The sequence below is a fragment of the Myxocyprinus asiaticus genome, chromosome 3 (assembly GCF_019703515.2).
Source record: "Myxocyprinus asiaticus isolate MX2 ecotype Aquarium Trade chromosome 3, UBuf_Myxa_2, whole genome shotgun sequence".
NCBI lineage: Eukaryota > Metazoa > Chordata > Actinopteri > Cypriniformes > Catostomidae > Myxocyprinus > Myxocyprinus asiaticus.
Window position 1 is genome coordinate 27,435,273 of NC_059346.1, and position 71,369 is coordinate 27,506,641.

The following is a 71,369-nucleotide window of genomic DNA, read 5'->3' on the forward strand; positions in this document are numbered from 1 at the left end:
TTTTGTGTGTTTCCTGGGAATCTAACCCATGATCTGTAATCGCTAATGCCATGCACTATCAGTTGAGCAACAGGAACCCTCAGAGGATGGCAAGCAGTAATATGAATGGCTGTCACACATGCTAATTAAAAATGTTCCCTCATCTAGTAGGCTATCCACCTTTTTCCTACCTCCTGTGATGCTTAGCACGAAATGTGGGCGTTACTTCCATTATCAAGTAAACACAGTTCCCTGTCTGTCACTCACTCGAAGTTGTGTCGATGTAGTGACACTAGGGGTTGCCCTTGGGAGCCCCGAACACCTCTGATCTTTGAAAAAAGGCCAGTGGGAATTGGCGACCCGGACATACGGGTATAAAAGGAGCTGGCTCGCAACCACTCATTCAGATTTTCTCTTCGGAGCCGAGCGTATGTGTACAGCAAGCTGAATTACTCTGCTGATCCATTCACCTCGAAAAGCTGTTAGATTTACGGCACATTACAGCGGCTTCTCCCCCTCTTGCACTGGTGAAGTGCAGAGAACGCCCCTGCGAACGGGTGCTTCAGCAGCTAAAAGAGAATATTCTTCCGACTAAAAGAGTATATTTTCCCTTCTAAAACTGTGGCATTAACGGAGAGCGTCTTTTTAAAGATGCACCTCTGTTTGTGTGAATTTCCAGGTTGCAGTCGTTACCTCTCCGCTTCCGATGGCCACGATCGCGGTCTTACGTGCTTGGGCGCTGCCCATGCGGAGACAGCGTTCTTGGACGGGTCATGTTCTCACTGCGAGAGCGTGACCATGGCAACATTGCGGTCGCGGTTTTTCCTTCGTTAGAGAGCCGCATGCCCCCACCCCTGCGCACCCCGCAGCCGGTTCTGACGGACTGCGGGGACGACTTTCCTCCTCCCCCCTCCCTGACCGGCTCTATGGTGGGTATCCGGAGCCAGGTAAGTGCTTCGATGTTCCCAGACTCAGCACGGCCACGAAGTCGGGGCTCCAGCCCCCTCAACGTGGTGCCTCAGGCTCCACCCCATCACGAGGCCCCACCCGCTGGTACGTCCGACGTGATTGTCCCCTTAGTCCCCCTCGCTCGGAGCTTGGGGGCATGGCTTGCGCTCCCCAACCCGTCGCAGTGGTTGATCAGGACCGTTCGACTCGGCTACACGATTCAGTTTGCCAGGCGCCCGCCCAGGTTCAATGCCGTCCGCTTCATTTCGGTAAAAGGTGAGAATGCTGCTGCCTCGCGTGCCTGTTCCTCCAGCCAAGATGAAGAAGTGGTTTTACAGCCCCTAATTCATCGTACCCATAAAAGGCAGTGGGTTGTGGCCAATCTTGGACCTGCGAGTTCTGAATCGGGCCTTGCACAGACTCCCGTTCAAGATGCTGACGCAAAAGGCATTTTGGCGAGCGTCCGGCATCAAGATTGGTTCACGGCAGTAGACCTGAAGGACACGTACTTCCACATCTTGGTTCTACCTCGACACAGACTCTTCCTGCAGTTTGCTTTCGAGGGCCGGGCATACCAGTACAAGGTCCTCCCCTTCGGTCTGTCCCTGTCACCTTGCGCCTTCACGAAGGTCGCAGAGGCAGCCCTTGCCCCGTTAAGGGAAGTGGGTGTTATCATCCTCAACTAACTCGACGACTGGCTGATTCTAGCTCACTCGCGGGACTTGTTGTGTGCGCACATGGACCTGGTACTCAGGCACCTCAGCCGCTTCGGGTCAACTGGGAAAAGAGCAAGCTCTCCCCAGTTCAGAGCATCTCTTTTCTCGGCACGGTATGTAAGTGGCCGGGTGTACCACTTGCGCATAGCGCCTTTCCCCTCCCCCAGGTGAAGACATGCGCTTTGACTCCCAGTCGTGTCCACAAAGTTGTGGACCCTGGATGACATTCCTCCTTAGCCCTGTGGCAGGCGGGTTTGTGGAGAAACTCGCTGCTGGCCCAGTACGTGTGCTAACTAGGCCCTGTACTGGGGTAGGTGCTCCACATGCGCTGGTTCCCCATAGGTAACCCTGTGTGATGTATCTTCCGCAAAATGGTTTCCCTGTTAAACTGCGTCTTCCTTGGGCAGAGGTTCCTCTGCCCCTGGTCACCATGTCTGTAGAGCTCCTCCCCCCTCGGGTAGGACCTACCACAGGACTTCTCCATATGACATACTTCCGACAAAACTCGGTAAGACCATGTGATGTATTTCCACTCAAATACCCCCCCTTGGGATGGGGTGTACTCTCTACAGTGTCTTCCCCTTGGGAGTGAAACCCCCCCGACGTGGACACTTATGGCCCCCAGTCGGTAAACGATTTTCACTCTTTTTGGGGAGAAAAGAGGAGAAGAGGCCATGGCTGGGCTAGCCTGTCCCCATTTTTTGGGCAGTCGACTTATCCCCAAAATACAAGGGACCGTTCGACGATCGTAGGAGCGTTGGGGGAGGTTACGTGACAGCCTGGTGCACTGGCTACGAGGCACACAGTGGTCTGCCCTTCTCGCACTGCCAGTCCACGTAACACAGTTCAGTCGTTGTGCGTTTTGTATAAGGACCCCTAGTGTCACTACGACACAACGTCGAGTGAGTGACAGATCGGGAACGTCCTGGTTACTTTCGTAACCTCCGTTCCCTGATGGAGGGAACGAGACATTGTGTCCCTCTTGCCACAACACTGAACTACCCGCTGAAATGGCCGGGATTTTGTCTCGGCTCCTCAGCACAAAACCTGAATGAGTGGTTGCGAGCCAGCTCCTTTTATACCTGTATGTCCGGGGGAGTGGCATGCAAATTCCACTCGCCAATTCCCATTGGCCTTTTTTCAAAGATCAGAGGTGTTCGGGGCTCCCAAGGGCGACCCCTAGTGTCACTACATCGACACAATGTCTCGTTCCCTCCATCATGAACGGAGGATATGAAAGTAACCAGGACGTTGTTGTTGCATGTACATCCATTCATTCTTTCGTTACGGTGTAGGGATTTTGAGGAGAGTGTGTATGATTTCATGAGGACATACATCAATCACTATATCTGTGTGTTACTATATGATAATAAAATCCAAAAAATGCAAAAAAATAAATAAATAAAAGACAAAGAAAGCGCGAACAAAACCGGTGTGCTGTTTCTCCCAGATGCAGTTGAGATTTAATCTAAGCACAAACGCAATATATCGAGCAAAATTATAGGTTGTTTTAGTGGAGTACCTGTGTTAGTTCAACTTCAGATGTGTGTGCTTGTCATCTCGTCACCCTGCACGTTCAATATGGTGATCTTGATCAGATAAGATCATTGATAGATCATATTTGACCTCATATCTGCCAAAGCGACAGCACAAAGTCTGCCACACACACACACACACACACACACACACACATATATATATATATATATATATATATATATATATATATATATATATATATATATATATATATATATAAAACAGTTTGCAATCAGAGTTTACACTATTTCTTCGTAAAAAAAATAAATAATAATAATTCATATCAACCAACAGCTGCTGCGGGTCAGTTGTGTCTAATAGAGCAGACGTGATAATAGTGATGGTGACCCGTGAATTATCATCATCATCATCATTTATGTAAAATCCTGTGTTTTTCCTGATGCAACGATCTGGTGGAAATTTAAAGAAGCCCTTATCACCAATAATCTGTGGGAAACGGGGCATTTCAACCCCACAAACAGCACTTTTCAGGGCAGTTTCAGCGCAAAAGTAAGTGAACAATGTTCTCTATTTCAGTATTTCTATGTTTTAATCACTGATATCACCTTCGTTTTTATTATTTTACGCTTTACCTATTCTTTTAAGCTAACACTTAGCTTAGCATTATGGTTCATAAGAGGATGATATTTTATCAGAGAGACATGGTTAAATTCACATTTAATTCAAAAGATATAAAATATGTGATAATGTTTTAGCTTTATTTTTACTAAATATTTGTGGTAGTTTTGTGATAAACAGTATCATAATTTAAATGTTTTGCTTTCTAAACAGGCTAATGTTGCTAGTACGGAAAAATGTACAGCTCAATGTAAAGAGTATTTAGCTCAAAAACTACTTTTATACATATAGACATATAAACATCTCATAGATTATACTGAAGCATTGTGTGGTATCAAAACATAAACAATAGTGAGTGAACAATAAAATAAATCAAGAAAAATCATTAAAGAACATTAAGGAAAAGCTGCTGCATTTCAAGCTTTATTTAGAATTAATGCCACAGTTTCAGAGACATACATTGTATGTGAGATGTTTTCACTCAGCTGCCTCTTTGCCCTTGAAAAAAAAAAAAAAAAAAGTAGTGAGAAAATGTATTAGTATTAAAGAAAATAAATGAGCCATTTAAATAAAGCTATACATTTGTGGTTGAAATTTGAAAATGCATGCACTTGAAAAAATGAATTACCTTTCCAGCATCACGGCTCTTGGCTCTGAGCTTGTTGACCTGAGATTCGGCGATGTCGGCACGCTCCTCAGCCTCCTCCAGCTCATGCTGCGACTTCCTCAATTTGGACAGGTGAGTGTTGGCTTGTTCCTCCTGCAACGCCAGGTAAATAGTTCTCACAACAGCAAAACATCTAAAATGTTCATAATTCTCAAATTATATACTCACAGCTTCTTCAGCCTGCCTCTTGTAAGCCTTGACCTTCAGCTGAAGCTTGTCAACCAGATCCTGCAGTCTGTTGATGTTCTTTTTATCCTCCTCAGTCTGCAGGAAATACACATACATCAGACTCGAAAAATAATGCTATTAATTACACCTGAAATTTTAATTTCTTTACCTGGTAGGTGAGCTCCTTCACTCTCCTCTCATATTTGCGGACACCTTTAACAGCATCAGCTCCACGTCTCTGTTCTCCCTCAACTTCAGTCTCAAGCTCACGGACCTAAAAAAACATATTTTAAATCTCATTAAACTTAAAGAAAATATGTTTTGGCAATCCAAAATATAACATACAGTACAATATTAGGACATGACATACATTTCACTCTACCCACATCAAGACTATGAACATTGAAAAAAGGCAAGCTTACTCTGGACTCCAGTTTCTGAAGTTGTTTCTTTCCTCCCTTCATGGCCAGATTCTCAGCCTCATCCAGACGGTGCTGCAGGTCCTTCACTGTGACCTCTAGGTTCTTTTTCATCCTCTCCAGGTGAGCACTGGTGTCCTGCTCCTTTTTGAGCTCTTCTGCCATCATTGCAGCCTAATTGACATAAAAAATTAATAATAATCTTTGCGACACTCCAAGAGGTCAATTTTGACTCAATTGTTTGTTTAAATGGATGTAATTTTTATACTTAAAAACTAACATCAGTGATGGCCTTCTTAGCCTTTTCCTCAGCATTTCTTGCTTCCTGAACGATATCATCAACTTCACCCTGAATTTGGACAAGGTCAGCCTCAAGCTTCTTCTTGGTGTTCAGAAGGCTTGTGTTCTGAAATATAGGAAATAGTGCATAATAAAGTGAAATCTTACATATGCATTTGATTGCTATTGTTTTAAGAGAAATCTAGTGTAATGATTACCTGTGAGTGCAGCAGTCCAACACGCTCACTGGCATCCACCAGCTCTTGTTCAGCCACTTTGCGACCTCTCTCTGTCTGCTCCAGAGCAGCTCTCAGCTCCTCAATCTCAGCCTGCATCAGAGTGTTTCTGCGCTCCACCATGGCCACCTGCTCCTTCATGTCTTCCTGTCCTCTCACGGCATCATCAAGGTGCAGTTGGGCATCCTGTACACAACAATTTTTGGAGGGCTCCCTGATTAGTTTTTGCTTTTAAAATTTTATTTTGCATACACTGTTATTTGCATACTTTTAAAACCGAAAGCCAGAGAGAGGTCACATACCTTGAGTTGTCCCTGAACATTCCTCAGCTGTTTCTGGGCCTCAGCAGCCTGCCGATTGGAATGGCTCAGTTGAATCTCCATCTCATTAAGATCTCCCTCCATCTTCTTCTTGATTCTCAGGGCATCATTCCTGCTCCTGACTTCAGAGTCCAGAGTGCTCTGCATGGACTCAGTGACTCTCTGGCTGTTCCTCTTGATCTGTTCCATCTCCTCATCCTTCTCTGCAAGCTTCCTGTCAATCTCACTCTTGACCTGGTTTAGCTCAAGCTGGACACGAAGAATCTTGGACTCTTCATGCTCCAGGGTGCCCTGTTAATAGTCATATAAAAGTTTAAAGAACAAAATCCTTCATCACAAAGTAGTGTAGTAGTTCTAGCAAGGTGTTAACAATTTAGTTTTTTAATATCTTTATTTTTTGGCTTTTTAGCTGTGTTGTATAGGAAAGTTGAATGTAGACATAGAAGGGAATTCATATGAGGGAGTTCATGTGAATCAGTAAATGACCCAGGCCAGTCTCAGACCTGGGTTCCCATGAGCCAACAGCTCTTTTATGTATTGAAAATGTGCACAGCCTACTGCACCACAGCTCTGACACAATCTAACAATTTAAATCTAAATCTTGAAGTACTCACTTCAGCCTCTTCCAGAGCAGTCTGAATCTCAGCCTTTTCAGTCTCCACTGCCTTCTTGGACTTCTCCAGCTCATGAATGCTCTTACCAGTCTCACCTAACTGCTCTGTAAGATCTGAGATCTCCTCTATGAAAGAGAAATAAAATATGATCTACCTCTTATGAATAGTACATATACACTGTGAAATATTACAGATTCTGTTTGGAGGAACAATGTTAAAATCTGTTGGAAAATAGCCAATATATGTAAAACTCTGACTGTGTAGATTTATTAGATTTATTAATTATTCTATTTATTAATTCAAGAATTGCTTACGCTGCAGATTCTTGTTTTCTCTCTTGAGTGTCTCCAGCTGATCCAGACTCTCCTCATAGGAGTTCTTCATCTTGAACAGCTCAGTGCTGAGTGAGCGAGCCTCTTTCTGGGCACCTTCCAGCTCTGCCTGACCTTCCTCATACTTCTGCTTCCATTCTGCCAGGACCTTGGGTAGAGATATTTCAGATTAACCTAAAAATATTATTACTTACCTAATTTACCTTGAGAGAGAAATTCTCATTTCACAGAAAGACTTCAATAATTTACCTTGTCAAAGTTCCTCTGCTTCTTGTCAAGGTTGGCAGCCAAGCCATTGGCTCTTTCCACATCAATCATAAGGTCCTCCACTTCACCTTGGAGTCTTTGTTTTGTCTTCTCCAGAGAGGCACATTTGGAGTTCACTGCCTCAATTTGTTCCTCTGCCTCTTGCAAACGCTGAGCCAGCTTCTTCCTGTTATGAATTTGTCAACATTAATCTTATGATGAAACATTTTCACATTTAAACACATGTTGATAAGCTCTTCTGATGTTCATACTTGGACTCTTCAAGCTCCTCTGTACGCTGGATGGCATCAGTTTCGTATTTGGTTCTCCACTGAGCAACCTCACTGTTGGCCTTAGACATTCCCCGCTGCAGCTCAGCCTTTGCCTCCTGCTCTTCCTCAAACTGCTCACGGAGCAGGTCGCAGTCATGACGGGCTGACTGCACAGCATGAGCCAGAGCATTCTTGGCCTAGGAGACCAAGTTAGATGATGTTAGCTCTGTTGTTCGGTGAGCAGCAACTGGCAAGTATATGTTCCCAATAATTATGTTCTATTACCTTAACCTCCTCTTCAATCTGCCTCTTAACCTCTTCAATTTGTTGAGTGAAAGCTTGTTTGCCTCTAGTGAGCTGAGAAATTAGAGCCTCCTTCTCCTCCAGCTGACGGCCAAACTCACCTTTTGAGATTTAGATGCATTATGCCAGTTCAGTACAAACAGAACTGTTACTGATGCCATAAGAATTTATTTTGAAAATATATTATCTTAAATTATCATCAGTGGACAGTGGTGTTTATTTATATATTTATATATTTTATTAATGGATTTTGTATTGCTACATAAATATATTTTGTATAAACATAATGTGGTCACTGTAATTTTATTTTCCATGCAAGGTATTTCTTAGTTGATGAAATTAAATCCTAAATAATCTTGTTTCATTTAAATAGATAATGTACAATGTTTTACCATTTTCAGTTTGAAGTCTTGCTCTTTGAGCACTGAGGTCATTTAACTGGCGAAGGTTCTCATCATTCTTGGACTTAATTTCACTGAGTTGGTCTTCAAGGGTGCGGCACATCTTCTCAAGATTAGCCTGCAAAGACCAAAGTCATTAGATCTTTGGTAATCCAAAAAATGTGATATATTAATTTAAAGTTATAGCTCTCAACCTTTGCTTTGGCAACAGCCTCCATGTTGCTGGAGAGATCATCAATCTCCATTTTGTATTCACTCTTCTCCTTCTCAAGCTTTTGCTTGACACGCTGGAGATTGTCGATTTGCTCTCCCAGCTCAGCCACACTGTCGGCCTGCTTCTTGCGGAGGGCAGCAGCAGTGGCTTCATGCTGGAGGGTGGCCTCTTCAAGGTCACGACGCAGCTTCTGGAATTCAGCCTCACGCTTCTTATTCATCTCAATCTGAGCAGCAGTTGCTCCTCCAGCCTCCTCAAGCCTCTCACTGATCTCCTCAAGTTCCCTGGAGAGATCAGCTCTCTGCTTCTCCACCTTTGCACGAGCAGCACGCTCAGCCTCGATCTCTTCCTCCAGTTCCTCAATGCGTGCCTACAGGGGCAATTAGAGAAACTTTATAGATCTTGATTTTACTATTTTCAACAATGTTACAAAAGAGTCCAATTAAATACCTGAAGCTCCTTGATCTTCTTCTGGAGTTGAGCTCCCAGAGATTGTTCATCTTCAATCTTGCTGAGCAGCTGGCTTGTTTCAAAGTCTTTCCTTTTGAATTAAGCAAAAACATGTATGCAAAATATCAAGATAACCTATAAGTTCTAATGCTGTTATGTTTTTTTTTTTTTGTTGTTTTTTTTTTTTGTTGTTTTTTTTCTCAGTTTCCCACTTTTTCAGTTTCTCATCTGATTGCTGCTTGTCATTCTCCAGGTCCATGATGGATTCTTGGGCCAGTTTCAGGTCCCCTTCAAGCTTTCTCTTGGCTCTCTCTAGGTCCATGCGGAGCTTCTTCTCTTGTTCAAGAGAACCCTCAAGCTATGGGTCAACAACATGTCAAATATTTAAAAATTCAAAGGATATATAGAATTTATTAAAGGTGCACTCAGTAATTTTTTGAAGTATGTCGAAGTGGCTAACATTGGCTTACACTGACACGTAGTGGCCAGGATTTTGCATCATTCAAACATAGTTGTTTTCAGTTACCAATGCCATTGTAGAAATTCACTATGCACAGTAAGCCAGGATTAACTGAATCCATGAATTGAAGTTTACAATAACAGGGCAGTTACTGAGATTAAGGGAGTAGTATTCAGTTGGTCATGTGATGCTAACATGGCAGCCCCCATGAGGTACCCCTGCCCCATGTGGAATGAAAGAGCTTTTATAATGATACTGATATGACTGAAGTCATCATCTCACATAAGTGGTTATGATTTTATACATATGTTTCAATATTACTTTTAATTTCTTTACAAGTAAAAATTTTTAAATGAGGAAAAAATTACTGAGTGAACCTTTAAATTAGTTGCATGTTATTATAATAACTCACATCATCAACTTGTTGCTCAAGCTTTGTCTTGGCTTTGGTCAGTGTGTTGACTTTGTCCTCCTCTGCCTGGAGATCATCCAGTGTCTGCTGATGTGCCTCTTGGAGGGCTTTCTTCTCCTTTGTAAGCTTGGCAATGCTCTCATCCTGTGCTGCCATTTCCTCAGTCAGGTTCTTGACCTGTGTGATATTTGGTACCAAATTAGCTTATGTTTTTCAATTTGTTACATTTTATGTTAAACCAACTCAATATCAAACCTTATTTTCAGTGGCATGTTTTTCCTTTTCCACTTTAGCCAAGGTGAGCTCCAGGTCATCAATGTCTTTCTTCAGCTCAGAGCACTCATCCTCCAGTTTCCTCTTCTTGGCTGTGAGTTCAGCATTGATTTCTTCCTCATCCTCCAGTCTCTCAGTTGTCTCTTTGAGTTTAGCTTCAAGCTGGATTTTGCTCTTGATCAGACCCTCACACCTCTCCTCAGCATCTGAGAGATTCTCAGATTCCTGACAGATAAAAAGGATTTTACATATTATTGTAAAAAATATGTATAATTTTATAATGAAACCAAATTTCAGTGAATTCATTAAAGCATACTTACAGAAGCAACTTGAAGCTGCAGATCATTCTTCTCTTGTAGCAGTGCTACCATCTTCTCCTCAAGCTCCTTCTTTTTAGCCTCAGCCTTTGCTAGATCTTCTTTGCATTTTGCATAGTCCTCTTTCATGTTTGCCAGCTCCTTCTCAGTTTCCGCACTCTTCAGCAGAGGCTTAATCTTGTAGTAAACCTTCATCCATGGCCAGTGTTTGACATTCATGAATGAGCGGATGTTGTATTGAATGGTGTAAATTGACTCCCTGTGAATAATTGGTCATTAAATGTCATGAATATCAAAATGTATTACACTGCTCTCTGGAATACTTGCTTATCCGGGTATTAAGTGATATCAGACTAGTAATCAGAGTATTGCCAGTCACTTTTGTACTTCTTGTATAACTCTACAGTTTCTACAAGGAAGCTAATAAAATAATTTCAACTTAAATCAATGTTTCAAATCCATTTATTTATTTATTTAGCAAATAGTCTTGTAATTAGTGAGATAATGAGCAATCATTTTGCAAAATAAACACTAACAGAACACTGATGCAAACAGAGGTGAAATTGAGCTGTTTGTATAGACTCTGGGATTTAATTCTTCTCACTTAATAACAGTTTCAACTGATCACCCTGTCTAGGTTTATTTTGCGATAACAAATGGCTGACTGTACATTATCCCTTATATAACTCACCTCCTCTCCATCATCTTTACAAACTCCCTCCTCATCAGGTAACCACGGCAGAGAGCCTGAGTCATTGTAACCAGAGCAGCCAGTTTCTCATCACGCATCTCTTCAAGAGTACCCAGAAGACCAGCTTTGAAGAACACCTGGATACATGCACAATAATGTAGAGTTTGTTTAAATCATAGCTGAAAACATACAGCATGGTTATTGAATCTTTGAATTGTTTTAATGCTGAATATGAACCTTAGTGTGCCCAAATCTATACTCGTCATGATTAACATCGATGGATCCCAGGAGTTTCTCAGAGGCCTTCTTGTTGTCCATAAACTGTCCCTCAGGAATAACACTGGCATTCAGCACCTTGTATCTGTGGAAGATTTAATAAAATGCCTTTTATCTTTACACTGAGATAACACTCCAACAGTATTTTCATGCAGTCCCATTTACCTCTGTTTGAAGTCACCATAGAGGATTCTGCTGGGGAAGCCTTTTCTGCAGATTCTGATACCCTCCAGTACACCGTTACATCTCAGCTGGTGGATAACTAGGAAGTTCTCCATGAGACCTATAAAGAACAACTTACATATTGAGCTCAAAACATGAAAATGTCACACGACCATTATCATATATTGTGCTAATGTCAGAATATATGTAAGCCCTTCATTACCTTACCTGGAGTCTTGGACTCATTGGGAATTAGACAACGCACAAAGTGAGGATGAGTGCTCCTCAAGTTGGTCATAAGCTTGCCCAAGTTCTCCTGTGGAGAATAAAAAATGGTTGTCACTTTTTTCTAATTAATTAATATTGTTTTCATATCAATTTCAGTATCCTCTTTACATACCCTGAACTGGGAGGACACAGTCTGCATGGAGCCACCCTTCTTCTTGCCTCCCTTCTTGCTAGTGTCTTTACAAACATTGAAATAATGAGCCAAATTGCCAATTCAAATGCGCTAATTCAATCATTCTGTATGTAAAATATTCTCTTGTAATACATACATACTTACCCTCAACAACAGGTGGGTAGAGAGTAGCCAGAAGTTTGACAGAAGACTTCTGGTACAGCTGCACAACAGACTCATTCAGTGGATCCTTGTTCTTGTCCAACCAGCCAACGATGTTGTAATCCACAGTTCCAGCGTAATGAACAAGAGAGAAGTGGGCCTCAGCTTTGCCTTTGGCAGGCTTTGGTTTTTGGAAGGCTTGATTTTTGCCAAGGTGCTGATCATACAGTTTGTTCTTGAAGGAAGTGTCTGTAGCCTTGGGGAACATGCACTCCTCTTCAAGGATGGAGAATATACCCATGGGCTATTTGTAAATGATTAAAGAGTATTATTAAAAAGTTTCAGATTTTAAGAATAGCAAATTATAATAATTTATAAGCAAGCCAGTAAAAACCTTCTCAATGAGCTCAATACAAGCAGCCAAGTCCATGCCGAAGTCAATAAACTCCCAAATAATGCCCTCCTTCTTGTACTCCTCTTGTTCCAGCACAAACATGTGGTGGTTGAAGAACTGTTGCAGTTTCTCATTGGTGAAGTTGATGCACAGCTGCTCCATGCTGTTATACTGGAGAGAGAGAGAGAAACATTTACTTAACACTGAATTTGAGTCAGCTTGCATTTAAATGACATAACTGAAAAATTCTTACATCAAAGATCTCAAAACCAGCAATATCCAGCACACCAATGAAGAACTGTCTGGCTTGTTTTGTATCCAACATCTGATTGATACGAATGACCATCCACAAGAACATCCTCTCATAGATAGATTTGGCCAAAGCACTAACAGAGTTGTACACCTGTGGATAGAATACAGTGTATTTTTTTTTTATTCAAAATTCTTCTGCATTTGCAATAATTTGTCAGATTCACTCATTTTCAGGTGTATTCCCAGGGATGCAAGCTACTCATCTTTCAGCTAAAGTCACCTTTTTTTTAAGCTAATGTGCCCAAATTGTTTGGTAAAATTTTCTACATTTTCCTTATTAAAATAACTTTAAAGGGTTGTTTTAAACTTAAACACTTTAAGAGCTTTGAATGCAACCAAAAAAAGCTTTAAATACAACAAACAAATCAACAAAAATTCAATATATAGAACACCTGCTATGACTTTCTCACCTTTTTCACCTCTAATGAGTTTGCATACCTGATTCCTTAGCTGGGCATATGTTTCTACATACCTGTGGCACGGTTTGACCTTTGGTCACAAACTCATTTCCGACCTTCACTCTGGGGTAACACAAAGCCTTCAGCATATCAGCAGAGTTCAAGCCCAGAAGGTAGGCGACTTTGTCAGCCTCTGCAAATGAAAACATTTTAAAAAATCTATCCCATTACTTGACAATTAAAACAAACCTTTTCACCATGCAAATAGAAAGGGATCTCTCAATAAAGGATAAAATACATTTAAACTATTTAGTTTTACCCTCTGTGCCATCAGGCTCAGCCTGCTCCTCACGCTGCTTCTGCTTGAACTTCATGTTACCATGATGCAGCACAGCTCCAGTGAACTTGAAGATGCCCATCTTCTCCTCAGCACTAAAGCCCAGAATGTCAATAGCAGTCTGGATATTACAGTAGAGGATGAGTACTAGTATCTGACATATTTATATAGCAAATGTCAGTAATCAGATTAGCAATGACTCACATCAGTTGCAACCAGCTCCTCTTTATCATCAATGCTTGCCACTGTGATCTGACCCTGACTGCACATGGGGAAGTCATAAGGGTTGGTGGTAATGAGTGTCATTTCTGTAAGATACACAGAGCATTTATGAATGAGTTTGTTTACAATCTTATTTTGCATTTCAAAAAGAGCTTTGATTTAAATGTGTCCACTTACCTATCAGCTCAGGCTTATGGTTGGTCATCATCTGGTAGAAGATGTGGTAGCCTCTCTCATCTGGAAGCTGGAATGTCACTCTAGACTTCTCCAGTAGATCTGTTGAGAGAATGTAAGAAAGTCATGTTCTGAAGAGTGATAGACAAAGAAATATATGCAGATTGATCAATTAAAAGCATGTCCACCTACATGTCTCAATATCAGCACTAGCCAGTTTTCCACTTGTGCCAAAGTGAATTCTGATGAATTTACCCTGTATAAACAAAATAACACTGTTGCTATTGAGCAAAAACAGCAAGCTTTATAAAACTTTAAAAGGCATCTTAAGGAACTGTTTATAGGAAAAACCCAACTGACCAATTGCATTTTATATAAATAATAACTGGTAAACTTACAAAACGAGATGAGTTGTCATTTCTCACTGTCTTGGCATTACCATAAGCCTCAAGCAGAGGGTTGGCGGCAATGATCTGGTCTTCAAGAGATCCCTGTGTTGTGTGAAGGGTTTTAATTTATTAAATGTCTCATGTCTAAACGTTTGCAGAAAATATTTTACAAATTGTACATATACATATTTTACAAATTCAACTAATAATGTTCAATATTGTAGTCATATATTGTGTGAGATCATTGTAACTCTCTGTAATTATTATTATTATTTGTTTTTAACATATGAGCATACATTATTTCTCATTCTATACCTGCATTTTGCCAGGAGCTTGATCTTTCTTCTTGTCACCCACCACTGCAACTGTGGCAAAGTACTGAATGACACGTTTGGTGTTCACAGTCTTTCCAGCACCAGATTCTCCACTGGTTTATGAGAGATGATAAGACAGAAGATGATTAGACATGTGCAAGTTCCATGAGAAGAAAATATAACTGTTCTTTACATCTCATAACAGTAGATACATACGTAATCAGGACAGACTGGTTTTCTCTGTCTGTAAAGTTAAAGGTAATAATGTTTAAGTAATTGTTTTGTCAAATCTGGATTCAACAAATCAAAATCACCTTGTTAAAATTAAGATCTTACCAGTAAGCATGAACTGATAGGCATTGTCAGAGACAGAGAAGATGTGGGGTGGGGCCTCCATACGCTTTTTGCCTCTGTAGGCAGCCACCACTTCTGCATCATATACTGGGAGCCACTTGTAGGGGTTCACAGTAGCACAGAAAAGTCCAGAGTAGGTCTGAAATGAGCAGAGAAGTGGTCAGATTACAGCATCACAGACAAATGTAATTTTATATATTTAGTGAAAAAACCATTTGAAAATTGCAACGACACACTAAGTGCAACAACACACTACATCATGTAATTATCTTCTAAAAAGTGTGGGGGGGAACAAACATTATAACCCCAGTTATAATTGTTTATACGCCACTGATTTAGACGCTATTTTACATTATTTCATAACTTACGTAGATCATCCAAGCTGCATAACGCTCTTTGAGGTTATACAGCACAGAGGGTTCATTGAGATGGGTCATCATGGCCATGTCCTCAATCTTGTCATACTTGGGAGGATTCATTGGGTGGACATCATCCTCTTTAGCAACTCTCTCCTATAATGGTCATTTATTAGATTTACCAGAGAAAAAATGCAATGATTAATGTATTGAGCATCTAGTTTACATGGAATAAGGAAATTTCACCTCCTTAGTGTCAAGCACAATAACGGTGACTTTGCCACCATCTCTGCTCTTGATCGTTCCTTTGACGTACAGATCTTTAACATCAACCACATAGCAGGCAGTCTTAGCATCAAAGGGCTTGTTCTGAGCCTCAATTCTCTCCTTCTCAGGCTTACGTAGATATATGGCAGCCTTGCCATAAATGGCCATCTCCGCGTCCGTACTCATGATGGCAGCTTTCTGCTGCAATTCAAAGATGGTCACAGCCACATGAAAAAAGGAGATAAATTTCTTCTTTTAAATTACATCTGATCATACAAAATGTCTACTGCATCACCTTTAGTGAGTAAGGTAGGAAGGATGTTAAAACTATTGAGGTGGGGGTATTACAACATTTTTACCCCAGTTACTGTATAATGGTTACTACACTCCTGCCTTCAGTGTAAACACAGTGTTATGCTGCTGTCTTCCTCTTAGAAAATATCAGAGAATGATTCAGAATGGTTACCAATAGTGCACCTATGCTGTAATAAACTAATAACTTGCAGAATGCAAAATGTAACAACAAATTTGATTGTAACTTTTTACACAACTTTTTTTGAAGGTTTTTCACAAAACGTTTGTATAATATGTCAGTGAATGGTTTTGGGATAACTTACCTATCTGTCTTTTTCTTTTTACCGTTTTGTATTTATAGAGTTATTGGTAACACTTCACAATAAGGTTATATTTGTTAACATCAGTTAACAACATTAGTGAACATGAACTAACTATACAATACTTTTAAAGTATTTATTTATTTTTGCTTATTTATTTTTATCTTAGTTAATGTTTATTTCAACCTATACTAATACATTTTAAAATCAAATGATTTGCTTGTTAACATTAATGCACTATGAACTAACTTGAACCAAAATTGAACAATTGTATTTTTTATCAACTAACATGAACAAAGATTAATTAATGCTGTTAACAATGTATTGTTTATTGTTTGTTCATAATAGTAGTTATTTGCATCTTTACCTTCCCACACTCCTACAAGCTCTGATGATGGTCCTCAACACTGTAATACACATAAAAAGGTTACCTTCTACCTGAAAACCATTTGAATGAAAAACCTAAATTATAAAACTATTACAATTACATGTTGTAGGAATGCATAAATTAGATTACAAATTCTGCTGTAGTTGAGATACTCCAGCTACTCATGCTATTAACTAACTTTAATTGTCATCATCTAGTAATACCCTGTTGTGATTCTGTTTATTCTTTAAAGCTATGTTCTGCTCATAATTAAAAGTTCAACTCACCTCAAACAAGCCTGGCTGGTCTTCTGAGCGCAAAGGTTTGCACGACAGCCCCTGCTCTTTATACTACATTTGCTTTGCAAGCATTGCAGAAGTTAAATGTGGCCAACACCAAATATGGCTAAAATGTGAGTTAAGAAATTGATCAGCTGGGCCATTTGGTGCTAGCCAGAGTTGGAAATAGCAAATATGGAAATAACTAATCATTTAGGATATCTTGTTAAAAAGTTTTCGTACCTCAATATTTAGCTTGATCATTAAGCTTTGAAATGAGTGAATTAAAAAATGAAAAAGGGTAACACATTATTTTACAGTGTGTTACTATTATTTATTACTAAAATAATAACATAACAAAATGTAAGTACAAGCAACTCCACAAAATAATTATACAGCAGGTTCATAATTAATTTCATGGATATTACTTAGTAATTAGTTGTAAATACACATAAACATAAACACAAATAAAGTGTGACCTCAAAATGTTGCCAGCTAATAGATTTCATTAAGACATCGTTCAGTCATCTGCAGACTTTGCTGGAGCCATAAATTCCTTTTCATAATTGCTTGTCAAGATGTCCACATATTTGTTTCCAAAAGGTAAATGCAAATGTGTAAAATGCTAGTCATATAGATCATTACTGCTTATTTACTTATCTTCAATTATTTCCGCTAATGAGTAATAGTTGTTAAGGAAATAATAAAATACATTGATTTGTTTATAGATAAACTAATGGTGTTTTAAAAAAGGAAATCAAAATTAATTAGGTAATTATTTTGAGCAAACTTTAGATAGTTGAATCACTACCAGTGTAAAAACTAGATTTGAATTATTTGCTATGTCATTTTAACTGGTCTGTATATGCAAACTATTATTGATATTAACAAATCAGTGCCACACTGGATTGATGTAGCCGTCATATTTTGATGATGTCATCTGAATAACACAAAACGCATTTACTTATGTATATATTTATATTATATTTTATTGCTTTGATTGATTGGTTTGCATGCCACAGACAGGCATACTCAAAGATCAAATTTTATGGTCTGCCATATATGTCTAAAAGACTTGGACCTGTGTATGGCTGCAGTTAGATTATTCTAAAATTAGCTCCAGTACAACTCTCTTTTCTGATGTTTCCTAATATAAATTCTAAATAATGATAGGCATGATATAACTTGAAAGACTGTTTCTCTTCATTTAAATAAAACATTTTATGTTAACATTTATAACTAAATTAGCTGTTTTTCAATTAGTCTTTTCTAATAACTAATAATTATTGTCTTTTGAAAAGCATTAAATACATTAAACATAACAAAACTAAATAATTTGGCCTTATTAGATAATTTTGTGCTTATTTATTTATTTTATTTTGTTTTATTTATATTTATTATAATTTGGGGATTTTTTATTTTATTTTTTTTTATTAAATTTCAGAAAACAAAGACACAACAAACAACAAATTGACAAAAGATCTAAGACTGTATTTTGTGCTTATTTATTTAAATTAATTTCTTTCAACTGAACTTACTAAATTAATTTTAACTTAAAAGATGACAATATTTCACATGATTGACAAGGTTGAAAAAAACCTTAAAAGAGATCTTGTACTAACATAAACAGATGCCTCTGATATTCATCCCTACTCAAATTAACTTTTGATTGCAAACATTTTGAGTTAGTGACATGGTCGTCTTTCTTGCCACTTTTCATTTCTTATGTCAGCCGATATTTTATATAACCACAGCACAAGCGTGCCTTCGATTATTTAGCTATATTTCATTTGTCAAATACATATTCTGCACAATCAAATAAATAAAATAATATTTAGACTGTTAGCTCATATAATTCAATGGATTATTTTGTCATTCTGTCCATCAATGAATCCATATTGATCCCTTCCCATAGACATTTGATAATGTGTCATATCCTGAAGTCTGATTCACACATCAGCAATGAGAAACCCTTATATTGTAAAGATCATGCCGCCAAACTTGGCAATTGATTTCTTTAAGACAATAGAACAATATGTGAATAGCGAATCTCTGCTCTCTTCCTAACAAAACGGACAAACTACATCTCCTCACCCGCACAAACAAGGACTTTTCAAACTCTGCTGCCTTGTGCTTCACAGAAACCTGGCTGAGTGAAGCCATTCCGGACAGCGCGTTACATCTGCCGGGCTTTCAGCGGTTCAGAGCAGATCGCATCGCGGATTTAACGGGGAAAACGAGAGGCGGTGGAACATGCTTTTGCATCAATGAAAGTTGGTGTACAGATGTAACAACGTTTAAAGAGAATGTGCTGTCCTAATCTGGAAGCGCTCTTTATTAACTGTAAGCCTTTCTATGTGCCGCGGGAGTTTTCCTTATTTATTCTGGTGAGTGTGTATATCGCGCCAAACGTGTGTGTGAACACAGCGCTGCAACAGCTGACTGATCAAATCACAGACACAGAACATCAATACCCGGACTCAGTTATTATTATTCTTGGGGATTTTAACAAAGCAAATCTCACACGTGAACTGCCCAAATACAAACAGACATTACATGCCCCACCAGAGACAGGAACATACTGGATCATTGTTACACAACAATAAAGGATGCATATTGCTCTGTCGTTAGAGCAGCTTTGGGACTCTTTGATCACTGTCTGGTTCATCTTCTTCCAACCTACAGGCAGAAATTAAAATCAACCAAGCCAGTAGTAAGGACTGTAAAGAGACGGACCAATGAAGCAGAGCAGGAACTACAAGCCTGTTTCAATTGCACGGATTGGAGTGTTTTTGAGGCTGCAGCCACAGACCTGGACGAGCTCACAGATACTGTTACATCATATATCAGTTTCTGTGAGGATATGTGCGTTCCTACTAGGACTTATTTAAAGTTCAACAATGACAAACCGTGGTTTACGAGCTCAGGCAGCTTCGTCAGGCTAAAGAGGATGCTAACAGGGGTGGGGATAAAGTCTTGTACAATCAGGCCAGGAACACACTGAACAAGGAAATCAGAGTGGCTAAAAGAAGATACTCTGAGAAGCTGAAAAACAAGTTTTCAGCTAATGACCCTGCATCAGTGTGGAGTGGCATGAAACAACTTATGAATTACAGGACTCCTGCCCCCAACCCTGTGGTGGACCAACAACTGGCTGATGACCTGAATGTGTTCTACTGCAGATTTGAAAGGCCCAGTCTCACACCCCACACCCACTCTGACCTTCACTTCACACAAACACCAACACCTCCTGCAACCCCCCTCCTCCCCCCTCCTGCTACTCAACCTGCACTTAAGATCTGTGAAGATGATGTGAGCCGCGTCTTTCGGAAATAAAAGACGAGGAAAGCTTCAGGCCCAGATGGCGTCTCACCAGTGTGTCTTCAATCCTGTGCTAACCAGCTGGCCCCCATCTTCACACAGATCTTCAATAGATCACTGGAGCAGTATGAAGTCCCATGCTGCTTCAAATGCTCAATCATTATTCCTGTCCCAAAGAAACCAAAAATCACAGGACTTAATGACTACAGACCTGTCACCCTGACGTCTGTGGTCATGAAATCATTTGAGATACTTGTGTTGGCTCACCTGAAGAACATCACTGGACCCTTTCTAGGGAGCAGCTTGTGAAACAGCGGAAACTCACTTCCAGCACCTGTACAATCAGCACTGGTGCACCCCAGGGATGTGTGCTCTCCCCACTACTCTTCTCCTTCTACACCAATGACTGCATCGCCAAGGACGCCTCTGTCAAGCTCCTGAAGTTTGCAGACGACACCACTGTCATCGGCCTCAACCGAGATGACAATGAGTCTGCGTACAGAATGGAGGTTGATCAGCTGGCTGTCTGGTGCAGTCAAAACAACCTTGAGCTGAACACGCTCAAAACAGTGGAGATGATTGTGGAAATCTCTTTCCAGCTGAGGAGGTTCAACCTGCCACAGGCGCTGCTGATACAGTTCTACTCAGCAGTCATTGAGTCTGTCCTCTGCACTTCAATAACTGTCTGGTTTGGTTCAGCTACGAAATCAGACATCAGAAGACTACAAAGGACAGTTCGGACTGCTGAGAGGATTATTGGTTATTAAAGAAATTTAAATAATAATAAACTAAACTAAAATAATTATTTGAACAACAAAAGCTTGAATGATTCAAAACCAAATCATTTAAAAAAAAAAAAAAAAAAAAAAAAAATACAACCTGATCGACAATCGAACTGTTTCCAGAATAATATTCATTATAAAACACATCTATACAGATCCAGTAGTTTGCAGATAAATACTTAGCTTAATAAAGTAATTGTTTACCAAAAATGCTAGATTTAATAAAACTTTACATAGACAACAACTTACCGTGCTTTCCGGCATGATTGTTCTGTCATTAACTCCGTCCGTAACATCAGTCCGGAGACTGCGGGCCTGAAACTGCTGTGACTTAAGGCCGATTTATACTTCTCTGTCAAACCTATACGGCTCTGTGGCTCAGCAGATGGATACTATTGTGTCTAATGTATCTGTGTGCTGTTGATAAATGTATGAAAACGTGTTCCTTCACTTTGCATAAAATCGTAGGCTAAATTAATGTTTGGGTAGGAGGAACAAGGATGAATAGATATAAAAATCTAACCAACTTGTGTGCCTGTGTGTGTAAAGAAGCCGTAAAAATAATGGTTTTCATGTTTTACTTTTTACTTAACCTTTGAGAAAATAAACTGGCTAAATCTTTATTATTATTATTATTATTATTATTATTACTATTTTATGCACTTTAGTTTAAAATGAAATGCACTAATTTATTGATCTCAGCGGTTAAGAGAGTTTTCTACCAACGATTTTACGAATGTTCGTTAGTTTTTACATGAACGTGCGAGGACGCAGTTTAAGTGCTACTTAAGAGAGTCGCTGTCCGTGTGACAGTGCTGAAATGTGACCATATAGTGCTGATCGTCATTGCCACTTATTTTTGTGCGTATCTTTAAAGATGTTTGTAATTTACCTCGCTGGGAATATTGAAAAATATTTTCTTAAATGTACAACTTAACATAATGACTGCATTTTGTTTTGCGGAATGATATATTTATATTACACAATCACTGCTTCGTTCATCAGATGTGCATTTTAATATTTCGTTTTCAAAATTGACTCTGTGGGTCGAGATTAAAGCTTCTAGGATCAGTTAAGGTCCTGCTAAAGACAACAAGCATTAATTCAATATAGCAAGGTTATATGGATAATTTTCATGCACGGCAGTGATTTATTGACTTTTTTCTTTCTCTCTCTGGCTGTAATTTTTACACTTCTCTGCAACAATCATGCCACCACTCTGTTGTTACTAACTAGTCCACAAATAACTTTATTTGTTTACTTATTAATTTATCTGTTCATCCAGTATTGACTAACCATTTTCTGAATTTATTATTGTTATTATTATTATTAGCCTTGTCGGTTAATAATAATAATAAAATAAAATGTATTTATACTGATATTAAATGAGCATAAAGTGTAGCTATAGGTATTTAAACTGTATTAGGTGTAATTTCGAGATTGTCCTGCAGGTGTCTGCATAAATCTGTGTCCTTATGATGTTCTTAGTGCTGTACGATTACTCCAGAGCACTCTTTAATCTACGAGCATTTTCAAGTACTACTTAAATTACGATGCTTTTGGGAAAACGGGCCGCAATACTAAGATGAATCTTAAGATGGATTCTACGATCTACTAAGGCTTACGATGCTTCTGGGAAACAAGGCCCAAGTAATGTTCTTTTCAATAACACAGTGCTGTGGAGTTTATCTGTCTAGATTTGGACTTAGGAAACAAATATTTGGTGACTTGAAAATACTAATTTAATTCGAATTGTTGACAGCACAACAATTACCTTGGCTATCTAACTGAAAATAATAGACTTTTTTGGTTGAAAGGGTGCGCCCGTTATTACAAAAAAAAAAAAAAAAAAAAAAAAAAAAAAAAAAAAACATTTTTGCGCTTCTTGCACTTAATTACCATACAGTAACACACACAGACGTACAATATTAACATTCTAGAAGATTCGTTTATGTTACTATGCGCTATTGTAACCCATTCCTCCACGATTTTGGCTTAGCAGGTAAGAAGACTTTTTCCTTGGACAGACAGCAGCAGATGTGGGAGGCGTTTAGCGCAGGGAGTGATTTTTTTTATTACTGGTTTCTTATGTCAGAAAAATCATGCAATGTCAAATTTAAACACTCATTTAAAACCATCAAACTATAGCTAAGACTAATTATTCGGACAAAACGCATCCCGATTGTAACTCCGTCGGCACACAGGACTGTACAACGACCCTTATTTATGAATAATGAGCAGTATATTGCAGTTGGAATGAATAAAATTTACACCTGCTCCTTCTGTACTCCATTAATCCCGTTCGCCATTGCATTTATTAAAACGCCATGAAAACAAATGTATTACAAAATCAAACAATTTATTCAATATAAAAATTATATATTATAGAGACTAAACTCCCAGTCAGCATATGATGTGGCTTGCGATCTCTTACGCATCATCCATTGAGACAACACCTTGCAACAGCACCAGTTTTGTGCCCAGCAACAAGATTTTTCTGCGTATGGCATGTGTAGTTTACAGTGAGTGGTTGTTCAGGACCAGTGGCGTATCCAGGACATTTTAACTGGGGTGACCAAGATGGGGCACAGACCTAGTGTGGGGTGGCCATACCGGGAGAACCTTTATGAATGGCACATGATCAAAATGTGTAAATATCGCATTGCTTTGCTTCAACATCTACACATGTAGAATAAATGAATTCTTAAACTCATGTTAGCATTCACTGAATTGTTTGTATTCAATATCAGACTGTTGTTTTGACATTTGACAGTTTTCTATTCCTGTTCTATTTCAACCTATTACAGTTTCTGGGAATCTCTGGTTATTTTAACATAACATCCATTTTTAAATCAGTAATTGTTTAGGAAAAGTCAGTTACACATTTTTAAGAGCTATTCTCATTGTAGAGAATTAATCTGCATATAACATCAGGTAGAGTGTAAAATCATATAAAGATACAAGTACAGGTGATAACTGATTGAGGCACAATTCAATCAATCATTCAATCAATTATTCATTCATTTATTAGCTTTAACTGCACTGTCCAGCAGAAATATTGTTAAATTGGGTACAAATCAGTGTGTGAAACTGACTACGAGGGCTTATAGGTGTCTGTCTGGAAACCCCAAAATTGCAGATTGAGCTCTGAATACAGTAAAAAACAAAACTCTATTTACAGTGTCTACTCAGGTTTATTTTCCACATGTTCTGATAGCTTCAATTACTTTGAATATTACCAAATAAAATAGTTAGTCAAATCATTTGCGGCATGTAAGTGCATTTTGCCCTGCCTCTGCATATTTAAAATGTTGAATAAGGTATAAAAACTTTGAAGATTTTATTGGTCTGACTGACCAATAATACACATAAAGAGCTCATAAATAACTCATGTAAAGATTTAAAGTATAGTCACAGCACAAACCCTTCAATTTCACACATAGGTTAGCCATATGTATAACTTTAGCTATTGAACATATACATCTGTAAAATGCTTTACACACCTCCGTCATTAAATCAGAAAACATGGCATTTCATATTTCATGTCAATATAAAGATAACATGCTGAATGTGGTGTAGGGTCTAGCTTACTCTTTAACCTAGCTACTGTAACAATGAAAAAATGTTTTCACATTCACATGGAAATTCGGGATAAATTAAACGTTAGATTAGATGAACATACCTCTCAAATAACAGCTTTCTTTTTGACCACAAATCGACGTCGTCAGCTCATTAGAAATTGGAGGTAGACACTAGCTCGTGCCAGCTTCGTGCTTCGTGCTTCCTCGTGCGACCATTATACTCCAAACCTGGCGCCCGCTGCCCGCGACCTGCGGCACCTGCCTGGCCACCCGCGGCCTGCCCCTCCCCCCACTATTCAAAGATCAGCTCACACAGCTTCAGTCCCACCACTATTATAATGGTCAGAAATATAAAACTGACCCTGGGTCAGTGTGGCTCTAAATCAAGAAATGACCTGAGATGTCATCTTTGATTGACAGGTGTTTCTATTGGTTCTTCGTTCTTGTGTTGATGAACATGATGAACTACCAATCAGTTCTGGGGTGGCCACAGGGTGGCCAATGAGATTTCAGGGGTGGCCCAGGCCACCACAGGCCACCCCCTAAAATTGCCACTGTTCAGGACAATATTTAATGAAAATTGAGCCAAATGTGCAGAGCGGTACTAACTGTTATTCTGGCTAAAAGGATTAAGGCAGTAGAAGACGGCAGGTTTGCCAATCAGATGAAAGGGGCGTTGCAGTACCGCATATGCAATCTAATATTGTTTTTATTTTATTTTTTTAACAATGGACAAAAAAGTAAAATTTAAATTAATTCTCATTTTCCGTTTCTAAAGCATAAAAATAAAGCTTAAAAAAAAAATCAAGCTGTTTTACCCACATGGAATGTCTCCCTCCATTTTTGAACCTGCTACTATTGGCTCCAAAAGTGGATACATGGAAATCCAGGTCTCATTAATATTCATAAAGTCATTACCTTAGCTATTCTTACCTGTTAAAATTGTATTTCTAGATATCGATAATAGTGTTTTTACTTGTTAAAATCACATTTAAGATATCAGTAATTCTATTTTCACTAGTTGCAAAGGCTATTTTAGATATCAAGGCAATAACTGTTACAAGTAGAGCTCCCTTTACTGATATCAATAATTACATTGTTACTAGTAAAATGTTCATTCTTGATATCAACAACTGAATTACAACTAGTGAAAATGGTAATTTTTGAATTTCAACATGTTACATTTGGTATTTCTGATATCTGGAAGTGGATTTCAGATATCAATAATTTGGAGTGTAATTAATGATATCTAACAAGACTTTCTTACTAGTAAAATTACATAACAGATATCAGAAATTAAAATTGTCACTAGTGAAAACCGAATCACTCATATCAAATATGAGCATTTTTATTCGTTGGAATTCAATTGTTGATATAAAAAATGTGCATTTCCACAAGTAGAAATTACATTCTTGATATCAAAAATTCTATTTTTACTAGTAAGAAAATGTGAAATTGGACTTTCAACTAGTAAGAAACACATTTTGTATATCAATAATTGCGTTTTGAATAAGAGTGAATAACATATGTTACACTTTACTAGTGAAAATTCAATTATAGATATCAAGAATTACAGTTTTTACTAGTTGAAATCCCATTTTTGATATCAAGAATGTGATTTCTGTGAGTGATGTCATTTTTGATATCAAGAATTCACATTTTTACAAGTGGAAATATAACTACTGATATCAACAATTGGCATTTCCACTAGTGAAAATTACATTCTTGATATCAAAAATTAGAATTCTAACTAGTGAAAATTGAATTGTTGATATCAACAATTCATATCCTGTGAATGAATAAAAGCTAAAACGGCTTGCCATAGACTGTCACACATGCTAATTAAAAATGTTCCCTCAGCTGTACTAAAGCAAGTGAACATTGCTAATGATGCTAGTATGGAAAAATGTACAGCCCAGTGTAAAGAGAACCTCAAAGTTCTCTTGAGAATTTAGCTCAAAAACTACTTCTATACACATAGACATTTAAACATCTCATGGAATGTTACTATAGTTTATACTGAAGCATAGTGTGGTATCAACACATCATAAACAATAGTGAGTGAACAACAAAATAAATCAAGAAAAATCAATAAAGAACATTTAGGAAAAGCTGCTGCATTTCAAGCTTTATTTAGTATTTCACAGTTTCAGAGACATACATTGTATGTGAGATGTTTTCACTCAGCTGCCTCTTTGCCCTTGAAAAAAACAAAATAGTGAGAAAATGTATAATATTAAAGAAAATAAATGAGCCATTTATATAAAGCTATACATTTGTGCCTGAAATTTTAAAATGCATGCACTTGAAAAAATGAATTACCTTTCCAGCATCACGGCTCTTGGCTCTGAGCTTGTTGACCTGAGATTCGGCGATGTCGGCACGCTCCTCAGCCTCCTCCAGCTCATGCTGCGACTTCCTCAATTTGGACAGGTGAGTGTTGGCTTGTTCCTCCTGCAACGCCAGGTACATAGTTCTCACAACAGCAAAACATCTAAAAATGTTCATAATTCTCAAATGAGGTACTCACAGCTTCTTCAGCCTGCCTCTTGTAAGCCTTGACCTTCAGCTGAAGCTTGTCAACCAGATCCTGCAGTCTGTTGATGTTCTTTTTATCCTCCTCAGTCTGCAGGAAATACACATACATCAGACTTGAAAAATAATGATATTAATTACACCTGAAATTTTAATTTGTTTACCTGGTAGGTGAGCTCCTTCACTCTCCTCTCATATTTGCGGACACCTTTAACAGCATCAGCGCCACGTCTCTGTTCCGCTTCAACTTCAGTCTCAAGCTCACGGACCTAAAAAACAGATGTTAAATCTCATTAAACTTAAAGAAAATATGTTTTGACAATCCAAAATATAACATACAGTGCAATATTAGGACACGACATGCATTTCACTCTACCCACATCAAGACTATGAACATTGAAAAAAGGCAAGCTTACTCTGGACTCCAGTTTCTGGAGTTGTTTCTTTCCTCCTTTCATGGCCAGATTCTCAGCCTCATCCAGACGGTGCTGCAGGTCCTTCACTGTGACCTCCAGGTTCTTTTTCATCCTCTCCAGGTGAGCACTGGTGTCCTGCTCCTTTTTGAGCTCTTCTGCCATCATTGCAGCCTAATTGACAAAAAAAATAAATAAGAATCTTTGCGACACTCCAAGAGGTCAATTTTGACTAACTTTTAGTTTAAATGGATGTAATTTTAATACTTAAAAACTAACATCAGTGATGGCCTTCTTAGCCTTTTCCTCAGCATTTCTTGCTTCCTGAACGATATCATCAACTTCACCCTGAATTTGGACAAGGTCAGCCTCAAGCTTCTTCTTGGTGTTCAGAAGGCTTGTGTTCTGAAATATAGGGAATAGTACATAAGTGAAATCCTACATCTGCATTTGATTGCTAATGTGTTTTAAGAGAAATCTTGTGTAATGATTACCTGAGAGTGCAGCAGTCCAACACGTTCACTGGCGTCCACCAGCTCTTGTTCAGCCACTTTGCGACCTCTCTCTGTCTGCTCCAGAGCAGCTCTCAGCTCCTCAATCTCAGCCTGCATCAGAGTGTTTCTGCGCTCCACCATGGCCACCTGCTCCTTCATGTCTTCCTGTCCTCTCACGGCATCATCAAGGTGCAGTTGGGCATCCTGTACACAACAATTTTTTGAGAGCTCCCTGATTAGTTTTTGCTTTTAACATTTTGTTCAGCATACTCTATTATTTTCATACTTACTGTATAGAACTCACATACCTTGTGAGAGAGAGTTTACATACCTTGAGTTGTCCCTGAACATTTCTTAGCTGTTTCTGGGATTCAGCAGCCTGGCGATTGGCATGGCTCAGCTGAATCTCCATCTCATTAAGATCTCCCTCCATCTTCTTCTTGATTCTCAGGGCATCATTCCTGCTCCTGACCTCAGAGTCCAGAGTGCTCTGCATTGACTCAATGACTCTCTGGCTGTTCCTCTTGATCTGTTCCATCTCCTCATCCTTCTCTGCAAGCTTCCTGTCAATCTCACTCTTGACCTGGTTTAGCTCAAGCTGGACACGAAGAATCTTGGACTCTTCATGCTCCAGGGTGCCCTGTTAAAAGTCATATAAAAGTTTAAAGAACAAAATCCTTCATCACAAAGTAGTGTAGCAGTTCAAGCAAGGTGTTAACAATTTAGTTTTTTAATATCTTTATTTTTTGGCTTTTTGTCTGTGTTGTATTGGAAAGTTGTATGTAGACATATAAGGGAATTTATATGAGGGAGTTCATGTGAATCAGTAAATGACCCAGGCCAGTCTCAGACCTGGGTTCCCATGAGCCAACAGCTCTTTTATGTATTGAAAATATGTGCACAGCACACTGCACCACAGCTCTGATTCAATCTAACAATTTAAATCTAATTCTTGAGGTACTCACTTCAGCCTCTTCCAGAGCAGTCTGAATCTCAGCCTTTTCAGTCTCCACTGCCTTCTTGGACTTCTCCAGCTCATGAATGCTCTTACCAGTCTCACCTAACTGCTCTGTAAGATCTGAGATCTCCTCTATGAAAGAGAAATAAAATAAGATCTACCTCTTATGAATAGTACACATACACTGGGAGATATTACAGATTCTGTTTGGAAGAACAATGTTCAAATCCGTTGGAAAATAGCCAATCTATGCAAAATTCTGACAGTGTAGATTTATTAGATTATTAATTATTCTATTTATTAATTCAAAAGTTGCTTACGCTGCAGATTCTTGTTTTCTCTCTTGAGTGTCTCCAGCTGATCCAGACTCTCCTCATAGGAGTTCTTCATCTTGAACAGCTCAGTGCTGAGTGAGCGAGCCTCTTTCTGGGCACCTTCCAGCTCTGCCTGACCTTCCTCATACTTCTGCTTCCATTCTGCCAGGACCTTATGTAGAGATATTTTAAATTAACCTAAAATATTATTACTTACCTAATTTACCTTGTGAGAGAAATTCTCATTTCACAGAAAGACTTTAATAATTTACCTTGTCAAAGTTCCTCTGCTTCTTGTCAAGGTTGGCAGCCAAACCATTGGCTCTTTCCACATCAATCATAAGGTCCTCCACTTCACCTTGGAGTCTTTGTTTTGTCTTCTCCAGAGAGGCACATTTGGAGTTCACTGCCTCAATTTGTTCCTCTGCCTCTTGCAGACGCTGAGCCAGCTTCTTCCTGTTATGAATTTGTCAACATTAATCTTATGATGCAAACATTTTCACATTTAAACACATGTTGATAAGCTCTTCTGATGTTCATACTTGGACTCTTCAAGCTCCTCTGTGCGCTGGATGGCATCAGTTTCGTATTTGGTTCTCCACTGAGCAACCTCACTGTTGGCCTTAGACATTCCCCGCTGCAGCTCAGCCTTTGCCTCCTGCTCTTCCTCAAACTGCTCACGGAGCAGGTCGCAGTCATGACGGGCTGACTGCACAGCATGAGCCAGAGCATTCTTGGCCTAGGAGACCAAGTTAGATGATGTTAGCTTTGTTGTTTGGTAAGCAGCAACTGGCAAGTATATGTTTCCAATAATTATGTTCTATTACCTTAACCTCCTCTTCAATCTGCCTCTTAAGCTCCTCAATTTGTTGAGTGAAAGCTTGTTTGCCTCTAGTGAGCTGAGAAATTAGAGCCTCCTTCTCCTCCAGCTGACGGCCAAACTCACCTTTTGAGATTTAGATTCAATATGTCAGTTTGTGGCATATCTATGTAAGTTGAGTTCAAATAGAACTGTTTACTGATGCCATCAGAAGAACATTTGTCATATATTACCACAAATAATCATCAGTGGACATTGGTGTTAATTTATATATTTTAATACTGGCTTATCTATTGCTACCGATGATGTATAAACAAAAAATGGCCACTGTAATTTTATTTTCCATTCAAGGCATTCCTTAATGGATGAAATTAAATGCTAAATAATCTTGTTCATATTAATAAATAATGTACAATGTTTTACCATTTTCAGTTTGAAGTCTTGCTCTTTGAGCACTGAGGTCATTTAACTGGCGAAGGTTCTCATCATTCTTAGACTTAATTTCACTGAGTTGGTCCTCAAGGGTGCGGCACATCTTCTCAAGATTAGCCTGCAAATACCAAAGTCATTAGATCTTTGGTAATCCTAAAAACGTGATATATTCCTTTAAAGTTATAACTCTCAACCTTTGCTTTGGCAACAGCCTCCATGTTGCTGGAAAGATCATCAATCTCCATTTTGTATTCGCTCTTCTCCTTCTCAAGCTTCTGCTTTACACGCTGGAGGTTATCAATTTGCTCTCCCAGCTCAGCCACACTGTCGGCCTGCTTCTTGCGGAGGGCAGCAGCAGTGGCTTCATGCTGGAGGGTGGCCTCTTCAAGGTCACGACGCAGCTTCTGGAATTCAGCCTCACGCTTCTTATTCATCTCAATCTGAGCAGCAGTTGCTCCTCCAGCCTCCTCAAGCCTCTCACTGATCTCCTCAAGTTCCCTGGAGAGATCAGCTCTCTGCTTCTCCACCTTTGCACGAGCAGCACGCTCAGCCTCGATCTCTTCCTCCAGTTCCTCAATGCGAGCCTTCAGTGGCAATTAGTGACATTTTATAGATCTTGATTTTACTATTTTAAACAATGCTACAAAAGAGACTAATTAAATACCTGAAGCTCCTTGATCTTCTTCTGGAGTTGAGCTCCCAGAGATTGTTCATCTTCAATCTTGCTGAGCAGCTGGCTTGTTTCAAAGTCTTTCCTGTTGAAATTAAGCAAAAACATGTTTGCAAAATGTCAAGATAAGTACTAATGTTGTCCCATTTTTTGTTTCATGTTTTTTTTTTTTTTTTTTTTCAGATTCCCACTTTTTCAGTTTCTCATCTGATTGCTGCTTGTCATTCTCCAGGTCCATGATGGATTCTTGGGCCAGTTTCAGGTCCCCTTCAAGCTTTCTCTTGGCTCTCTCTAGGTCCATGCGGAGCTTCTTCTCTTGTTCAAGGGAACCTTCAAGCTATGGGTCAACAACATGTCAAATGTTTTAATGAAAAAATGAAAAGGACATATGGAATTTAGAAGAAGCATGTTTGTATAATAACTCACGTCATCAACTTGCTGCTCAAGCTTTGTCTTGGATTTGGTCAGGGTGTTGACTTTGTCTTCCTCTGCCTGGAGATCATCCAGAGTCTGCTGATGTGCCTCTTGGAGGGCTTTCTTCTCCTTTGTAAGCTTGACAATGCTCTCATCCTGCGCTGCCATTTCCTCAGTCAGGTTCTTGACCTGTGTGATATTTGGTACCAAATTAGCTTATGTTTTTCAATTTGTTACATTTTATGTTAAACCAACTCAATCTCAAACCTTATTTTCAGTGGCATGTTTCTCCTTTTCCACTTTAGCCAAGGTGAGCTCCAGGTCATCAATGTCTTTCTTCAGCTCAGAGCACTCATCCTCCAGTTTCCTCTTCTTGGCTGTGAGTTCAGCATTGATTTCTTCCTCATCCTCCAGTCTCTCAGTTGTCTCTTTGAGTTTAGCTTCAAGCTGGATTTTGCTCTTGATCAGACCCTCACACCTCTCCTCAGCATCTGAGAGATTCTCAGATTCCTGAAAGGAAAAAAAGGATTTTACATATCATTGTTAAAAATATGTATAATTTTCAAATGGAACTTTCATTAAATTAATTAGTGCATACTCACAGAGGCTACTTGAAGCTGCAGATCATTCTTCTCTTGCAGCAGTGCTACCATCTTCTCCTCAAGCTCTTTCTTTTTGGCTTCAGCCTTGGCAAGATTTTCTTTGCATTTTGTATAGTCCTCTTTCATGTTTGCCAGCTCCTTCTCAGTCTCAGCACTCTTCAGCAGAGGCTTAATCTTGTAGTAAACCTTCATCCATGGCCAGTGTTTGACATTCATGAATGAGCGGATGTTGTATTGGATGGTGTATATTGCATCCCTAAATGATGAAATATTGCTTTTTTATTTTTTTTATTTACTATATTTTCACTGGTCAACCCAGTACTCCTGAATCTAAGATTCAGTGTTTTTATTTTTCTCAGATGAATGAATCTGATATTTATATTTCTTAAATATTTTGTTTCCAAGATGACAATATAATGAAATACAATTATTGGTCATGAATGGTTATTGATACAGATATACAGATATTTATGCCATGTGTATTCTAATATTGTTCCATTAGCACTGCTAACTCATGGCATATGAATCATTGGAAACCAGGCAACTATGTAAGGACCAGAGGTCATTGTCCTGTTTCATGATACTACTGACCTCCTTTCTGTCATCTTTACAAACTCCCTCCTCATCAGATAACCACGGCAGAGAGCCTGAGTCATTGTGACCAGAGCAGCCAGTTTCTCATCACGCATCTCCTCAAGAGTACCCAGAAGACCAGCTTTGAAAAACACCTGAATTCATGCACAATAATGCAGAGTTTGTTTAAATCATAGCTGAAAACATACAGCATGTTTATTGAATCTTTGAATTGTTTTAATGATGAATATAAACCTTTGTGTGCCCAAATCTATACTCGTCATGATTAATATCGATGGATCCCAGGAGTTTCTCAGAGGCTTTCTTGTTGTCCATAAACTGTCCCTCAGGGATAACACTGGCATTCAACACCTTGTATCTGTAGAGGATTTATTAAAATGCTTCATATCTTTACATTGAGAGAACCCTCCAAGAGGAAGTAGTATTTTCATGCAGTCTTATTTACCTCTGTTTGAAGTCACCATAGAGGATTCTGCTGGGGAAGCCTTTTCTGCAGATTCTGATACCCTCCAGTACACCGTTACACCTCAGCTGGTGGATAACCAGGAAGTTCTCCATGAGACCTATAAAGAACAACTTACATATTGAGCTCAAAACATGAAAATTTCACATGACCTTTATCATACATTGTGCTGATGTCTGAATATATGTAAGCCCTTCATTACTTTACCTGGAGTCTTGGACTCATTGGGAATTAGACAACGCACAAAGTGGGGATGAGTGCTCCTCAAGTTGGTCATAAGCTTACCCAAGTTCTCCTGTGGAGAATAAAAATGGTTCTCACTTTTTTCTAATTAAGCAATATTGTTTTCAAATGAACTTCAACCTCTCCTATACCTACCCTGAACTGGGAGGACACAGTCTGCATGGAGCCACCCTTCTTTTTGCCTCCCTTCTTGCCAGTATCTTTAGAAACATTGAAACAATGAGCCAATTTGCTAATTCAAATTAGCTAATTCAATCATTCTGTATTTTAAATATTCACTTGTAATACATACACTCACTTACCCTCAACAACAGGTGGGTAGAGAGTAGCCAGAAGTTTGACAGAAGACTTCTGGTACAGCTGCAGAACAGACTCATTCAGTGGATCCTTGTTCTTGTCCAACCAGCCAACGATGTTGTAATCCACAGTTCCAGCATAGTGAACCAGAGAGAAATGGGCCTCAGCTTTGCCTTTGGCAGGCTTTGGTTTCTGGAAGGCTTGGTTTTTGCCAAGGTGCTGATCATACAGTTTGTTCTTGAAGGAAGTGTCTGTAGCCTTGGGGAACATGCACTCCTCTTCAAGGATGGAGAAGATACCCATGGGCTAATTGTAAATGAATGAAAAGTTATACTAAATGTTTCAAATTTTGAGAAAAGAAAATTACAAAAATGTTGAAGTAAGCCAGTAAAACCTTCTCAATGAGCTCAATGCAAGCAGCCAAGTCCATGCCAAAGTCAATGAACTCCCAAATAATGCCCTCCTTCTTGTACTCCTCTTGTTCCAGCACAAACATGTGGTGGTTGAAGAACTGTTGCAGTTTCTCATTGGTGAAGTTGATGCACAGCTGCTCCATGCTGTTATACTGGAGAGAGAGCGAGAGAGAGAGAAAGAGAGAGAGAAAGAGAGAGAGAGAGAAACAAACATTTACGGAGCACTGAATTTGATTCAACTTGCATTTAAATTATATAATAGAAAAATTCTTACATCAAAGATCTCAAAGCCAGCAATATCCAGCACACCAATGAAGAACTGTCTGGCTTGTTTTGTGTCCAACATTTGGTTGATACGAATGACCATCCACAAGAACATCCTCTCATAGATAGATTTGGCCAAAGCGCTAACAGAGTTGTACACCTGTGAATAGGATTTAGTGTAAATATTATTCAAACTTACTCTGCTTTTGCAATGATTTGTCTTAGCTGGCAAGTCTCGTTTCTTGACACTTTTTACTACAACATACCTGTGGCACGGTTTGACCTTTGGTCACATACTCATTTCCGACCTTCACTCTGGGGTAACACAAAGCCTTCAGCATATCAGCAGAGTTCAAGCCCAGAAGGTAGGCGACTTTGTCAGCCTCTGCAAATGAAAACATTTTAAAAAATCTATCCCATTACTTGACAATTAAAACAAACCTTTTCACCATGCAAATAGAAAGGGATCTCTCAATAAAGGATAAAATACATTTAAACTATTTAGTTTTACCCTCTGTGCCATCAGGCTCAGCCTGCTCCTCACGCTGCTTCTGCTTGAACTTCATGTTACCATGATGCAGCACAGCTCCAGTGAACTTGAAGATGCCCATCTTCTCCTCAGCACTAAAGCCCAGAATGTCAATAGCAGTCTGGATATTACAGTAGAGGATGAGTACTAGTATCTGACATATTTATATAGCAAATGTCAGTAATCAGATTAGCAATGACTCACATCAGTTGCAACCAGCTCCTCTTTATCATCAATGCTTGCCACTGTGATCTGACCCTGACTGCACATGGGGAAGTCATAAGGGTTGGTGGTAATGAGTGTCATTTCTGTAAGATACACAGAGCATTTATGAATGAGTTTGTTTACAATCTTATTTTGCATTTCAAAAAGAGCTTTGATTTAAATGTGTCCACTTACCTATCAGCTCAGGCTTATGGTTGGTCATCATCTGGTAGAAGATGTGGTAGCCTCTCTCATCTGGAAGCTGGAATGTCACTCTAGACTTCTCCAGCAGATCTGTTTAGAGAATGAAATGAAGTCATGTTCTGAAGAGTGATTGACAAAGAAAAATATACAGATTGATCAATTAAAAGCTCCTCCACCTACATGTCTCAATATCAGCACTAGCCAGTTTTCCACTTGTGCCAAAGTGAATTCTGATGAATTTACCCTGTTTACAACAAAATAACATTGTTGCTATTGAGCAAAAACAGCAAGCTTTATAAAACCTTAACAGGCATCTTAAGGAACTGTTTATAGGAAAAACCCAACTGACCAATTGCATTTTATATAAATAATAACTGGTAAACTTACAAAACGAGATGAGTTGTCATTTCTCACAGTCTTGGCATTACCATAAGCCTCAAGCAGAGGGTTGGCAGCAATGATCTGGTCCTCAAGAGATCCCTGTGTTGTGTGAAGGGTTTTAATTGATTTTCTGTCTCACGTCTATCATTTGCAGGAAATATTTTACAAATTCAACTAATGTTCAATATAGTAGTCATATACTGATTGTAACTCTCTGTAATTATTATTATTTATTTATTTTACATATGAACATAGATTTATTTCTCATACAATACCTGCATTTTGCCAGAAGCTTGATCTTTCTTCTTGTCACCCACCACTGCAACTGTGGCAAAGTACTGGATGACACGTTTGGTGTTCACAGTCTTTCCAGCACCAGATTCTCCACTGGTTTATGAGAGATGATAAGACAGAATATGAGTAGACATATGCAAGTTCTGTGAGAAGGCAATATAACTGTTCTTTACATCTCATAACAGTAGATACATACGTAATCAGGACAGACTGGTTCTCTCTGTCTGTAAAGTAAAAGGTAATAATGTTTAAGTAATTGTTTTATAAAATCTAGATTCCTGAACTTCACAAATCAAAATTTAAGATTTTACCAGTAAGCATGGACTGATATGCATTGTCAGAGACAGAGAAGATGTGGGGTGGGGCCTCCATACGCTTTTTGCCTCTGTAGGCAGCCACCACTTCTGCATCATACACTGGGAGCCACTTGTAGGGGTTCACAGTAGCACAGAACAGTCCAGAGTAGGTCTGAAATGAGCAGAGAAGTGGTCAGATTACAGCATCACAGACAAATGTAATTTTATATATTTAGTGAAAAAACAATTTGAAAATTGCAACGACACACTAAGTGCAACAACACACTACATCATGTAATTATCTTCTAAAAAGTGTGGGGAGAAACAAACATTATAACCCCAGTTATAATTGTTTATACGCCACTGATTTAGACGCTGATTTACATTGTTTCATAACTTACATAGATCATCCAAGCTGCATAACGCTCTTTGAGGTTATACAGCACAGAGGGTTCATTGAGATGGGTCATCATGGCCATGTCCTCAATCTTGTCATACTTGGGAGGATTCATTGGGTGGACATCATCCTCCTTAGCAACTCTCTCCTATAATGGTCATTTATTAGATTTACCAGAGAAAAAATGCAATGATTAATGTATTGAGCATCTAGTTTACATGGAATAAGGAAATTTCACCTCCTTAGTGTCAAGCACAATAACGGTGACTTTGCCACCATCTCTGCTCTTGATCGTTCCTTTGACGTACAGATCTTTAACATCAACCACATAGCAGGCAGTCTTAGCATCAAAGGGCTTGTTCTGAGCCTCAATTCTCTCCTTCTCAGGCTTGCGTAGATATATGGCAGCCTTGCCATAAATGGCCATCTCCGCGTCCGTACTCATGATGGCAGCTTTCTGCTGCAATGCAAAGATGTTCACAGCCACGTGTAAAAATAGTTTATTAAATGACAGCCAACAGATCATACAAAACCCAGTTATCATGATTACTACACCCCAGCCTTCAGTGAAAGCACAGTGTATTGTAGTAGTGTATTTTGTCTATTAGGCTGCTGTCTACCTCTTATTATATTATTATTTATTCTGGAAATACCCGATGATGCAGAATGGCTACCAATAGTGAACATAAACTATTATACCACGGATCTGTTGAATGCTTGATTCTGATTGGTTCACGGACATTCTAAGGTGTGCAATTATTTTTCAAGGAAACGCACGGCTATGAAGTAGTTCCAGGTCTTGATCACATAACGGTTCCATATCACTTTGCCAAATTATTTCAGTTATTTCAAAGAGCCCTAAAGGCTAAAACAAAGTCACTGGTTAAAGTAAATCGGTTAAGAACGTCAAAACAATGTCTAAAATATCCTACATTTATTTCAATTTCGGTTAAAAAGAGCCCTCATGCTCCCTCGTCTCCCCCACACTTACACACGCTCACACACATACATACGCACGCGCATGCACACACACACACACACACACACACACACACACACACACACATACGTACACGCGCGCGCACTAGTGATGGGAAGATCGGATCATTTTACTGACTTGGATCTTTGAGTCTCGTTCAGCAAAATGAACAAATCTTTATTCGTCATTTCGTTCATTTGAGCAGAATTAAATTAAAATGTAAAATTTTCAATCGCTATGCCAACGCACTTCTGCATCTCAGTGGGGATGAAAAAAGTTATTAAGGTTTACAACAGGAATATGGCAACACGCATCTTGGCGATTTTGAAGCGAAGTTTCTTCTCATGAGAGCTGCAACAAAAAATAAAAAATTAATCCCAGAAGCGAGATATCTCATTTTCTCAGTTTCTCTCTTTTGATCCCTGAAATACAAACTCACACACAAACTCTCTCTCTCACACACACACACACACACACAAACGCACTAACTTGTTACTTCAGTAAGTCCCTCCTTTGCTATTTCTAACGTGACGTTTTCGTGACGTTTTCGAATTAGCAACGAAGGCTCAGACTGTATTAAAGCAGGACGCTGAATCTGTGGCGAAAGAATGTAGTTCCTCTCATAAGAGCGTTTTAGGGACAAAAACCAGAAAATATTTTGAGTTAAAACCCTTAACGATGTCTTAAGGTGTGGTAACCATGGTATAAGCAGAATAGTTAACTCCGGACCGTTGAATTGTTGAAAAATAATGCACACCCGAGGTGTAACCTTAGATGTGCATTATTTTTCAACAATTCAGGTCTGTTGTCAATTATTCCTAACATAACTTATCAAAAAAGCAACTACAAATGTAATTGTTACTTTCTACACAACTCTCTTGATGATTTTCACAAAATGTTTGTGTAATATGTCAGTGAATGGTTTTGGGTTAACTGACCTGTCTGTTTGTTTGTTTGCTTGTTTGTTTGCTTGTTTGTTTGTTTGTTTTTTGTTGTTTGTTTTTTGTTTTTGTTCTTTGGTACTATTTGGTTGTTTCAGCTGGTCTTAAGAGTATTTTATAGGGTTAGTTATAGTAGTTATTAGCATCTTTACCTTCACACACTCCTATAAGCTCTGATGATGGTCCTCAACACTGTAATACATAAAAGGTTACCTTCTACCTGAAAACCATTTGAATGAAAAACCTAAATTATAAAACTATTACAATTACATGTTGTAGGAATGCATAAATTAGATTACAAATTCTGCTGTAGTTGAGATACTCCAGCTACTCATGCTATTAACTAACTTTAATTGTCATCATCTAGTAATACCCTGTTGTGATTCTGTTTATTCTTTAAAGCTATGTTCTGCTCATAATTAAAAGTTCAACTCACCTCAAACAAGCCTGGCTGGTCTTCTGAGCGCAAAGGTTTGCACGACAGCCCCTGCTCTTTATACTACATTTGCTTTGCAAGCATTGCAGAAGTTAAATGTGGCCAGCACCAAATATGGCTAAAATGTTAAAAAATTGTTCACATCGACCCTTTGGTGCTAGCCAGAGTTGGAAATAGAAAATATGGAAATAACTAATGATTTAGGATATTTTGTTGGAAAGTTTTTTTACCTCAGAATTTAGCTTGATCATTAAGCTTTGAAATGAGTGAATTTAAAATGAAATAGGGTAACACATTATTTTACAGTTTGTTACTATTATTTATTACTAAAATAAGTACAAGCAACTCCACAAAATAATAATACAGAAGGTACATCATGTATTTCATTGGTATTACTTAGTAGTTACTTTTAAATACATAGTAACATACTAAATAAAGTGTGACCTCAAAATGTTGCCAGCTAATAGATTTCATTAAGACATCGTTCAGTCATCTGCAGACTTTGCTGGAGCCATAAATTCCTTTTCATGTGTCCCAGAATTGCTTGTTAAGATTTGTTAATTTCACATATTTTATTCCAAAAGGTAAATGCAAATGTTTAAAATGCTAGTCATATAGATCATCCTGCTAATTTGCTTATCTTGAATAATTTCAGCTAATGAAGAATAGTTGTCAAGTAAATCATTAAATACATTGACTGATGGTGATTAAAAAAAAGAAATCAAAATAAATTTGGTAATTATTTTGAGCAAACTTTAGATAGTTGAATCACTACCAGTGTAAAAACTAGATTTGAATTATTTGCTATGTCATTTTAACTGGTCTGTATATGCAAACTATTATTGATATTAACAAATCAGTGCCACACTGGATTGATGTAGCCTAGATATTTTCTATTTACTTAAAATTCACTATCATCATGATGCCATCAGAATAACACAGCATTTGCATTTATTTATGTTTATATTTATATGATATTTAAATGCTTTGATTGATTGGTTTGCATGCCACAGACAGGCATACTCAAGGATCAAATTTCTCGGTCTGCCATATATGTCTAAAAGACTTGGACCTGTGTATGGCTGCAGTTAAGATTGTTCTAATATTGGCTCCAGTACAACTGTCTTTTCTTATGTTTCGTTATATAAATTCTAATGATATGCATACTGTATAACTTGTATTTAAGACTGTTGCTAATTTTCTTATATATATATATATATACAACTTTTTATGCTTACATTTATAGCAAAATCATGTATTTGCTGTTTTTCAATTAGTCTTTTCTTACAACACATATTGATAATGATTGTTCATTTATCACTTTAATTTAAAAGATGAAAATTTTATGGTCACACGATTGACAAGGTTGGAAAAAACCTTAAAAGAGATCTTGTACTAACATAAACAGATGCCTCTGATATTCATCCCTACCCAAATTAACTTTTGATTGCAAACATTTTGAGGTAGTGACACGGTTGTCAGTCTATCTTGCCACTTTTAATTTCTTACCCAGTGCTCTGTGTCATGATTCACTGTTGTTTGCCTTGTGTTTCTCCCCGTCATCTGTTCCTCCCGGACTACAATTCCCATAAATCCCTGCCTTCATCACTGCCAGCTGTCCTTGATTGTTTTCACCTGTCTTACATTTACTCATTATCCATTGTGTATGTATGCCCTGTTGTTTGCTTAGTCCTTGTCAGTTGTTATGTGTTTTGATCTCCTGTTTATTGAACCATACCCTTCATAGATGTTTTGCTCGTTTCTGTGTTTTTCCCATCGTGGTTGTTTCTTTTGTTCCTGTGTTTACCCCGTTAATCTGTACTTTGCTTATTTTATTAAATACTGTTTCGCTGCACCTAGATCCTGCTCTCATGACTTCCTTCCTTACGTTACACTATGTTTACTTAAAAAATAGTAAGCCACTACAACTTACTATTATTTTTCCTCTAAAACTGTAATCAGATTACTTTACTAATTACTTAATTGAAAAAATAATCACATTACTAATTACTCTCTAAAACACTTTTCTGCTCAACAAATTCAAAATAACTTCTATATTTCTTGCTTGTTTATTGTTACAAACAAGTCATACCCTCACAACCTCACATTTCTCCTTCACAATGACTTGTTTCTGGGCCATAATTCATGTATTCTACATAAATAATGTATCTGAAATAAGCATATACCTATAATGTAATGTACTTAAAAGTAATTAAATGAATTGAAAGTCAGTAACAGTAATCTGATTACAATAATTTAAATGTTATGCATTGCACTACTTTTTTGGCTTAAAAGTAATTCGATTACAGTAACTAATTACCATGTAATTGGATTACACCCAACACTGTTCTTACGTCAGCCCATATTTTATAAAGCCACAGTACAAGCATGCCTTCAATTATTGCCATTTAATTTGTCAAATATACTATATATTCTACACAATCAAATCAATTGAAGAATATTGAGACTGTTAGCACATATAATTCAATGTATTATTTTGCCGTATTGTCTATCGGTGAATGGCAATTTACAGTGATGTTTTGGTGTTACTCAGAGATCAGGATATAAGTTAAAACATTTTGAAGTGATAATGCTTAATGTGACATCGTCAGATATAAATAAAAAATCTTTGTCGTCTTTTGCTCTTGCGACAGTACACTCACTGAGCACTTTATTAGGAACACCTGTACACCTACTTATTCATGCAATTATCTAATCAGCCAATCATGTGGCAGCAGTGCAAAGCATAAAATCATCAGATATGGGTCAGGAGCTTCAGTTAATGTTCACATCAACCATCAGCATGGGGAAAAATTTGATCACAGTGGTTTCGACAGTGGCATGATTGTTGGTACCAGATGGGCTGGTTTGAGTATTTCTGTAACTGCTGATCTCCTGGGATATTCATGCATAACAGTCTCTAGAGTTTACTACTAGAGGCTACAGTAACTCAGATAACCACTCTGTACAATTGTGATGAGAAGAATAGCATCACATAATGCTATTCTGAGATGTGGGTTGGCGCTTTTTTGGCAGCATGAGGGGGACCTACACAATATTAGAAAGGTGGTTTTAATGTTGTGGCTGATTGGTGTATAATTTCAAAGCAGCTTTACAGAAAAATAAGCTGTAATATCTCATAATTGTGTGGTTTGACATGATTGTAAACTGTACCTTAAAATAAATAATTCAACAAATAAATAAGTAAATAATGTTTGAATTTAGACCCCCAGTAAACAGGCTGAAGGTGACTGTGGCAAGGAACACAAAACACAAGATGTTGGTTAATGGAGAATAATAACGTTGGGGGAAAGCTGGCTCACTGTGTGCCAATATTAGTTATTTATGTGTAGTACAAGTCATGGTTTAAAATTAGTACACTAAGTAAGTGTTAGGGGCCAATGTTTAAACAAAAATATTTTGTATGAGCTTTAAGATTGAAGCAGATGGGCTACAACAGCAGAAGACCATATCGGGCACTTTATTAGGACCATAGTGTTCCTGATAAAGTGCTCAGTGAGTATATTGTATATAGACAACCCAGGCCATATTCTGATTTCCTTAGAGAATTTGCTGATTTTCTGTCAGATCTAGTAGTTACTGTGGATAGAGCTTTAATTGTTGGTGGCTTCAACATTCTCATAGATAATGAATGATACACTGGGATTACCATTTATCGATATTCTCAACTCTGTTGGGGTCAGACAAAATGTGACAGGACCTACTCATCACCATAATCATATGCTAGGTTTAATTCTGTCATATGGAGTTGATGTTGACAATATAGCAATTCTGATGCAGAGTGATGACATCTCAGATCATTAACTTGTCTCTTGTATGCTGCGCTTCGCTAGGGTCACTCAATCTATGCTGCGTTATGAATCAGGCAGAACAATATTTTTGACCACTAAAGATAGCTTCACTAATAGTATTCCAGATTTGTCTCAAATACTCAGTAAGCCAAAAAGTTAAGAAGAACTTTGTAGTCATAGAAAATATACTGTAGATGCAGACTCTAGCACTCTAGATAGTGTCACCACCCCCTTCGATTAAAGAAAGTTTAAAAGCGCCACATCGTGGTACAAAGATCACAGAAGTGGAAGAGTACAAAATTAGGTGTTTTGCAGTGCATGGAGGGATAGTGTCTCTAGCTACAGACAGGCTCTAAAAGCTGCCAGGTCTGCATATTTTAGCAAACACACAGAAATAACAACAACAATCCTAGGTATTTATTCAGTACTGCGGCTAAATTGGTAAGGAATAAAGCTTCGACTGAACCAGATATTCCATCACAGCACAGTAGTAATGACTTAATGTATTTCTTTACTGATAAAATTAAAATCATCAGAAACAAAATTGGATTTATGCAACCCTCTGTCACTGTCATAGGTCAGGAAAAGCAAACAAAACTTATCAAAATATCAAAAGCAACAATATGAATGTTAGATCCAATACAGACTTAGCTCTTTAAAGAGGTGTTTCCTGTAATTTCAGAACCACTCCTTAATATTATTAACTCTTCGTTATCCTTTGGGCATGTCCCAAGAAACTTTACGCTGGCAGTTATCAAACCACTTATCAAGAAACCACAGCTTAATCCTGGAGAGTTTGCAAATTATAGACCGATCTCAAATCTCCCATTTTTGTCGTAAATACTAGAAAAGGTACTGTCCTTCCAACTATGTTCATTTTTACTGAAACATGGTATATATGAAGAATTTCAGTCAGGATTTAGGCCCTATCATAGTACAGAGACTGCACTTGTCAGAGTTACAAATTGCATGCTCTTATGATGTGATCGCAGCTGCATTACTCTTCTAGTGCTTTTAGATCTTATTGCTGCCTTCGACACCATAGATCACAAAATTCTCTTGGATAGGCTTGAGAAATATATTGGCCTTTGTGGACAGGCCTTAGCTTGGTTAAGGTTCTATTTATCTGACTGCTACCACTTTGCCTGTGTAAACAAGGAATTGTCAGATTAAACTTAAGTTAAGAATGGAGTGCCACAGGGATCAGTTTTAGGGCCCCTACTTTTCTCCTTATTTATGCTTTCCCTGGGAGACATTATCAGGAACCATGGAATTATTTTTCACTGTTATGTGTAAGATATGAAACTTTATATTTCTTTGAAACCCAACTACATTTAACAAGTCTCCAAGTTAGCAGAGTAGTAATGATATCAAAGATTGGATGGCTATAAATGTACTTGTACTCAATTCCAACAAAACAGAGGTACTAATTATTGGAGCAAAAACCTCTAAAAATAGGCAGCTAAAATATAATTTGACTCTCGATGGATGAACTGTTACATCGTCTTCTACAGCGAAGAACTTGGGTGTTATATTTGATAGCAATCTGTCCTTTGAAAATCATATTTCCTATGTTTGTAGAACAGCATTCTTCCACCTCAGAATTATTACTAAGTTACAACACATGCTCTCTGTTTCTGACGCCAAAAAACTAATTATTTATTATTATTCTAGATTATTGTAATGAATTAATGAGAGGATGTCTTGCAGGCTCAATAAATAAACTTCAATTTGTTCACAATGCAAAGAAATATGATCATATCAGCCCCATTTTATCATCGCTACATTCGCTACCTGCTAAATTTTGTATTATTTTAAAATTCTGTTAAAGGTGCACTCAGTAATTTTTTCCTCATTAAAAAGTTTATCTCCTAAAGACATTAATTGTAATTTGCAATATATTTAGGAAATCATGACCACTCACATTAAAATGAAGACTCCAATCATATCAGTAACCTTATAAAAGCAATTTTATTAAATTTATTCTACATTTAGAGGGTCCGCACATGGGGGCTGCCATGTTAGAATTACATGACCAGCCGAATATTACTAGCTTGATCTCAGTAACATCCTGTTATTTGAAATTTTCACTCATTGATTAAAGTAATCATGGCTGACTGTCAATACTAAATTTCTACAATGGCAACTGAAACTGAAAACTACTTTTTTTAAATGATACCGCATCCAAGCCGCCGTTCATGAGATGGATAGCCCTTTTCCTCACTCTGGAAGTGTACAGTTCTTAAAGGGAGGGCAGGGGGCAACCCAATCTAGCTGGATCAGCGAAATTTGACAGTAAATCTTACACTCACTTGGATCTTTGTTCTTTTTAAAAATCAGACTGATCCAGGCTTGTGTCATGGTTGGCAGAAGCTTTCCATTCTTTAATGATTCCGTATAAACTTCTAGCAAAAGTGGAGCCAGTTCTGTAGCATAAGATCTAAAAAATTTTGTGGCAAAACCATCTGGCCCTGGAGCCTTGCCTGTAGGAAAGGTCTTAATTACCTTGCCAAGCTCCTCCAAGGTATCTCAGAATCAAGATAATTTTTTACTCATTCATCAGTTTAGGGAGTTCTAATGGATCCACAAAGTTTCTAATATCTTCATCAGTAAACGAAGATGTTGAACTATAAAGATCTAGATAGAATTCTTTAAAAGCATTATTAATATCAATGGCCGAGGTAAAAATTTCACCACCAGCAGATTTCACTGAGGGAATGGTAGAAAAAGGCTCTCTCTGCTTTATATATCTAGCCAAAAGCTTCCCTGCTTTGTCCCCCGACTCAAAGTATAACTGTCTAGCCATGAATAGCCAAAACTCCACCTTCCTTGACAAAATAGTATTATATCTGTATTTCAATCTGGTCAATTTTCTGAGATGACATTCGGTGCTTGAACTATGCCTCAGCACTTTTAATATTCCCTTCCAACTCCACGAGTTCTCGTGCTTTGGATTTTTTGATGAATGAGGCATACAGTATGATTCAACCCCTAAAGACCACTTTAAGTGCCTCCCAAGCCACGCCCACAGAGGATACTGATGACCAGTTGATCTCCATATAAACATTGATTTCAGCCTTTAACATTTGCTGGAATTCAGGATTTTGCAAAAGAGATTCATTAAAGCACCAACTATATGATACATTTTTCTCTGTATGTCGCAACACCTCTAAACTCACCTGGGCGTGATCTGAGACTAAGATGTTTCCAATTGAGCAATCCACAACAGATGAAATGAGGGACTTATATATATATATATATATATATATATATATATATATATATATATATATATATATATATATATATATAATATAGACATACACATCTCATGGAATGTTACTATAGTTCATACTGAAGCATAGTGTGGTATCAACATATCATAAACAATAGTAAGTGAACAACAAAATAAATCAAGAAAAATCAATAAAGAACATTCAGGAAAATCTGCTGCATTTCAAGCTTTATTTAGTATTCATTTCACAATTTCAGAGGCATACATGGTTTTCACTCAGCTGCCTCTTTGCCCTTGAAAAAAAAAAAGATAGTGAGAAAATGTATTAGTATTAAAGTAAAGAAAATAAATGAGCCATTTAAATAAAACTATACATTTGTGGTTGAAATTTGAAAATGCATGCACTTGAAAAAATTAATTACCTTTCCAGCATCACGGCTCTTGGCTCTGAGCTTGTTGACCTGAGATTCGGCGATGTCGGCACGCTCCTCAGCCTCCTCCAGCTCATGCTGTGCCTTCCTCAACTTGGACAGGTGAGTGTTGGCTTGTTCCTCCTGCAACATCAGGTACATAGTTCTCACAACAGCAAAACATCTAAAATGTTCATAAATCTTAAATGATGTACTCACAGCTTCTTCAGCCTGCCTCTTGTAAGCCTTGACCTTCAGCTGAAGCTTGTCAACCAGATCCTGCAGTCTGTTGATGTTTTTCTTATCCTCCTCAGTCTGCAGGTAATATACATACATTAGACTAAAAAATAATCATTAATTACACCTGAAATTTTAACTCAGTTGTACCTGGTAGGTGAGCTCCTTCACTCTCCTCTCATATTTGCGGACACCTTTAACAGCATCAACTCCACGTCTCTGTTCTGCCTCAACTTCAGTCTCAAGCTCACGAACCTAAACGGCAGATATTTTTAAGCTAATTTAACTTAAAGAAAATATATTTTGATTATCCAAAATCTCAAATAAAGTACAATATATGGATATGACATACATTTCACACTACCCACATGAAAACTATGAACATTGAAAAAAGGCAAGCTTACTCTGGACTCCAGTTTCTGGAGTTGTTTCTTTCCTCCCTTCATGGCCAGATTCTCAGCCTCATCCAGACGGTGCTGCAGGTCCTTCACTGTGACCTCCAGGTTCTTCTTCATCCTCTCCAGGTGAGCACTGGTGTCCTGCTCCTTTTTGAGCTCTTCAGCCATCATTGCAGCCTTTTGGAATTCACAAATTCCACAAATTTTTATTAGGTCTAAATATTTAAGTGTGCAGATTCTTGAGAAACCTTGAGTTTTCAATTACTCACATCAGTGATGGCCTTCTTGGCCTTGTCCTCTGCATTTCTGGCTTCCTGTACAGTGTCATCAACTTCACTCTGAATCTGAACAAGGTCAGCTTCAAGCTTCTTCTTGGTATTCAGAAGACTTGTGTTCTACAAAATTGATAAGATATTTTATTGTATTTTTGAACTATGCTTTTAATTACCTTAATTTCAATGTAAAACATAAAAAATAAATAAAATACCTAATAAATTACCTGAGAGTGCAGGAGTCCAACACGCTCACTGGCGTCCACCAGCTCTTGTTCAGCCACTTTGCGGCCTCTCTCTGTCTGCTCCAGAGCAGCTCTCAGCTCCTCAATCTCAGCCTGCATCAGAGTGTTTCTGCGCTCCACCATGGCCACCTGCTCCTTCATGTCTTCCTGTCCTCTCAGGGCATCATCAAGGTGCAGTTGGGCATCCTGTATACAACAATTTTTTGAGGGTTCCCTGATGAGTTTTTGCTTTTAATTTTGTTTTTTCAGCATACTCTGTTATTTTCATACATATACAACTGAAAGCCAGTGAGAGGTCACATACCTTGAGTTGTCCCTGAACATTCCTCAGCTGTTTCTGGGCCTCGGCAGCCTGGCGATTGGCATGGCTCAGCTGAATCTCCATCTCATTAAGATCTCCCTCCATCTTCTTCTTGATTCTCAGGGCATCGTTTCTGCTCCTGACCTCAGAGTCCAGAGTGCTCTGCATGGACTCAGTGACTCTCTGGCTGTTTCTCTTGATCTGCTCAATCTCCTCATCCTTCTCTGCAAGCTTCCTGTCGATCTCACTCTTGACCTGGTTCAGCTCAAGCTGGACACGAAGAATTTTGGACTCCTCATGCTCAAGGGTGCCCTATGAAAAATGCATGAACAGATTTTTTATGAAAAATATTAAATAATGGCTCTAACTAAAATGTAAGTAAGACATATTAATTTTGAGGCACTCACTTCAGCCTCCTCCAAGGCGTTCTGAATCTCAGACTTCTCAGTCTCCACTGCCTTCTTAGCCTTTTCTAACTCATGAATGCTTTTACCAGTCTCTCCTAACTGCTCTGTCAGATCAGAAATCTCCTCTACAAAATGGAAAGAAAATATTATTTACCTTCAATGAACAGTACATATATTGTGAATTATTACAGACATTTTATAAAACTACTTCTTCCGGCACTGAATACTTTTTGGATGTACAAAGTTCAAAACATTTATTAAATGGCTAATTTAAAAACAACTCTGACCACACAGAAAATTAAATAAATATACATGTATACTGTATATATCTCTGCAGGAAGATTGCTACAAATCATTAAAGCACACTAAAGATTTTTGCTACAGTAATGTTAATGAACTATATTATATTACTCTGCTTCATGTCTTTCCAAACAATTTGAACCAGGGTAAAATCTTTAACACATTTCCTGTCATGGTGTATTAGATTATTAACACTTAACATATTGTAGTGATTATTCAATCAAAAATTTAATTCTTACGCTGCAGATTCTTGTTTTCTCTCTTGAGTGTCTCCAGCTGATCCAGACTCTCCTCATAGGAGTTCTTCATCTTGAACAGCTCAGTGCTGAGTGAGCGAGCCTCTTTCTGTGCACCTTCCAGCTCTGCCTGACCTTCCTCATACTTCTGCTTCCATTCTGCCAGGACCTTGGGTAGAGACATTTCAGGTTCATCTTAAAGTATGATTTCTTAATTTTGCTTGTGAGAGGAATTACCATATCACAGAATGAGTGAAATTGTTACCTTGTCAAAGTTCCTCTGCTTTTTGTCAAGGTTGGCAGCCAAGCCATTGGCTCTCTCCACATCAATCATTAGGTCCTCCACTTCACCCTGGAGTCTCTGTTTGGTCTTTTCCAGAGAGGCACATTTGGAGTTCACTGCCTCAATTTGTTCCTCTGCCTCTTGCAGACGCTGAGCCAGCTTCTTCCTGTTAAGAATTTGTCAACATTAATCTTATGATGCATGAATTTTCTCATATTAACAAGTGTTTTTTGGCTCTTTTGATATTCATACTTGGCTTCTTCAAGCTCCTCTGTGCGCTGGATGGCATCAGTTTCGTATTTGGTTCTCCACTGAGCAACCTCACTGTTGGCCTTAGACATTCCCCGCTGCAGCTCAGCCTTTGCCTCCTGCTCTTCCTCAAACTGCTCACGGAGCAGGTCACAGTCATGACGGGCTGACTGCACAGCATGGGCCAGAGCATTCTTGGCCTAGGAGACCAAGTTAGAGTGTGTTAGCTTTGTTGTTTGGTAAGTGGCCACTGGCAAATATGTGTTCCCAATGATTATGTTCTACAACCTTAACTTCCTCTTCAATCTGCCTCTTAAGCTCCTCAATTTGTTGAGTGAAAGCTTGTTTGCCTCTGGTGAGCTGAGAAATTAGAGCCTCCTTCTCCTCCAGCTGACGGCCAAACTCACCTTTTGAGATATAGATGCAATGTGTGACTTTGTATCATATCTATGTCAGTTCAGTTCAAATTAAACTATTTACTGATGCCATGAGTAAAAAAATGTGTCATATATTATCTCAAATTATCATCAGCGGACATTGGTTAATTTATATATTATAATAATTGCTTATCTTTTGCTACTGATGTATGAACAACATTTTACAACAGTAATTATATTTTCATAGTGGAGGAAATTAAATGCTAAATATTGTTGTTTGATTTTAATGAGATAATATATATATATATTTTTTTTACCATTTTCAGTTTGAAGTCTTGCTCTTTGAGCACTGAGATCATTTAACTGGCGAAGGTTCTCATCATTCTTGGACTTAATTTCACTAAGTTGGTCCTCTAGTGTGCGGCACATTTTCTCAAGATTGGCCTGCAAACAAGTAAGTCATTAGATCTTTGGCAATCCTAAAACACTTTATATATTCCGTTAATTAAGTTTCAACCTTTGCTTTGGCAACAGCCTCCATGTTGCTAGAGAGATCATCAATCTCCATTTTGTATTCGCTCTTCTCCTTCTCAAGCTTCTGCTTGACACGCTGGAGGTTGTCGATTTGCTCTCCCAGCTCAGCCACACTGTCGGCCTGCTTCTTGCGAAGGGCAGCAGCAGTGGCTTCATGCTGGAGGGTGGCCTCTTCAAGATCACGACGCAGCTTCTGGAATTCAGCCTCACGCTTCTTATTCATCTCAATCTGAGCAGCAGTTGCTCCTCCAGCCTCCTCAAGCCTCTCACTGATCTCCTCAAGTTCCCTGGAGAGATCAGCTCTCTGCTTCTCCACCTTTGCACGAGCAGCACGCTCAGCCTCAATCTCTTCCTCCAGTTCCTCAATGCGAGCCTACAGGGGCAATTAGTGAAACTTTATAGATCTTAATTTTACCATTTTTAACAATGTTGCAAAACAGTCCAATTAAATACCTGAAGCTCCTTGATCTTCTTCTGGAGTTGAGCTCCCAGAGATTGTTCATCTTCAATCTTGCTGAGCAGCTGGCTTGTTTCAAAGTCTTTCCTGTTGAAATTAGGCAAAAACATGTATGCAAAATATCAAGATAACCTATAAGTTCTAATGTTTTCACGTTTGTTTGTTTGTTTGTTTTTTGTTGTTGTTTTTTTAGTTTCCCACTTTTTCAGTTTTTCCTCAGATTGCTGCTTGTCATTCTCCAGGTCCATGATGGATTCTTGGGCCAATTTAAGATCTCCTTCAAGCTTTCTCTTTGCTCTCTCAAGATCCATGCGGAGCTTCTTCTCTTGTTCAAGGGAACCTTCAAGCTATGGGTCAACAACATGTCAAATGTTTTAATGAAAAAAAAAGGAAATGGACATATGGAATTTATTAAATGAGTAGCATGTTTATAATAACTCACATCATCAACTTGCTGCTCAAGCTTTGTTTTGGATTTGGTCAGGGTGTTGACTTTGTCCTCTTCTGCCTGGAGATCATCCAGAGTCTGCTGATGTGCCTCTTGGAGGGCTTTCTTCTCCTTTGTAAGCTTTGCAATACTCTCATCCTGTGCTGCCATTTCCTCAGTCAGGTTCTTGACCTGTGTGATTTTACCAAATTAGCTCAATTCACTTTCTATAAAAAACTAAAACATGTTAAACCAACTCAGTCTCAAACCTTATTTTCAGTGGCATGTTTCTCCTTTTCCACTTTAGCCAAGGTGAGCTCCAGGTCATCAATGTCTTTCTTCAGCTCAGAGCACTCATCCTCCAGTTTCCTCTTCTTGGCTGTGAGTTCAGCATTGATTTCTTCCTCATCTTCCAGTCTCTCAGTTGTCTCTTTGAGTTTAGCTTCAAGTTGGATTTTGCTCTTGATCAGACCCTCACACCTTTCTTCAGCATCTGAGAGATTCTCAGATTCCTGACAGGTAAAAAGGATTTTACATATCATTGTAAAAAATATGTATAATTTTTTTTTTTAATGAAACCAAAGTTCAGTGAATTGATCAAAGCATACTCACAGATGCTACTTGAAGCTGCAGATCATTCTTCTCTTGCAACAGTGCTACCATCTTCTCCTCAAGCTCTTTCTTTTTGGCTTCAGCCTTGGCAAGATCTTCTTTGCATTTTGTATAGTCTTCTTTCATGTTTGCCAGCTCCTTCTCAGTCTCAGCACTCTTCAGCAGAGGCTTAATCTTGTAGTAAACCTTCATCCATGGCCAGTGTTTGACATTCATGAATGAGCGGATGTTGTATTGGATTGTGTATATTGCATCCCTGTTAAAACAAATTAAAATGATTAAATATAAAGATTTTTTGGAAATGTTCAATATTTGTACTTTTGCAGTACTCCTGAATCTTCTATTCAGTGTTTTTATTTTTCTCATATGAATGAATCTGATATTTATATCTCTTAAATATTTTGTTTCCAAGATGACAATATGGTGAAATAAAATTATTGTTTATAAATAGTTATTAATACAGCTATACAAATATTTATGTCATGTGTATTCTAATATTGTTCCATTAGCACTGCTAACTCATGGTCTATGAATCACTGGAGTAAACCACTGTGTAAGGACCAGAGGTCATTGTCCTGTTTCATGACATTACTGACCTCCTTTCCATCATCTTTACAAACTCCCTCCTCATCAGATAACCACGGCAGAGAGCCTGAGTCATTGTGACCAGAGCAGCCAGTTTTTCATCACGCATCTCCTCAAGAGTACCCAAAAGACCAGCTTTGAAGAACACCTGAATTCATGCACAATAATGCAGAGTTTGTTTAAATAATAGCTGAAAACATACAGCATGGTTACTGAATCTTTGAATTGTTGTAATGCTGAATATGAACCTTTGTGTGCCCAAATCTATACTCATCATGATTAACATCGATGGATCCCAGGAGTTTCTCAGAGGCCTTCTTGTTGTCCATAAACTGTCCCTCAGGGATAACACTGGCATTCAGCACCTTGTATCTGTGGACATTTTTTTTAAATGCTTCATATCTTTACATTGAGATACCCTCCAACAGGAAGTAGTATTTTCATGCAGTCCTATTTACCTCTGTTTGAAGTCACCATAGAGAATTCTGCTGGGGAAGCCTTTTCTGCAGATTCTGATACCCTCCAGTACACCGTTACACCTCAGCTGGTGGATAACCAGGAAGTTCTCCATGAGACCTGTACAGAACAATTTGCAGCTTTAGGTTGGTACATGCACAGTTAATGTGACCATTATCATATATTGTGTTGATATCAGAATATCTGTAAGTCCTTCATTACTTTACCTGGAGTCTTGGACTCATTGGGAATTAGACAACGCACAAAGTGAGGATGAGTGCTCCTCAAGTTGGTCATGAGCTTGCCCAAGTTTTCCTGTGGAGAATAATAAATGGTTCTCACTTTTTTCTAATTAAGCGATATTGTTGTCATATAAACTTCAACGTCCTATATTTATACCCTGAACTGGGAGGACACAGTCTGCATGGATCCACCCTTCTTCTTGCCTCCCTTCTTGCCTGTGTCTTTAGAAACATTGAAATAATGAGCCAAATTGTCACTTCAAATGAGCTAATTCAAGCTGTAATTTAAATATGCACTTTTAATATATAAATTTACCCTCAACAACAGGTGGGTAGAGAGTAGCCAGAAGTTTGACAGAAGACTTCTGGTACAGCTGCACAACAGACTCATTCAGTGGATCCTTGTTCTTGTCCAACCAGCCAACGATGTTGTAATCCACAGTTCCAGCATAGTGAACCAGGGAGAAGTGGGCCTCAGCCTTGCCTTTGGCAGGCTTTGGTTTCTGGAAGGCTTGGTTTTTGCCAAGGTGTTGATCATAGAGCTTGTTCTTGAAGGAAGTGTCTGTAGCCTTGGGGAACATGCACTCCTCTTCAAGGATAGAGAAGATACCCATGGGCTGTTTGTAAATGGATGAAGAATATTACTAAATGTTTCAAATTTTGAGAAAAGTAAATTATACAAATTTAGAAGTAAGCCAGCAAAACCTTCTCAATGAGCTCAATGCAAGCAGCCAAGTCCATGCCGAAGTCAATGAACTCCCAAACAATGCCCTCCTTCTTGTACTCCTCTTGTTCCAGCACAAACATGTGGTGGTTGAAGAACTGTTGCAGTTTCTCATTGGTGAAGTTGATGCACAGCTGCTCCATGCTGTTGTACTGGAGAGAGAGAGAAAGAAACATTTCCTGAATACTGATAATGAATCAGTTAATTTGCATTAAAAAAAATGAATCAGAAAACAGAATTCTTCTTACATCAAAAATCTCAAAGCCAGCAATATCCAGCACACCAATGAAGAACTGTCTGGCTTGTTTTGTGTCCAACATCTGGTTAATACGAATGACCATCCACAAGAACATCCTCTCATAGACAGATTTGGCCAAAGCGCTAACAGAGTTGTAAACCTGTGTATAGAATACAGAGTAATTTTTATACAAACATTCTTTGCCTTTGCAATAATTAGTCAGATTCACTCATAATTTTCAGGTGTATTCCTTAGGCCTACATACCTGAGGCACGGTCTGACCTTTGGTCACAAACTCATTTCCGACCTTCACTCTGGGGTAGCACAAAGCCTTCAGCATATCAGCAGAGTTCAAGCCCATGAGGTAGGCGACTTTGTCAGCCTCTGCAATGTAAAATGTTACAAAATAAATTCATCCTATTTCTTCCCTTGAAAATTAAAACAAATGTTTTCTCTCAATCAAGGATAACACATATTTAAACTTTTTGTCTCACCCTCTGTGCCATCAGGCTCAGCCTGCTCCTCACGCTGCTTCTGCTTGAACTTCATGTTACCATGATGCAGCACAGCTCCAGTGAACTTGTAGATGCCCATCTTCTCCTCAGCACTAAAGCCCAGAATATCAATAGCAGTCTGCAAATTACAGAGGAGAATGAGTACTAGGACCAACAAATGTCAACAATCGTATAAGCAATGACTCACATCAGTTGCAACCAGCTCCTCTTTATCATCAATGCTTGCCACTGTGATCTGACCCTGACTGCACATGGGGAAGTCATAGGGGTTGGTGGTGATGAGCGTCATTTCTGTAAAATATGCAGAGCATTTATGATTAAGTATTTTTTACAATATTATTTTGAATTTAACCTCGTGTGACCCCACACACACATGCGTGGATGTTGTATTTTGGCTTCGCTACATGCAAGGCATAATATAAATTAATTTCAACCAACTGATCTCAGTTTAGGAGAATCTGTGCTGTCAGTAAAGGGTAAAAATTTCGACGCACTGAGTCATGTGACAAAACAACAACATGGCATTGATCACAGAGTTTGTCTTTGGGAGAAACGCCAACAAAACTACACTTGGTAAGAAACCTAATTAGGTTTTTGCATTGAAACCTGCTTGAGTCAAAGCTTAGAGTCTCAAGTATCATCCAATATGTTATTTTTAAAATTTGAGTGATTTATCGTGAAACTCCTCGCTGCTAAACACAATGTACCCTAATGTGTACTTAAGCATTTTTTTTCCTTAGAAATCCTATATTTACTGTGAATTATCAAACTGAGAATCAGTGGGTTCATCCAACTGTTGAAAAATTACATGGAAGTTAGAATGAAAATAAGGTGCATTTTGAACTGTTCTGAGACCAATGCAGACACACAGCACACTGGAGGTTAAGTCATTCACTAAATAGGGAGCAAGGGAGCAAACTTTGGCTCTCTATGCAGCTAAGTGCCTTCAATCCAAACTTCCTATCAAATGTTCAGTTTCAGGCTACAGATGATGTTTGGATCACTCAACATGTTTGGTAGACATGGGGCAACAGTAAGCAGTACATAGATTCAGAATTTATAATGTATAATTTTATTTTAACATGGCTGGCAGTGATTGGATGATGCTGGCCATTACTTTGAATCAGAATTAATTATTCTAATTTCTGATGTAATGTCTGTAACGTCTCAAAAACATGAATAACCAACACTACTGGAAACATCATAAACTGTTTGATAGTTAAAATCTGACTTTATATAGCTTGGTATTATTTAAAATTTCACAGTTTAGTCCCGTTGTCCACATATGTCGCCATCAATTTTTAGGAAAACTATTTTCTCTAGATTGTTTTTTTATTTTTTTATTTTTTATTTTTTTCATGTTTATTAGGTGCTACTAGTTACAAATAAAAAAAGTCAATTTAAAATGCACACAGCAGTCACGCTCAGGTCTCAGGAGGTTAAAAAAAGCTTTGAATTAAATGTGTCCACCTACCAATCAGCTCAGGCTTATGGTTGGTCATCATCTGGTAGAAGATGTGGTAGCCTCTCTCATCTGGAAGCTGGAATGTCACTCTAGACTTCTCCAGCAGATCTGTTGAGAAAATATAATGAAGTCATGTTCTGAAGAGTGATAGACAAAGATAAATATACAGATTGATAAATTAAAAGCTCATCCACCTACATGTCTCAATATCAGCACTTGCCAGTTTTCCAGTTGTGCCAAAGTGAATTCTGATGAATTTACCCTGTTTACAACAAAAGTACATTTGAGTTGCTAAAAGCAGCAAACATTTTAAAACCTGAATACACTTCTTAGACAACTGTTTATAAATACTGTATGTATGCACTTAAATAAAAACTGGTAAACTTACAAAACGAGATGAGTTGTCATTTCTCACAGTCTTGGCATTACCATAAGCCTCAAGCAGAGGGTTGGCAGCAATGATCTGGTCCTCAAGAGATCCCTGTTGTGTAAGGGGTTCAATTTTAAATATCTCTTGTAAAGATAATTTGCAAAAGTGTTTAAACATTTATATAAATATATTTTTATATCTCATTTCAAACCTGCATTTTGCCAGGAGCTTGATCTTTCTTCTTGTCACCCACCACTGCAACTGTGGCAAAGTACTGGATGACACGTTTGGTGTTCACAGTCTTTCCAGCACCAGATTCTCCACTGGTTTATGAGAGATGATAAAAAAAGTAGATCAGACAGAAGGACATTCCACATGATGTATATTCTTAGAAGTATATTCTTTTCTTTCAATATTTAAGCTTATATTCTAGATTTACCATATATCTGCTCTATATTTATGTGGATACGGAGATACTTACGTAATCAGGACAGACTGGTTCTCTCTATCTGTTGATTGTGATGTGTAGAAGTTTTAGTATCAAGCATCAGTTTCAGCATTAATATTTCTTTATACAGAGCGAACAGCAGAAATCCAAAAATGTAATTCATCATTTTAAAATTATATACTAGAATTGAATTCTATAAAGCCTTACCAGTAAGCATGAACTGATAGGCATTGTCAGAGACAGAGAAGATGTGGGGCGGGGCCTCCATACGCTTTTTGCCTCTGTAGGCAGCCACCACTTCTGCATCATACACTGGGAGCCACTTGTAGGGGTTCACAGTAGCACAGAACAGTCCAGAGTAGGTCTGAAATGAGCAGATAAGTGGTCAGATTACAGCATCACGGACCAATTTAATTTGTATGTTTGCTGAAGAAACAATCTGAAAAGTGCAACAACACTATATGTGCTACGACACACTACAGCATGGCTATTAACTATCTTCTAAAAAAGAGTGGGGAGGAACAAACATTATAACCCCAGTTATAATTGTTTCTATGCTGTTGATTTAGATGCTGATTTACATTATTTCATAACTTACGTAGATCATCCAAGCTGCATAACGTTCTTTGAGGTTATACAGCACAGAGGGTTCATTGAGATGGGTCATCATGGCCATGTCCTCAATCTTGTCAAACTTGGGAGGATTCATTGGGTGGACATCATCCTCCTTAGCAACTCTCTCCTATAAATGTCATCCAGCAGATTTTAGTTTTGCCATAGAAAATATGCAAATCAGTAATGCAATGAAACTAGATGAGTTTCCATGGAATAAGGAAAATTCACCTCCTTAGTGTCAAGCACAATAACGGTGACTTTGCCACCATCTTTGCTCTTGATTGTTCCTTTGACATACAACTCTTTATCATCAACCACATAACAGGCAGTCTTAGCATCAAAGGGCTTGTTCTGAGCCTCAATTCTCTCCTTTTCAGGCTTACGGAGGTAAATGGCAGCCTTGCCATAAACGGCCATCTCTGCGTCAGTACTCATGTTGGCGGCTTACTGCAGTCATAAGAAGATAATTTTTATTCACAAATGAAGTTATTATATTCATTCTTAAATAAAGTCACTGCATCTTTTGGGTAACACTTTTCAATAAGATTCCATTCGTTAACATTATTTAATGCATTTGTTATCATGAACATACTATAAACAAGATATTTTTGCAACGTTTATTAATCTTTGTTAATGTTAGTAAAAAAAATACAGTTGATCATTGTTAGTTCATGTTAGTTCGCAGTGCATTAACTAATGTTAACAAATAAAACTTTTGATTTAAAAAATGTATTAGTATATGTTGAAATTAACATTAACCAAGATTAATAAATGCAGTAAAAGTATAGTTCATTATTAGTTCATAACTAGTGTTGTTAACTTATGTTAACAAATGAAACCTTATTGTAAAGTTTTACCATTTCTTATACTGTATGAACAGTTTGTAGTTTGTACTATGCACTCAAACAGTTTACCATGGTACTTTCCTGTTCTGTGTTTTATACTGAAATTACACTATCCATATTGTCATTGTGCCTACAGTATATGGTTCAGATATTTAGTACTATGTAAAAAAGATTATTTTGGACAGTTTACTTATACTACTATTGCTGCTACTACTACAAATAATAATAAAACATAATAATAAATGAAAACCAACCATGGCACAGATGCAACCAAAAAAAAAAAAAAAAAAAAAAAACAGTGATAAAATGTACCTTTTTACCTTCCCACGAGTGATGAGGTTTTGCCAGCAGCCCTGTAATACATTTCAATGTTACACAGTACATAATTTATTTATTTTCAGATGATGTCTCTCTTCCCATATAGCTAGATGTAAAATACTGAGAAACCTTGATTTCATACATCCAAAATATTATTTAGTCTCATGTCACCTCGTTCTCTATTTTCACCTCAATCTAATCATCATCTATTGAAAATGTAATCATCAGTGACTATCAGACAATAATGCATAATTAAAGAAAATGAATTTCTCACCACAGTCTTGTCTGTCTCCTCAACAGTCTCAAGGGCTTGTCCATACCTCCTTATATTGGATTTGTTCTGCTAGCCAAGCAGAAATTAAATATGGCCAACTAATGTCAGATGTGACACAAATGTGATTCAAGGAATCGATCAGTTGAAACACTTGGTGCTGGCAATCATTCAGATGTAAATAGAAAACATACTATTTCTAAATGCATACTATTTTTCTTCCAGAATATATTTAATCAAAAAGGTAAACACAATATATATCTTAATTTATGAGCCAGTTTGATTGATAATTTGTTTAGTTGTTTTGTCTTGGACAGAGAAAAGTGACACAATAAATTTTTTGATACATTTATCTCAATGTCATTGATATAACTGATTTATTACAGTATAAAAGTAATTCAGCACTACCTTAGAGCATGCGGAATGTCAACAGATGTATTATGTTACATCAGTGCATCTGAAACCAGTGCTGGATTAGTCAAACATGGATTCGTTCTAATTTGAAGTAACTGTTAAATGTCAAGGAGACATTTGTAGAACTGCTTGACTTTGTCATCACTTTGCAGCATCATCACTACTGGATAACAAGGTTTGGTGGTTTCAAGGTTCGTAGGTATTAGTATTAAGACGTTTAAAAGATGTAACTTCTTTAACTTATGTCTTGAAATTTCTGGAGAAAACAAGTGCTGGAAAATGTCGGATTACATTTTCAAATTTATACTTACAAAAAGTTAAGTCAGACTTGAAGAATATTAGATTCAGCAATGGTCATGACTGTTCATAGAAACTTTGAAGTGATAAATAATATTACATTTCAATATTGCATTACCTCCTCATGATACACCATGCACTTAATCTGTTCTGTGGTATATTAATGTTCTTTTGTTGGATTGTCCAAAACAAATAAAAAATATCCCCTGGACAGGATAGTAACAAAAAAGCAGCCAACAACAACAAGACTGTTTAAAAAGCAAGAATGCCAAGAGAGGACACAGCTGTAAACAAGACAATGGGTGGCTACTTTGAAGAAGCTAAAATGCAAAATTTTAGCAAGGTTTTGATTTAAAATTTTTGGACACTAAAATTCCCATAATTTCATGTGTTATTTTACAGCTTTGATGACTTTACTGTTATTCCAAAATGTGAAGGAAAAGTAATAATAAAGAATTAATTGGTGTGCAAACTTTTTACTGGTAGTGTATGTTTGACTCTTACACATTCTCGTTATGGCTTTATCCACCCAGAAATAGACATCAACACTAGCATAACATTTGTCTGTTTTTTACAACAGGGCAAGTGCATGTGGCTTTAAGCCCTGTGCATTCTTAGCATGCATAGCCTTTAAGTAGGTTAGGGTCGTAGGAAGTACATAAAAGAGTTACAAGGTGATGCTAGACATATACAAATCAAAAGATAACCCAAAAATGTCACAGATTTTGCAGCATTACATTGGCAGGTAAAAAAATATTTAGTTATTTATTTTTTATTATTATTAATATTGCAACCGATTACTGTTGATAAGTGTACCTGGAATGTAGCGCATTTATATATTTTTTTCTTTGTTTACTGTGTATTTTTATGTAGAGATTTGTATTTTTTATTAGAGATGTCTTGTGTTATATGTTGTCTAGTCATTTGTCTTAATGTCAAAATGCTCATGTTAGAAACTCATTGAAACAAAATTTCCCTACTACTACTAATTTGGCCCGCCTGCAGAGAATGCCAAAGGTTATAAACTTGTGCTTCATATCATTAAAATTCAAAACCAAACATCCATTCTAAGAGGTAGGGAGGATAGGGATTTCCTTGTGTTAACATATTTATTTACTAAATGCAGTACCTTACACAATTGTTAAGTGACTGTTGCTTTCATATCTGATTTTTTGTCCTTTTAACATACACTCACCGAGCACTTTATTTGGAAGACCTGTACACCTACTTATTCATGCCATTATCTAATCAGCCAATCATTTGGCAGCAGTGCAGTGCATAAAATCATTCAGATACAGGTCAGGAGCTTCAGTTAATGTTCACATCAAACATCAGAATGGGGAAAAAATTGTGATCTCACTGATTTCGACCGTGCTCTGATTGTTGGTGCCAGATTGGCTGGTTTGAGTATTTATGTAACTGCTGATCTCCTGGGATTTTCATGCACAACAGTCTCTAGAGTTTACTCAGAATGGTGCCAAAAACAAAAAACATCCAGTGAGCATCAATTCTGCTGATGGAAACACCTTGTTGAGAGAGGTCAATGGAGAAATGCCAGACTGGTTCGAGCTGACAGAAAGTTTACAGTAACTCTGATAATCACTCTGTACAATTGTAGTGAGCAGAATAGCATCTCAGAATGCACAACACATCGAACCTTGAGGCGGATGGGCTACAGCAGAAGACCACGAAGGGCACTTTATTAGGACCATAGTGTTCCTAATAAAGTGCTCAGTGAGTGTACTTAAAATGTGTATTAGGTGAAACTGCACTATAAACACCATACCATACATGTGAATTACTGAGATGTATTCCTGAGAAGAAAGTCTTTTTTCTTCCTACATTTATACTGATGATAGAACATTGAAATGTGAACAAGCTGACAGACTACAAACTCTTTGACTTTTACTGTACCGTAAATCTTTAATTGCTCATTACACCATGGAGGAGAGTGGCCCCTGCTGAGCTCGCAGGCATTCTCACCATTTCAACACTCCCTATCTTCCTGGACAGCTTGACAGTTGTAATGTAATTGGAGATAGTGTGGACCATATTTTTGGCATGCCCCCTGTGCTCTCCATAAGTTAAATGATCCTGCCAAGTGGCAGTTTTAATGTTGCTGTGTTACACTGTGTACATTTACAGGACCAGTTCCAACCCTCAACTAAATCTGGCATACACCGACAGCAATCATATAAGTATTTTAATAGGTTAAGCCTCTGTAAAATACAATAGATTCTTTACTGGTGGGTGGACATCCTTGACTTTATTGACTAATTGATTCAGGAAATACAGAAAATCGAATTGTCAGTTATTTACTAGCTTTTTACTCTACTTGATTATTAATGATTAGACTTGATTATCTGTTCAAACAGATTGCCATTTTATTATGATGTAAAATGATCAAGAGAACATACTGAGACATTAACAACTGAATGAGAGGAAGCTGTTTAGTGCTCCAAGCAACAAATACTTTGCAGTACAAATAACTAAATCAAGAAACTAAAATCTAACAATGATAGACTTATGAAAAATGACATACATTGTCTTCAGTTGTTTCTAATAACACATGATAGGCTAAAGATTAGAAACTTCTACATCACATTCAAAAAGTATTTTGATTATTGAAGAGATTACTTTGCATTTTATTGTCATTTGTTTCATTTAATATTTAGTCCTTTAAGATGAAAAACATTTTTACATATAAATGATGTGATCCAAAGTGCATTTGAACAGCGGTGAAACACTTTCTTATGATGTGTTACATTCATACGAGCAGACAGAGAAGTAAGTTTGAAGTAAGTTTGGAGCAGAAGAAATCGAAATAAACCTTGTGTAAATTGTCAGCTTTACGCTAAACTAAAATGCTATTTCTAGCCATTTTACATAAAAATGTTACCAGGCATAATCATATTTTTTTATCAAGAAAATTCACGTTGGATCATAATAAATTTTTTTCTAGTAATACCTTTGATATTAGGGCAAAAATCATATTCTTGATAATAATTGTTGTGTTGTTTTCCTGTAAAAATATCTATAAAAACTTCCTTAAAACAAGATCAATTTGATTTATCTTGTTTTAGAAACAACACTGCATAAGATATTTAGGTTTTTCAGAGAATGTATTTTTAACATGGCAGAGTTTTTATAGTCAAAACAAGTGAAACAAAATCTACCAGTGCTGAAGAAGTAATCCAAAGTATTTAGAATACGTTACTGACCTTGAGTAATCTAATGGAATACGTTACAAATTACATTTTACAGCATGTATTCTGTAATCTGTAGTGGAATACATTTCAAAAGTAACCCTCCCAACTCTGTCAATGGGTAGGATAATAGTATAACAGCCTTGTGCCAGATGCTCAGTAATCTTTCAGATAACACACAAAAACACATCCTGGTTGCTTTTTTGTTGTTGTTGAAGCATTTCTAAAAACCTTATATGGAGAATAAACACAAACATGGCTAATAGTTCTGAAAAGGCACACATGGTCATCTCTAGTATTTGTATAATAGAGGATAAGTCCGCTGTCCAACTCATATTACATATCTGAGAACAGCATTCTCAATTAAATCATATAAGAGTAAAAGCATCAGCAAAAATCTTGATCATTTGCAAACTCGTTGCCCTTCTTTACCATGCTTAGTGTAACTGAGACCCGTCATCTGATGACTGATCCAGAGCAAGGTGGTGAAATATGTGGAACATGTTCAAAAATAGTCAAGGTATTACTGTGGAGGTAAGGGAAAACTTCTGCATACTTCTGATCAGCTCAAGCAGGAAACCAAAGAAGGCGTTGGTTTCATAACTGCCTCTGTCGGCAGTTTGCTCAGTGGAGAAGCGTACAGAGCATCTGGTGTCAACAGTATTGCTGAGCACCAACACCACCTAGAGGAAGTGACCTGAAGCTCTTTAGATTTAGTTATTTGCTCACCTAGTTTTTGATTTTACTAGACAATAGTGCAATTGAAAGAGAATCATCTACTCATTTCATGTACTTATATAAGGTTATTAAATATTATTTATATCTGGTATTATATTTTGCGGCTGTTTATATCATTCAGTGACACAAGTCACCATTCTAACTCCAGTCTTAAAAAACATAGGCATTGTCCTGACATTACTCGATATTATCCCAAATCTAAAGCATTTTCACATGTATTCTTAAGACTGGGGAAACTCTAGTCACTCTTTAACTCCTTAGTACTTATTTGTTGCATTTGATCAGTCATCTTTGAAAAAATTTAAATCAGCATGATAAAAAACAACAACATAGAACATTCTGTATACAGCACAATTTACACTACTGCATGCAGTAATGTTTGTAATTTGGTTATGATTATGATACTATACATAGTCTGTTGCAAAAACAGTATTTATAAATACTTCTAATGTTAGCCATCAAAAATAAAAGGTTATGATCTTTTTTTTTTTTATTTTTTTTTTCACAAAAAGTTGTGTTAAGAAAACACATTAATTACTTTGAATATTAATCATTTGCACAACTGATAACTGTGAGTTACTTTGCCGGTAAGTCCTGTTTTTCCATAATGTGAATAGGGATGACAATCTCTTCAGGGAGACTGACATTAGAGCCAGGTAATGGGGCCTCTACTGAGAGAGTACCATCTGGAGACAGCATGGAGCTGATCTGTTTTAGGTCTAAGTCAACTGGAAGCCTAATGAATGACACACACGCACACACACACACACACACACACACACACACACACACACACACACACACACAAATGAAACCAGGCATGAGAATTGATGGAGCAATGCCCAACCTTCCACAGAGCTGTAATTATGAGATGTATTTAAATGTATATGCAAAATTATTCTGTTAAAATCAACATAATTTTCTTTTACTGTATTTTCAGTTTGGAGAGATAACAAAGTGTTGTTTGATGTGTTTTTCTTGTCATATTTAAAGGTGCAATCTTGGATTTACACTGACCCCTGAGGGCATGGATGCAGCATTATTCAAATGCAATAGTTTTCAATTACAGCTGCCATTGAAGAAATTCACTATTCACAGTCAGCCTTGATTAATTTAACTTATGAGTGAAAGAGTCCAGTAACAGGGCATTTACTAAAATAAAGCAAGTAGTATCTGGATGGTCATGTGATCTCAACAAGGCAGCCCCCATGAGGGGACCCTTTCCATGTTGAGTAAAACAGCTTTTATAAGGTTACTGATATGACTGGTGTCTTTATCACATGTGAACTGCATCAAAATTGCATTTCATTTCTTGAGAAGTAAAACTTTTTTAATGAGGCAAAACTCACTGAGTGCACCTTTAGAAAAGTTAAGAACAAAATGTAAGATGTAAGAATAATAATAATAACACAACTTAAAAGGTAAACATAAATAAAGTTTACTTGTATTTTCTTGTAAAGCTTCTGGAGATTAATCTATTATTTTCCTGCCATTCCTCACGATTACCTATTAAAGAAAACAGAGACATTAAGAGGCATTAAAATCAAGGCTGATTTTTTTGTTAACATAAATATGCAGTGCATCATCATTTTACATCTTCAGGTCAAATAAAGCCAAACATATTACTCCTCTTACCTTTTATCTCCAAATATCCCTCCTTGGTTTTGATGCTAATCTCCTCAGAAGAAAATGGATGAACATTTAGACAGATTTTCCAGTTATGCTGCCCTTTTGTTTTTTCACACATAGCATCGGAAACTGGTCCTTTGGATCCAGTAAATGATGTAGATGGAATCTCCATACACAATGAGCTAAAGAGAGGCACGTACATAGATCCTGGCCATGTAGATGTGCTCAATCGTTCCCTGGCTAAGTCAATCCAGCTAACCTCGTCAGGTTTAAGGAAACAGGGGCAGCTGGTGTTTTGGTCGAAAAGTTTTATTTGTGTCCTGCCCTGGAGAGGGTCCCAGCAACCATTACGATGAAACAAGGGACGAGCCATGATTAAAGTGAATTTCAAAAGAGAAAAAACTTTGAGTTTGAGTTGAGCAAGCACCTATACAATAACCAATCAAAATCTGATTTGTCAACCTGCAAAAAGCTACAGGAAGAAGCTACTCACTATCTTTTATACAGCGCTTGTCTATATAGCCTCCATCCCAAATGTCCAGTTATCCAGTCCCAAACATCAACAAAGACTCTGGGCAAGTCTTTCACCCCAGTGTTACAGTCTGACATACACAGATTGATGCCATCTTGTCTGTATAAATAAATCTAAAGGGCTAGTGGCAAATTCTTGGCAAATGACAATAGGCACACTGGCAATAGTGTTGTTTCATTAGTGGCCTCTGTAGTCTGGTCACATCTTGGTGCTCTTTCTTTTACCACAGTAACTAACTTTGTTGCACAACAGTATGTGCTCACAGCCTTTATATCAGCCCTAGAGAGTTCCTCAATTCTGTAAACAACTGTTTGAGCCAGTTAAAGGAATATTCCGGGTTCAATACGAGTTACATAAACTTTCACTTCCATTGTAAGTGCGAAGTTTGCTTTTTTTTTTTTTTTAAGAGGGATGAGTCTAACTAAATTTGTGGTAATCAATACTATGCCACAAATGCTGCCGATTAAGCATCACTTGTATTGCACACTGAATGTTCCTTTAAAGCTATACAAAGATGTTACATCAGATTTTACTATTTTAAAACAGATCAATATATTATCATCATCTGCATTTATAATTAAATTGAATTAAACCAGGATAATTTCACATTAAATGATTGTTGCCTTTTCTCCATGTTAATGTTTCTGATGTTGGATTATAAAGTAACAGTTTCTGTTAAAATTTTCAGCAAAGAGTTTCTGCCTTTTTGTTTTCATTATGGCCAAAAACGCCCATTTATAACATTTTCAGCCAAAACATTTAGGTGGTCAAAATTTCAATGCATCCCTAAAGAAAGCTGTGAACTTTCTCTAAATAGCCTTAATCACTATTAAGGTTTGTGTGTATACAAATTCAGACTGCCATTCAGACAAATTAAGTGCAAATTGCCATCGAAAACTGACCTTTGATTTTTTTTTTTTTTTTTTTTTTTTAAATGGACTTTTTCTGGGTGTATCAAGGAAAAAATAAAAATAACACAAATAAGCCACAAAATAATTCATTTTCTTTAATGACAAATCATTTGGATGAAGCATTTTATTTTTTCATAAATGCTTAGGATACTTGGATAAAGAAAAATAGTGTACCTCTAATCACACTTAACAGAACCCTACTTCAATTACCTTGATGAATGGCTTTGCTTTGAGTTTTGAGAGAAAGACTGATCTGTGATTAGTTATAAAGGCACAGAAAGAGAGGACGTTACAGTAGATATACAATGGGAATGAGAACAGTGGAGCACAAAATACAAGAAAAAGATTTTAATGTGCACACTTTTTTTGTCTTAAGTGGAATGCAGATATCAACTCTGCATTGCTTGTGTGGTCCTCTGGTTCAGCAGCACTAGAGCAGTGGGAATGTACTGAAATAAAAACATGAACAGGTTATTGGACAGAAAGCTAAATGTACTGAAATAGAAAAAGAAAACTTTTAAAATATACAAGTACTGTATGAATAAACTAAATTCCAATTCTAATACTTGAAAGGCTTGAACAGAAACAGCTATGATTTTCAGGCAAAAGTTCACATACCAATATGATTTTTACTCCTTAGGAAATATTTGTGTATGTGAGTTATCCTCTTAAACTTTACGGACCAGCTGGTGGAATATTAAAGTCCTTTACATAGCACTTACTTGGACAAGTCATATCAAATGAAAGCTCTCATTCTCAGGAAGGTGACTGTGTAGTTTATTTTGTTGCCATAATACCACAGTTTTCATTATTTTCAAATATATCTCATGACGTTTTATTTCGGTAAGGCATAAAATGCAAACATCTCTTTTCTGTGCTGACCACTGATCTGTAAGCCCCAAATAGCTTCAAACATTATCAAATCTTACCTTGGGTTGCCAGCTAAAATGAGTTAAATAAATTACTTGTTTACTTAGCTTGCTTTGGTGAATAATCCTGTTGAGTCAAAACAATTTAGAACAAAATATGAAGTCCAATAGAAAAAGTATGAGAAACAAATCATCAGCAAAATAGGTTCATCTATAGATGATGAACAGCTGGGATACTCAGCTTCCTAATGACACCTAGACTGGGCTTCTAGACAACTCAGAGGCCAAGATATTCAACAAAACAATGTGGAAGTCCTCAGCACACAAAAAAATGACTTGTCTATGGGTGAGGGCTAAAATGCATTAGAGCACCACCTACATTTCAGATCAGTATAATGTGATGGAAGGTGACAGATAAAAAAAAAATCTAGAAATACTAGAAATTTTTCTAGTACTTGTTGCCATACAGTGGAATAAAATAAGACTTTTTTGCTTTAACACATGAGGATACAACTGAAATGCCATGCTTTTAACTTTAGACATGAAAAAGAAAGGTTTATCATAAAAATGCAAATGTATACAATGTTATTTATTAATTATTGCAATCATTTCTTAAAATATAGGGGGTTATCTGTAAAATGAGAACACTTATGAAATTAGTCCACAGTATGTGTGAACAGAGAGCTTTTAAATTAGAGTGTGAAAACATTCAGGCGGCAGCCCAAAAATCCTGCAGAGTATAAGAGGTTAAGTACCCCAAAGTGAACCATATCAGACTACACCTCCCTTTGGGGACATTTTGGGATTTTAGATAACAGAGCAAACGTGTGTGCATTGTTTCTCACCAGAATTGCTAAGAAGAAGCTTCTCAGGCAAATGGATTTTCCCCAAAAGGATCTCCAAAAGCATCTGCAGACACAGCAGACTGAGTGGCTGGAGTGCTCTGTGACAGACAAGCAAAAGGAACTCACATATAAAATTAAAATAAATAAATAAATAAATAAAACAAACCACTTGCAGCACACAACAACTACAAACCCAAAGTTTCACATGTACAACAACAACCATTACAGAATTTAACAGAACTAATGCACATACTGTATTCAGGGGTGGTGAACCAAAAGGGTCATTTCCAAAAGTTTCATCAAAAAGGTTCAAGCCTGCTGCAAGAGATGGGTTTGGAGTTGCAGAGGCAGGATTAGTAGAGAAGGCAACATCGAAAAGCCCTGCTGTTGGGGCCGGGGTCAGACCCAGACCCTGAGGGAAGGACTGCTGAGGAGCAAGTTTGGATGGCCCTGGAAACAAGATGATTGATGTAATTATCAAACTGCATCAAAATTGCTATGTTATATGCCTTAAACCATAAGTTTCAGCTTACAATTAAATGTATACCATTTGAGCTAACTGAGATTTGGTTAATGTCAAAGTCATCATGGTCTGCCACCTCCTGAGCCAAGCCAACCTTACTGGAAAAGTACTGGTCAAAGGAGCCATTGGTGCTTGGGTCAGTTCCTTGTTCAGCTTTCTGGGGCTTGACCATCTGGAAATCTTTGAACATGTCTTTCCCTGTTTTCTTCTCCCCAAGGGGGTCCAATGCTGTAAAGGCACTTTTGACTGCTAGGGGTTCTTCTTTCACTGGGGGACGGGGTGGAGGACGAGGGGGAACCAAGGCACCCTGCTGCCCGCCCATCATTGCACTAGGAGGCATCATGGTGGGGAATTGATTTGGTTGGAATGGGCTGGCCATAGGACCAGAGGTGTGCCAGGCCGCAACAGGTGCTGTGGTTCCTGGTTGACCCCAGGCTTGCGTGGCAGCTGGTGGACCAAAAGGTGAAGCTCCTTGTGGCCCCCATGAAGGTGCAGGCAGGCCTTCGAAGGCAGACGGTTGAGGGAAAGGTTTTGGCAGTGCCCCTGGAACTATAACTTGAGGAACAACACCCTGAGGAGGAAACATTGTGGGTGTCTGACCCCATGGAGATGGGGCTGTTCCAGGAGTTTGAGTGACAGAAGCAGGGCCCAGAGATAATGAACCTATAGAACACCAAATAACATTTAATACATACTACAAAAATCACACGTAGTTTAAAAAAAAATAAAAATGTTCACAACGCCATCCAAACAATTATCCTTTCTTGAAGCCAAACAGCCAACAGAATGGTAAAAGCAGTGTTTCTAGAAGATCTCACTGTAAAGTTTAATTATAACATCAAAAAAAGTTGAGCTTAAAATCAACTCAAGCTTACGTTATCAGTAACAGACAATAATGATTCATAAAGCAATTAACATTTGCCTCAACATACTGTAGCACTAGAACTTGGTTCAGTATAAAAAAATTAAGATCAGCCTTTTCAGTTATACCAAGTGCATTGATGGTGGAGTCTGGTGTGGCGTTAAATAGGTCAGCTGGAATGGAGGAATTTTGGTTTGAGGGAAGAGACTCATTCTGGGTTGGTGGAGCGAAGAGGTCAGCTCCAAACAGGTCATTTCCAGGTGACTGTGAAGGCAATGTTATTATAAAATATTTTTAATAATCTGCAAATAGTTATACTGCCACTTGAGAAGCATTTAATTCAAATATAAGAAATTATGATAAAATGTTATGCCAGCAAAAATCAAAAACAGAAAAAAACTTTTACATTAATAGTCAATTGTGGATCAAGACATTAAAAAAATCCCTTGGTGGCTAGTTGACATGGTTGAATACTTACCCTGCACATTTATTGGAGGTACAAGGAAATGTACCAAGTGTTTTAGTGCAATTTCAATATAACTGTATTTCTTAGAAGTGCCCGTGAACTGACAATGAGCATGCAATCGTTTAGTGAAGCATGTGGTTAGTCATGGCAATTCTATGACATTATGTCCATCTACCACTATACAAACATTAAATAATTTTGTCTATTATGTATTATGTTTGTAAAGGAACCTTTTAGTTTAGATGCATGCCGAATATGCATCCAGCTTCTGCGTTCTTCAGAAGAAAAAAATAATTATTGGCATAACTTGGTGCTGTTCTTAATCATCAAAATGCACATTACCAATTTGACACTCTTACAGCTAAAGTACAATAGTGCTATGTCCCTTAAAGGGATAGTTCACCCAAAATGAAAATTCGGTCATAACACTCATGTTGTTCTGAACTCATATGACTTTCTTCTGTGGAAAACAAAAGGAGATGTTGGGGCATAATGACAGCCTCCGTCACGTTCACTTTCATTGTATTGAAAAAAATAAGCAATGGAAGTGAATGGTCCACCATACTAACATATTGCCTAACATCTCCCTTTGTGTTTCACAGAGGAAAATAAATCATACGGGTTTGGAACAGCACAAGGGTGAGTAAATGAAAGAATTGTAATTTTTGGGTGAACTACCCCTTTAACACGGGTTTAGTAATGTGGTAGTTTGTGTGTGCTGAAAACCACATGTAAACAACAAACACCTTCCCCCAAACCAAACTACACTCATCTTGACTAATGTCAGTTCTATGAGACAGCCTACAAGGACTTTCTCTAACCATAATTTTTAAACCATCCTTTAGAGTACTTGTCTTGTAATACCACCACTCAGAAACATACATTATGCAAATCTTTATATGAAGATCCTGGAAAAAAGGTCACAAAGTTAATAATTGGATTTATCAGTAAATGTTTAAAATTGTTAACAAAAGGATGATTTAGCCAGCCTTGGTTCACTGTAACACTGATAATTTTGTTTATTCCTGCACAGCACAGTCCTTGTAGTCTCTCTCAGCCTTTGTACAGTAATACCAACTGAGAACTCCCGTGAGGAGTTTCTCATCACAAATGTTCACCTTCTCTCTCCTTCGCATGTATCCAGACTTCAAGCTTTGAGGTGGGGGGCAAAGGGCCATCAACCCTCCATTTTGGGCAGTGGGTGGCAGGGTTTTGCCATTATTGATGGGTGAGGTTTGAAACATTAGCACTGATTTGCTTAATCCATTACACGAGAGAGGAGTTTGGCAGAAAGGTGGACCTGATTTGTAA

The 71,369-nt window shown here is 37.8% G+C and overlaps 4 protein-coding genes and 1 pseudogene across 9 annotated transcripts in view; all 5 read right to left on the bottom strand.

The window, feature by feature from the left end:
- Positions 1–4,238: 4,238 nt before the first annotated feature.
- Positions 4,239–15,538, bottom strand: LOC127420562 (myosin heavy chain, fast skeletal muscle-like; annotated as a pseudogene).
- A 10,936-nt stretch (positions 15,539–26,474) lies between these two features.
- On the bottom strand, positions 26,475–36,979 carry LOC127428899 (myosin heavy chain, fast skeletal muscle-like). Of its 2 annotated transcripts, none has more exons than XM_051677580.1 (39): positions 36,765–36,979; positions 36,531–36,674; positions 36,145–36,301; positions 36,030–36,057; positions 35,815–35,926; positions 35,546–35,638; positions 35,339–35,402; positions 35,150–35,248; positions 34,955–35,058; positions 34,733–34,871; positions 34,488–34,606; positions 34,232–34,381; positions 33,939–34,109; positions 33,550–33,850; positions 33,383–33,447; positions 33,212–33,299; positions 32,987–33,104; positions 32,776–32,899; positions 32,539–32,675; positions 31,948–32,203; positions 31,613–31,855; positions 31,358–31,534; positions 31,123–31,268; positions 30,926–31,016; positions 30,456–30,845; positions 30,253–30,379; positions 29,837–29,955; positions 29,552–29,748; positions 29,282–29,465; positions 29,016–29,181; positions 28,703–28,827; positions 28,069–28,377; positions 27,738–27,941; positions 27,523–27,648; positions 27,247–27,417; positions 26,995–27,099; positions 26,826–26,921; positions 26,618–26,749; positions 26,475–26,495 (listed from the first exon to the last, which is right to left on the bottom strand). In XM_051677580.1, exons 1-39 carry the CDS (start codon positions 36,969–36,971, stop codon positions 26,475–26,477), a joined length of 5,805 nt encoding a protein of 1,934 aa, XP_051533540.1. In that variant the 5' UTR covers positions 36,972–36,979. The 2 variants fall into 2 exon arrangements, with proteins under 2 accessions (XP_051533540.1, XP_051533530.1); XM_051677570.1 differs by having other exon boundaries at positions 36,531–36,669; positions 36,745–36,979.
- A 9,161-nt stretch (positions 36,980–46,140) lies between these two features.
- Positions 46,141–58,788, bottom strand: LOC127428875 (myosin heavy chain, fast skeletal muscle-like). Its single transcript, XM_051677539.1, has 41 exons — positions 58,770–58,788; positions 58,490–58,530; positions 57,561–57,779; positions 57,316–57,459; positions 56,925–57,081; positions 56,751–56,778; positions 56,481–56,592; positions 56,288–56,380; positions 56,098–56,161; positions 55,909–56,007; positions 54,622–54,725; positions 54,414–54,552; positions 54,185–54,303; positions 53,930–54,079; positions 53,663–53,833; positions 53,274–53,574; positions 53,115–53,179; positions 52,943–53,030; positions 52,718–52,835; positions 52,508–52,631; positions 52,271–52,407; positions 51,675–51,930; positions 51,332–51,574; positions 51,078–51,254; positions 50,837–50,982; positions 50,632–50,722; positions 50,162–50,551; positions 49,962–50,088; positions 49,556–49,674; positions 49,271–49,467; positions 49,001–49,184; positions 48,739–48,904; positions 48,200–48,324; positions 47,796–48,104; positions 47,474–47,677; positions 47,244–47,369; positions 46,981–47,151; positions 46,727–46,831; positions 46,559–46,654; positions 46,352–46,483; positions 46,141–46,222 (listed from the first exon to the last, which is right to left on the bottom strand). The coding sequence occupies exons 3-41, from the start codon at positions 57,765–57,767 to the stop codon at positions 46,202–46,204; spliced, it is 5,805 nt and encodes a 1,934-aa protein (XP_051533499.1). The 5' UTR covers positions 57,768–57,779; positions 58,490–58,530; positions 58,770–58,788; the 3' UTR covers positions 46,141–46,201.
- Positions 58,789–61,591: 2,803 nt separating this feature from the next.
- Positions 61,592–66,460, bottom strand: hspb15 (heat shock protein, alpha-crystallin-related, b15). The gene is made up of 3 exons (XM_051677635.1): positions 65,057–66,460; positions 64,864–64,927; positions 61,592–64,157 (listed from the first exon to the last, which is right to left on the bottom strand). The coding sequence occupies exons 1-3, from the start codon at positions 65,421–65,423 to the stop codon at positions 63,998–64,000; spliced, it is 591 nt and encodes a 196-aa protein (XP_051533595.1). The 5' UTR covers positions 65,424–66,460; the 3' UTR covers positions 61,592–63,997.
- A 114-nt stretch (positions 66,461–66,574) lies between these two features.
- Positions 66,575–71,369, bottom strand: part of dab2 (DAB adaptor protein 2) — an 11,642-nt gene continuing 6,847 nt past the window's right edge. For 4 of the 5 annotated variants that reach the window (XM_051677591.1, XM_051677599.1, XM_051677607.1 and 1 more), the window contains exons 10-14: positions 69,721–69,856; positions 68,755–69,393; positions 68,461–68,657; positions 68,208–68,305; positions 66,575–66,942 (exon numbers count right to left, since the gene is read on the bottom strand). In XM_051677591.1, the coding sequence (XP_051533551.1) occupies positions 68,231–68,305; positions 68,461–68,657; positions 68,755–69,393; positions 69,721–69,856 (1,047 nt within the window). In that variant the 3' untranslated portion in view covers positions 66,575–66,942; positions 68,208–68,230. Of the gene's footprint in view, positions 66,943–68,207; positions 68,306–68,460; positions 68,658–68,740; positions 69,394–69,720; positions 69,857–71,369 lie in introns of those variants that run through there. The other variant, XM_051677614.1, reaches the window with a different exon arrangement.

Excerpts from the sequence above, each read along its gene's own strand:
- LOC127428899 (XM_051677570.1), bottom strand. The coding sequence starts at position 36,971 with ATGAGTACGGACGCGGAGATGGCCATTTATGGCAAGGCTGCCATATAT. Across the intron at positions 35,249-35,338 it reads TAGTGCTGATATTGAGACAT|ATCTGCTGGAGAAGTCTAGA; the intron begins GTAGGTGGAGGA and ends TTCTCTAAACAG. Across the intron at positions 26,496-26,617 it reads AGAGCCGTGATGCTGGAAAG|GGCAAAGAGGCAGCTGAGTG; the intron begins GTAATTCATTTT and ends GTTTTTTTCAAG.
- hspb15 (XM_051677635.1), bottom strand. The coding sequence starts at position 65,423 with ATGGCTCGTCCCTTGTTTCATCGTAATGGTTGCTGGGACCCTCTCCAG. Across the intron at positions 64,928-65,056 it reads GGGATATTTGGAGATAAAAG|GTAATCGTGAGGAATGGCAG; the intron begins GTAAGAGGAGTA and ends TTTCTTTAATAG. Across the intron at positions 64,158-64,863 it reads AGCTTTACAAGAAAATACAA|GCTTCCAGTTGACTTAGACC; the intron begins GTAAACTTTATT and ends GTCATTCATTAG.
- LOC127428875 (XM_051677539.1), bottom strand. The coding sequence starts at position 57,767 with ATGAGTACTGACGCAGAGATGGCCGTTTATGGCAAGGCTGCCATTTAC. Across the intron at positions 53,834-53,929 it reads CTGGCTTTGAGATTTTTGAT|TACAACAGCATGGAGCAGCT; the intron begins GTAAGAAGAATT and ends CTCTCTCTCCAG. Across the intron at positions 46,223-46,351 it reads AGAGCCGTGATGCTGGAAAG|GGCAAAGAGGCAGCTGAGTG; the intron begins GTAATTAATTTT and ends TTTTTTTTCAAG.